Source organism: Centrocercus urophasianus, unplaced genomic scaffold, assembly GCF_019232065.1.
Source record: "Centrocercus urophasianus isolate 14NV4802_14NV808 unplaced genomic scaffold, USGS_Curo_1.0 seq_1367, whole genome shotgun sequence".
Lineage (NCBI taxonomy): Eukaryota > Metazoa > Chordata > Aves > Galliformes > Phasianidae > Centrocercus > Centrocercus urophasianus.
The window spans coordinates 1-65531 of record NW_024884550.1 but is presented as its reverse complement, the minus strand read 5'-3'; the positions used below and the strand labels follow the sequence as shown (position 1 = coordinate 65531).

Here is a 65531-nt window from a genome sequence, read left to right as displayed (position 1 = left end):
CTCGCCGGAAAGTTGGTGCCGGCTGAGCCGGTGGCGCCCGCTCGCCATGCAGAGACCCAGCGGCCAGGGGACCGCCTTTTCCATCGACTCGCTCATCGGGACGCCGCCGCCGCGCTCAGGGCACCTGCTGTACACCGGGTACCCCATGTTCATGCCGTACCGGCCGCTGGTGCTGCCGCAGGCACTGTCCCACGCGCCGCTGCAGTCGGGGCTGCCGCCGCTCGCACCGCTGGCCTCTTTCGCCGGCCGCCTCACCAACACGTTCTGCGCCAGCCTGGGCCAGGCCGTGCCCTCCATGGTGGCCCTCACCACGGCGCTGCCCAGCTTCTCCGAGCCCCCCGACGGCTTCTACCCGCCGCAGGAGCTGCCCCCGCCGCGCGCCACCCCCGACGCCGGCTGCCGGCGGGGCGCCGAGGGCCTGGAGCCGGAGGAGCTGCCCCCGGGGCGCGACAAAGGGCCGCCCGAGCCGTCGCTGCACTTCCCGGACCCCTTCCCAGGCCTGGCAGGTAAGAGAGGTGACGGCGGCCTCGGGAGCCCCGGGCAGCCTCGCAGTGGGCAGCGCCCCCCGCCCGCCCCTTCCGCGGGCTCCGTCGGCGCCGGCTGCGGGCGGGCGGGCGAGCTCCCCGGGGCGAGATTCCCGAAGGCGGCGCGCCGGGTGCGGGATGCGGCGGGGCCGGAGCTGCAGGAGGTGGGGGGGGGAGGTGGCTCGCCGCTACGCTTCCGCTCTGTCCCATCGTGCCCAGCGAGGGACCGGGCCGTCCGCCCTCCGCTCCGGGCCGCCTCTGCAGCGCCCGCAACTTTGGCGGCTCGGAGCCAAACTCCGCTCGCCGCTTCCGGGCCGCGCCGCAGCCGCCGGTCAGAGCCGTCGTGCGGGGCGGGGCGGCGGGACGGGGCGGCGCGGAGCTCTCCGAGGTGCTGCCGACCCGGCCGGCCGAGGCGGAAGAGCCGCGGGGCGGATCGGTCCCGTCCGGGCGCCGCTCGGCGCTCTCTGTAGGTCCGCGCCGTGTATCCGCACGGTGCCGCGCACCGCGGGACGGGATCTCCGGCCGAGCCCTCGCTGTCCCGCGGTTCGGCGCGTTCCGGGTCCCGCTTTCATCCCGGCCCCTCGCCGCCCGCAGCCCCGCTCACCTTCTCTCCGGTTCGCTGCGCCCGCGGCCCCGGCTTTGCCCGACGGAGCGGGCAGCAGGCGGCTTCTCTCGGGGCCCCCGCCCGGTGCTACTCTGAGGCTGCTTCCACCACGGCCCCGGGCTTTGTGAACATCCCCGGCTGCGCAGATGCCCTCCCGGTGACTCGTTGCACCGTTTCTCTGCCAGCTCCAGCTCTTGCTCTGTTCCACTTCTGCTCCCGCAGTCCGGGAATGGAGGCTTCTCTGCAGCGTGGCTGACACAAACCAAACGCTGCCTTTTTGTGGCACGGCCTGTTCCTGAGCTCTGCCTCCTCCCGACGGCTCCGAGATCCACCTTTGTCTCAGAGTCTTCCTGGCACAGATCCGTGCTGAGCAGTCTCTGCAACTTCTCACAGGGCTTGGCTGTGCTCTGTCCTCCCGTTACACTCCTGGCTAAGCCCGGCTGCTCTCCTTGCCCTGACTTGTTCCTTGCTCAGAGGACCGTTGCATGCATGCAGGTATCCCTTGAAACCACTCTCTGGTTTAGGACAACTGCGGCGTTTTGCCTCTCCTTTATTTGTTACTGAGCTTTGGTGATCCCTCAGCACTCTGTGCTGAGTCAAGCACCCACAGAGGTCTCACTTTTGTTTTGAAAGTCTCCTCAGGAACAGAACTGCTATGGCCAAAACCTGCATCTGTGCGATCACATCCTCCCACTCTATCGGGAAACGAGCAGCACTGTGCTTCATCTCCCTCTGTGGCTCCTCTGTACCTGAGCTCAACGTGTTGTCCTCCTGAGGGACTCAGATGAGCTGTTCTGAAAATTGGACATTTCTGATATTGGGAAATTGTATCTCTGAGGCTCACCCTGTTGTGACTGTTCTGATGATGGAAGGAAATGTGTCTTACTGCTGCTGATCATTCACTGCTGCCTGTTAGCAGCTCTCAGCACTGTTCCTGCTCTGAAGTCGTGAAGGATGCTTCCTTTTCTGCCCATGTGGAGCCATGAAGGCACCTTTGCCCAGGTCTGAGAGGATTCCTGTTTGTAATTCTTCTCTTAACTGTACCTGTCAGGGCCCACGGAGACGGACGGCAGGCTTGTTTTACCAACCAGGTCAGGTGAAAACCATGATGGTTGCTGTGGGTTTTTTCCACAATCAAGAAATTCAGGGAAATACAATTCCCAACCGTAATGCAGCTTTCAGTAGCATCCTGCCTGTGGCCCTGGCCAAAACTTTTGTCCAGGGAGGAGTAAGAGAGTGTGATCCAATGCAGTACTGCCTACAGCAGCCTCCTAATGCTGCACCTCAGTGGCTGCTGTTTCTGGGTATGTATCAACCTTTGACCCATTCCTTTTCTATGTTCTTATTTAGCCTCCTCTGGAGCTCATCAGAAAGGAGACAAACTTGGTGATACCTACAGGGCATTCTGCAGATCTCTTATCTGTGTTAGAACCGTGCTGAGGGCCTCCTTTCGTCTGTCTGCTGACATTGGGTGAATCCTACTCTAAAGAGGTGGTTTCTGTCCCCAGCCTCCATTAGTGCTGGGGAGTCATTGCTCCGTTTTAGGGCCTCTCTCTGCACCTCCTCTGTTTCAGGCTTCCAGTTGTGGTCACACCTCTTGAGAGGGGAGAGGTGCTTAGGGAAAGTGGTGGTAGGAAGCAGTGAAGCCTGGGGGCTGCTTTGTTGCTGCGGCTGCAAGGAGGAGTTTGATGCCCAGGAAATGGGACTCAGCACCCTTCACATCCCTCAGAGCTCATTTCTTCCTGAGCTGCAGAGATCTCCACCAACATCCAACCTCTCTTGGGCCCATGCAGTAAATCCACATTCAGTTGTGTCTGAGAATAATTAGGGTGGAGAAGTATTGTGTTGTTCCCTATAAATGAGCGTGACAAGGAGCTCTTGAGTGTTCAGTAACACAGGGCTCTTCTGGCTCTCACAGCACCCATTCCTGAGCCAGGTCCTCCTGACCCTGCTTGAATAACTGCCCCCTGTAACATTCTCCAATCCCTCCTCACCGTGCCCATCAAATCCATCATCAGGTCAATGACAAGTTGGGATTTTGTGAGGAGGGAAGAGATGGACCAATCCTATTCTGGCTCCTGTTGATTTTTTCAGTCACAACACTTTGCTCTGTGCCAACTTCACGACCTGCCTGAGCACCTCAGAAAGCCTCAGCACACTTCCCACCAAAGGGGTGGGCTCCACTGCCTCCATATTTCCTCCGTGAGGACATAGCAGGTGGTAAAGGGACCAACATAACAATTGTCTTTGTAAAAACATCTGCTTTACAGTTCACCGCGTAGTCTGAGTTCCTTCCTGCAAGCTCAGCCCTTCTGTAAGATGCAAAGCAGTCGGTGACTTCAAAACCTGTGGTCTGACTGTGTGTTCAGGTAGCAGCTGCTTCACGAGATGATGTGTTGCAGTTGGCAGCTCAGACTTTCTCCAGTCTCCTGGTGACCATTTGCACCCACAGCAGCAAATCCCATCTCAGCAGCATCTCATGGTGCGCTGCCGGCCTGTCCTCCATCGGTGCGGAAGGGCAGAGTCTGAGCACAGCTCTGAGCTGGAGGAGGCAATGATGTCCTTGTAAGAGCTTTCTCATCTTGTCAGGCCTTGTGAGCCCACAGGCAGGGCAGGCACACAGAAATGACCCCCCTCCTTCTCTTGGGCAGAGCAGCACTTGCACGAGGCCGCGCGTGAGCAGCCAGGTGCTTTGTGTCGCCTGCTGCTCATCAGCCCCACAGCACAAAGTTTCCAGGTCGTACATTGCCAGGACCATGGGAGGCCCCTCCCTGCTCCCAGCCACCATGAAGACAGCGCTGTCTGTTCTCCCATATTAGAGCAGAGATAAAGGTGCTTATTGCTGCACAAACCAGGAGGAGCAGAGACATAATTTCAGATCTCCAAAGTCAGTGACCTCGTCTTGGGCAGCCACAGCCTTGTGCAGGATGGAGAAGAGAAGTGGGAGCCCCACATCAACCAGGCTTGTAAGAACATCTCCTGGGCTCGAGCGATTTCTTGCAGCTGCTGCTCACGTCTTTGCAACCATCCAGCATCAGGCACCGGAGGGCTGTCCAGCCTTCCTCTGAGGTGCAGGGAGCTTCTGGAGCACCAGTGGCACGTGTTGGTTCCCATTACTGCTTAGAGACTCAGAGAACTGCTGCTGCTCCATCTGCATGCGGGATTGTGTTGAGTGATGGTGCTTCAGCACCAGCTCCTTCCAGCTGCAGTTCCTGCTCCTGGGTTGATCTTGGAAATCTTGGTGGTTTCAGTACCAGAGGGCAAAGCTTTTTCGTCTGCTTCTGGTTCCTCCTCTCTCTCTGTGATCCGTGGCTGTGTCCAGGAGCACCTTTTCACTCTACCTACTATAAGGCCTTTGTTGGAACCCTTCTGTCCGGAAAGTGACTGCCTACCAGGTTGCTTTCTTCTCCACTGCTCCCACCCATGTTCCTTCTTGCTCCATGGCTGTCTGACCACTCAGGCACCCATTTGGACCACAAGAAACAGACAAGAAGTCTACCCCCACTGCATCCTTCCAGTATCACTTCAGGTGACGTAGCAGAGATGTCTCCTGGGGTCCGAATCCTTCCTTCCATCGGGTGCCAGGTGATGCTGGCAGCCTCTGGCCTCCGCCATTGCACAGAGTGGGAGAACCAAGATTTGGTCATCAGCTGCCTACACACACTGTACCCCTCTGCTGCAGGGAGGGAGGTATGGCAGCAGATGCTTCGCAATTGCCCTGCAGAGCTTTGCTGGCTGGAGCCAGCTCAGGCTGCTGCCTGGGAAGATCCTGCAGCTCCTCTGGGCCGACTCTTGATGGATGAACAGCGGTAGATGCAACGGGATGGGGCAGGGGGAGGGCGGAGCCGAGCGAGGAGCAAGGCTCTTGTTTTCCTCTGGGGTTACAGAAGGCTGGACAAGCCCAGGGGCTCCGCGGTGCTCTGCTGGGGTGCAGCAACTCTGCTGTCACGGCGGGAAAGGGGTGGGGGCAGATGCAGGCGGTGCCTCGTCATACCCTGCGGCGCCCGCGGATGTGCGGGGTGTGCGGGCGCTGCGGGGCAGCGCGGCGGGGTGGGATGCTGGGAGCGGGGCTGCGGGGGCTGCCGGGGGCTGCGGGTGCGGGCGCTGACGCTGTGTGCCCCGCAGACGCCAAGGCGTACAGCTCGGACGAGGAGAAGCTGGAGGTGAAATCGGCAGCGACGCCGTGCAGCGAACGGGAGGAGGAGAGCTCGGCGGGCGACAGCGAGGAGGAGCCCTTCCTGGACGGGGCGGCCGCGGCCTCTCTGGGCCCCAAGGGGAAGGGGAAGGGCGGCCCCGCGGCCGAGCAGCCCCCGCCGGGCTCCGGGGCCGGGAAGAGCCGCCGGCGGCGCACGGCCTTTACGAGCGAGCAGCTGCTGGAGCTGGAGAAGGAGTTCCACTGCAAGAAGTACCTCTCGCTGACGGAGCGCTCGCAGATCGCGCACGCCCTGAAGCTGAGCGAGGTGCAGGTGAAGATCTGGTTCCAGAACCGCCGCGCCAAGTGGAAACGCATCAAGGCGGGCAACGTCAGCAACCGCTCGGGAGAGCCCGTCCGCAACCCCAAGATCGTGGTGCCCATCCCGGTGCACGTCAACCGCTTCGCCGTGCGCAGCCAGCACCAGCAGATCGAGCAGGGGGCCCGACCCTGAGCCGCGGCGGCTCTCGGACCCTGGGGCGGAGCGCCGGCAGCGGGAGGGGCCCGGGGCCGCTCGCACTCCTCTGTACATGTCCCTTATTTATTCCGTGTAAACTCTGTACATACGGCGGCGCGTCCGTCCGTCCGAGCCGCGGGGAGCGAGGGCCGCCCGCCCGCCCCCCGCCCCTCGCTCACGGCTGCTCCTGCCCCGCCGGGCCGGGGCCGCGCTGTCCGCCAGCGCCCGCTCGTGTATAGCTGTGATTTCAATAAATTATTTTCTATGGAGCCTCTTCCGCGATGATGCGGGGCGTGTGAGGGGGGGGCAGGGCGCGCGGCCGGAGAGGCGGTGCGGGGCGGCGCTGCGAGGGGCAGCCGTGGATTCGGGGACGCCGTCGAGTCCCGTCCGGTGCCGGTGCTGAGACGCGGGAGGGTCCGGGGCATCGCGGCGGTCTCGGGAGCATCCTTGGGACCGCCCCCACACGGCTACCCGTTGCCTCTGCCGGAGCCCCTCCTCCGGTCGCAGCTCACCCGAGGCAAACGGTGCCCCAGCGCAGCAGGAATTCCCCCCCTAGGTCCAATCCACACGCTGGCAGATGTGCGAGGTCCTGCAGGCAAAGCCCTGCCCATCCCTTGTGCTACAACTGGCCCTGAGCTAAGCAGACACCCATGCTGAAGCTTCCTGCCTGCTGCCCCCCTGCCCCCCAAGGGCTGCTCCAGAGCCCCGCATCAGCTCTGTGTGTGCTCACACTGACAGCACCACCAAGGCCCACCGATTTCTCTCCAGCTCTGTGTGTTCCAAAGTGAGGAGGGTTCTCACCACTGAGCTGAACTCCAGGGCCTGATGAAGATCCAGTTTTGCAAAGGGCACAGCTGCACCAACAGTGCTGGGCCAACAGTGCAGGAGGTTGCAGTGCTAGCTGGATGCTGGGCCATGAAGCCCCCTCCTGCTGGTTGGAAGAACATCAGCCAGAGAGCTCCTGTGGTAGTAACACCCAGTGCAATCCCGTCCCAAACAGGAAGAAAGCTCTCTCTAGGGATGTGGGATGTTGCTGCTGGGATACTGTTGGTCATTGCACCCCTCCTTGGAAGACACAGCTTCTGAGAGTGGGAGACATCCCTGACAGCCACGGCTGATATCACAGCGATACAGAATCACAGAGTACTTGAGGCCGTGAGCACTTCAGGGTCCTTCCACCTCCCCCCTGTCCCAGCAGGGCCACCCAGAGCAGGATGCCCAATAGTCAGGTGGGATTGGAGAACCCACAGTCTCTGGATCTGTGTACACAGCTCCTGCTGTTTTGCTGCACATCCTTCAGCCACATTCCCAAGCACCAAAAAAAGAAACTCTAACCCATTTCCATGCTACCTGGGGGAGGTTCCCTCTTACAACCCTTCCCTCCTCAGCAGGTGGCTCTTCTTAGTGGGGAGCCTGGCCCTGTGCTCATGCAGCACAGCTGAGTCCTCTGGCTTTGGAGCACAGGGGGCTTCTTGCAGCCACATTAGGATGGATTCTGTCTCTGTCCCCTGCATCACTGAGCTGGAAAGGAGATGCAGCATTCCCCCTGTGGGCTCAGACTGCTCAAGTACAGCATCTGTTGGCATTCACTGTGGATCAGGGGAAGTGGGAATCCTGTGGCAGCTGCCCCCACCATGCTGCCCAGGGGAGCAGCGGTGCCTGTGGGACACTGTGACAGAGCTGCCTGCACCTCAGAGCTGTGGCCAGGTATCTTCTCTCTTCTTAGGTCCGGTTTGGGCTGAGGCTCAGAACACAAACTTACCAGCCTTACGCAGCTGCAGAAAGGGACAAATGCCACCTGCAGAACTTGCAGCAGCTCCTGCGCAGGGCCTGGGCCAAGCAAGGATGGGAGCAGCAGTGGAGGGGTAGAAGAAAACGTGCAGCAATGAGCAGTGCTGTGTTACGTAAATGTGTGCACGTGTGGGGTGTGAGCGCTGCCACTGTAACCCTGCGGCGCAGCCCCCTGCTCTGGAACACACACAGCAGCAGTGCTGGGAGCCACTGGAAGGTATTGAAATGCATTTTACAGCGTCGGAGAACCCCCTTTTTTCACCTGGCATTTCCAGCTGATGCTGCAGTTTGGTGAGTGCCATCAGTTCATTGCATTCTCATCCCATCTCCCCACCTCCACCACTGCCATGGGCACGCACAGCACTGCTGCTGTGGCTGCACTTTGCTCAGGGACTGCTGGCAGCCAACTGGAGCTTCCAGCTGCTTGAAAGTTATTTGTTTTTTGCCTTTTTATTGTTGACAGTCTGAGAACCGTTACACAGTGCAACCCTACACACACTGATGTCAATGGAACTAAAAATGCTGCAGAGGGGCAGCACTTACTTTGGTGCCGATGGAAGGGACAGACTCAGTGCTTCACCAGGAGCACTGAGAGCTGCAGAGCAGCACGGTGCCCCTCACACAGTGCAGAGCTGAGCTCCCTGTGAGCATTGCAAGGCATTTCCTCCCTGCTGCACAGCACCAAGAAAAACACTGCAGCACTCCAGTGAATGCAGTGCATGGCACTGCCTGTGCAGCACAATGTGGCTCCAGCACATCCCAGCAGAAGAGCCGCTGGGGCAGGGGGTGCTCCACGAGTCAGAGCTGCAGGTGCTGCACCATTCAGGCTGGAGGGGGAGGAGAGCCCCAAAAATACAGGCAGGAAGGACAGCCCTGCTGTGATGGAGCTGTGTGGACAGGAGGACACCTGTGGGGGTCTCTGCTCCAGCACTGCTCGAAGCTGTCTGTCTGGGGAGGATGCTGAGGAACGAGTCCAGCCGACCCCACGCATCTCCAAGGGTGCCCATCCCACAACGTCATTGGGAACCCATCCCAGGGTCCGAAAGCCTTCCTGGGAATTTGTTTTCCATCTGTCTAGTCGGAATTTCCCATGTATCAGCTCGCGCGTGGTGCCCTGGTGTAGCTGTGGGGAGGAAGAGACTCTCAAGCGGGCACCCAAACACACACACAGGGTATAAGGAGATACAGACGTGGGTGTACAGACACAGTGTATACACCAGCATGCACATATGTATACATGCATGTATTTATATATATATACACAAGACTTTTTTTGCCCTCAGTTGTCAGTTTCATCTTTTACCAGGGAATTCTTTCTGCGCAGACCCGCTCACTCATTTATTTGGAAAACGATTCTTGAAGAATTAGGAAAAAGGCAATGATTGCATTAGATGGGGTGCTTATTGGCCTCCTGTCAGGACAGGGTTTTCAGTACAACGCTCGTGGATCACAGCACACTCCACCAGTGGGGCTGCACGGAGAGCTGCTGGCACACAGCGCACTGCTGTGCCCTGCCTGGGCTCTGCAGGAGCCGTGCAGTGGAGCTGCTGGAGGCTCCCAGCAGGGAATGCTGTGCTGTGATTTGCAGAGCTCTGCAGTGGTGGTTGGTGCAGGTTCTGACCCCTTGAGGTGAATCACACTGTGAGGTGAGCGTCACCACTGCAAGAGCCCTGCTATGCAGAAAGCCTCTACCCCCATGGGGAGAAGGGCTCTGGCTGCACATGGGCAGGACAGGAACATAGAGTAGAATCCATAGAATCATAGGATGGCCTGGGTTGAAAAGGACCTCAGAGATCATCTAGTTTCAACCTCCCTGCTGTGGGAAGGGTCACCAACCACCAGACCAGGCTGCCCCGAGCCACGTCCAGCCTTCTCCCGCTGGACTGGCACATAGGAAGGGTCAGGAGCTCTGACCACCTGCAGTGCCTCCACAGCCACAACCACAGCACCAGCACAGCTCCAAATGCAGGCGTAGGGAGGGTTGGTAGCAGGCTTGGCCGCGATGACCTCAGCAGCAGAACACCAAGGCTGCCCATAGCCTCAGCTCCTCCACCTGGTGCACAGCCTCACCCCCAGCCCCATGCTGCCCACAGCTCCAGCTCCACCATCCCTCAGTGCTGCCCCTCTGTACCCGTAGTCACAGTCCCACGTTCCCCACCTTGGAGCTCCATGCAGACCCTGCATTGCACAGCTCTACTCAGCTGTCCCTCATGCTGGTTGCATGCTTTGCATTGCTCTGCCTTCCCTGCACCACGCCTCCTCCCCCCCAGTTCATTCAGGCACTGCTGGGAGGGCACAGGACCCACCAAGGATCTGCTCAGCCCCCAGCCCCGTATCAGAGGCACCGATGTGCTCTGGGCCCTTCCCAGATGCTTACATGTTGTGCTGGTCCTTGTGGTGTGCATCTGTACAGAGCAGTTTGTTGACACCTGCAGGACTGCTGGGGCAAACCTCCTGGAGAAGGGCTGCATTGGGTGTGTGCTGGCACTGCAGCTATCTGTCCTGCACAGCTCAGTGCCTTACAGAGATCCCAAGGGTGCTCCTAGTGCCCTGGGGCAGACTGAGATGTGCTCCTACAGCCCAGCAGTGCAGCCTGAATGGTACCTCACCACAGTCAGTGCAGTGCAGCTGCTCTGCAGCTGTTTGGTGTCAGTAGTAGGGATGTAGGGCACCTGTGTTTTCTGCTGGGGCAGCTGTGCCACTCCCCAGAACTCCATCTCCAGCCCCCACGCATCCCGAAGCATCACCAAGCTGCAGGGCAGGATGCTACTGGAGTGCCTGCAGAAGCCGTGGGGCACAGCCCCGTTGTGAAACAGCCCTGTCACCCTGCCCTCCCGAGCTCTGACAACTGCCACGCTGCACAGCTGGGCACACGGGCACCCGGGAGCTCTGCAGTGACAGCTGCATGGGGACAGCTCATAGGATCTGCGTTCAGGACGGGACAGCATTGCAGGGCGGCAGCAGGCGGGTGGCAATGGGGCATCTCCTGCCTCCATAAAGGGCTGTGCCTCCCTGCTCCAGACCACAGGCAGCTTCAGCTGCAGGTCCCCTGCTGCTGCCCCGCAGTGCTCACTGCCCACCGCGGCCAAACTGCCCACACGAGATGGGAAAAGGGCTTCTGTCCCTTGTCTGGGCTCTGCCACACCACATCACTGCCGGCACGGGGCAGCCGCCGGCTCCCAGGATGAGGGCAGCAGCAGGGAGTCGGGGTGGCAGTGCCACCGCCAGCGGGACACCGGCTTGGGCGTCAGTGCCACGGGAGCCGGCCGCAGTGCCGCGGCTGCTCGGGGCGCTGCTCAGGGCTGCATCCTCACATGGCCCGCGGGCACGGGCGCAGCGCTGACCCCGGGGCCAACGCTGGGGGCTGAACGTGGGGCCGTGCCCAAGGCTGGGGCCGTGCCAGCAGAGCCCTGCGTCGGGGGCACGGCAGGACCGGGGCAGGGCGGGATGGGAAGGGAGGTGCCGGGGCTGGGCCGGGCGGGATCCCGCACGGGAGATGATGTATGGGCAGATGTATCAGATCGCACAAGATAAACAAGCAGTGAATTTCATCAGGGCCCATCATGGCTTTAATTTGGCTGCCTAATGAGTCAGATCCAGCCGCGCAGATAAAAGTTGTCAGAGCCGCAGCCCTAATGAATTTCTTGCCACTTGTAATCAAGGCAGCTTGTCTGAGGGGGATGATTAATGGGCCCCAGAGGAGCTGCCGTCCCTCGGCTTCCATTCCCACTAATGCAGTCGCCAGGAAATTAACCAAACCCAGCACCGGGCCGGGGCCGGGGAGCGCGTGCGGCTGTGCGGGGGCAGCGGCGGGGCCGGGCTTGGAGCGGCAGAGCGCGGGGCAGCGCAGGAGGGGCAGCACGGGGACACGGGCGCACGTGGAAACGTTCCGGCACCGGAGGAAGGGAACGTTCCTCACCCGCAGCCTCCAGAGGGGCAGCCCCACCGCGAGAGGGGAGAAGTGGGGCTGGGAGGGGGCTGCAGTGGGGTGCCTGCAGCAGGGGGAGGCGTTCCCTTGGTATGGCACAGGACTGGGGGGGCACACAATCCTGCACCCCACGCCAGTGCCGTGGCACAGCTCCCCGGGCGAAGGTCTGCCTGTGTGCCAAGAGCACAGCAGAGCCCTCAGTGCGGCGCGGAGCCCCAGGGCAGCACACGGAGCCACGCTGGCAGGAAGTGGGTGCTTTATTGGCCTTCATCTCCTTGGCTGCAGGTAACACACACAGGGCAATTCATGGCAAAGAAACACTATATACAGAGTGTCCATATAAATATTTCCAATGTACACTTTATACACAAGTGATGGAGACGTTCCAAGTCAGCGCTCGAAGCCTCGGGGTCCCGGTGCTCAGCTGCAGGACGGCCCCAAGCAGAGCGGGCACTCTGCTCCTCCCTCCTGCTCGGCCACAGGGCGCAGTGGGACCTGCAGGGTGGAGGCACTGCGCATGGCTGTGGGGCTTCAACCTGATGGGACAGTGACTCTACACAGACAGACAGACACAGATGGGCCCCAGAGCGTCCTCTGCCCCTCTGGTAAGCAGTGGGGTGGAGGGGTCCATCCAGGGGCTGCAGGGAAGGCCATTCCCTTGGCATCAGTGTGGGCAGCACCAGTGAGGGGACCCCCATACTGGCCAGAAGCAGAGAGGGCCAGAGGGCTGCGGTGAAGAAGCGTTCATCTCCCACTGCCCCCCTGCACTGGGGCACCTCATGGCCAAACGGAGGACAGAGGGACAGGCGCAGCACTGGTCCTCCCCATACCTCTGCACAGGGGTGGGCAGCACCCCGGACCACCTTCAGCCCTGCACTACCTACACGACAGTGTGATGGGGGCACACAGGAATTGTCTCTCCTTCCCCTGTACCGGTCATGAAATGGGGGTACCGAGTCCCCATCCAGAGCATCCTCTGCACACAGGCAGCGCTGGGCCCCTTCCAGCCGCAGAGGTCCCAGGACCTGGGCACAGCACAGATGGAGCGGGGGTCCGTAGAGGGGAGCACGCAGGGAACAGCCCTGAGCCCCGCTGCGAGGAGCTACACGGCGCTGGGGCTGGTGCTGAGCTCGGGCGGCACGGCAGCACAGGTGTTGTTGTTGGCGTTGGCGTTACGGCGGGGCAGGCTGGGGGTCAGCGTGGCACCATCGCCGGGACAGCCGTGCTGCAGTAGGATGTCGATGCACTCCTGGCTGCCCGCACGCCGTGCGTAGGCCAGCGGGGTCAGACCCCGGGCATCCCGACTCTTCACATCCACCCCGTACTGCGCGGGAGAGAAAGCAGCCGTCAGTGGCACCCGTGGCACATGGCCGGCTCCGTGGCACCAGGGGGGAGATGAGCAGCGCCCAGGGCACTACTGCCAGGCTGGGGGAACCCAGGGGAGCAGGTGCTGAATCACAGCCTTACCCAGATGAGCAGCTGCGTGAAGACAACGTTGGCCATGGCGCAGGACAGGTGCAGCGCCGTGCGCCCATCGCCGTCCCCATAGGTCTCGTTGACCTCCTCCTTGGTGCCGTGTGCCAGCAGTGTCACCACCAGGCGCAGGTCGTCCTCCACCACCGCCCGCAGCAGCTGCTGCCCCAGTGGGATGTCCGACTGCGGCAGCGGTGCCAGGAACAGCTTCTGCTCATACTTAGCGCGGATCCAGCGCTCCTTCTCCTCCCTGCGGGTGGAACAGCGTCACACGGGTGCCAACGCGGCTGGGCTGCGCCATGGGGCGGGCGCACCAGCACCGCCGTTCGAGCATCCCGTGCGTCAGGAGCAGACACCGCGGCGCCGTGCCACGTGCACGGCCGTCAGCGGGGCTCTGCGCTCATCGCCTCGCTCCCGACACGCACCTGTCTGTACCGACCTACGGCTCCGCACCTCCAGGCGGCGGGCCGCGTGCTCACGCCGAGCTACAGCCCCCATCCTGCACGGCGATCCTTCGGGCCCCTCCGCTGCGGAGCGCTGCCCCGCGCTCCCCTGCCCGCCCGCACCGCGCCAGCCCAGGGACGGCCAGCCCCGCGCCGCACCCCGCCGGCAGCAGGAGGCTCGGTGCCGCGCAGCGTTATCGGCAGCGTTATCGCTGCTGCCGTCTCGCCTGCAGCCAACAAAGGCTGTGGCCGCGTCCGTCCCGCCTGGGGCTGCGGGGCCGCCGGATCGATGCGCGCCGTGCCGCCGCTATCTGCTGCCATTCTATCCATCTGCATCTGGCGGGCGGCCATCAATGCCCCGCGCTGCGCATGCTCACTGCAGCCGCCCCCTGACCCGCTCTTATCCGCTGATAAGGGCAGAATGGGCTCTTGTTGGGATGAGTGACAGCGGAGGCGCTCCGATAGGGACAGACAAGGGCCTGAAAGGGACGCACCCCTGAGACCCGCAGGCGCTGCCAAGTGTCTGTTAACCCCTTCTGCCCCGCAGCCAGCTGGGCTCCAGCAGCCAGCGTGAGGCCATGAGCCCTGCTGGGTCCTGATGGGTGGGACAGCCCTGCTGGGAAGGAGCAGCCCTTTGTTTCCTAAACGGACACTAAGAACGGGACAGACTTCAGCAGGGTCTGCTGTGACAGAATCACAGAACAGCCGGGGTTGGAAGGGACCTCAAGGATCACGAAGCTCCAACCCCCCACCAATGCAGGGCCACCAACCTCCCCATTGCACAGCAGCCCAGGCTGCCCAGGGCCCCATCCAACCTGGCCTCCAACACCTCCAGGGATGGACGGGGCATCACAGCCTCTCTGGGCAGCTGTTCCAGCCCCTCACCGCTCTCACAGCACACAACTTCCCCTGACATCCAACCTCCAGCTGCCCTCCCTCAGCTCCAAACCATTTCCCCTCGTCCTGCTGCCATCTCCCCTTTCAGAGTTGAGTGACAGGACAAGGGGAAATGGTTTCAAACAAAAGGAGGGGAGATGTAGACTGGAAATAAGGAAGAAGTTGTTTCCAATGAGGCGTTGGCATGGTTTGCCCAGAGATGTGGTGGGTGCCCCGCTCCTGGAAACGCTGTGGGTCAGAGGACAGGGCTCTGAGCACCTGATGGAGCTGCGGGTGTCCCTGTGCACTGCGGGGAGCTGGGCTACACGGCCTTTAAAGGTCCCTTCAACTCCAACCATTGCATGATTGTGTTCTGTGAGCACTGTGTCCAGTTCTGGAGCCCCCAACACAAGAAGGACATGGAGCTGTTGGAGCAGGTCCAGAGGAGGTCATGGAGATGATCAGAGGGAGCAGCTCCCCTACAAGGACAGGCTAAAAGAGCCGGGTCTCTTCAGCCTGGAGAAGAGAAGACTCTGAGGAGACCTTACAGCAGCCCTGCAGTACCTGCAGGGGCCTACAGGAAAGGGACATTTTATATGGGCAGGTAGTGGCAGGACCAGGGGAAATGTCCTAAACTGGAAGAGGGTAGATTTAGACTAGCTATTAGGAGAAATTCAGTACTGTGAGGGTGGTGAGACACTGGCACAGGTTGCCCAGTGAGGTTGTGGATGCCCCTCCCTGGAAGCAGTCAAGGCCAGGACGGATAGAGCTTCAAGCAATCTGGTCTAGCAGGAGGTGTCCCTGCCCATAGCAGGGGGTTGGGACTAGATGACCTTGAAGGTCCCTTCCAACCCAAATCATTCCATGATTCTATGATTCTGTGATGCTGTGACATCCCTAGAGCAGGCAGACCCTGGCACAGCTGCGGCTCTCTGCCCATCCTCCGCTGATGGCTCCCAACCTCCCCACTGGACGTCGCGGTGCGGCTGTGAGCGCTGTCCCTGCAGAGCCCGTCCCCTTACCGGCTGCTCTCGGGGGTGGGTTTGGGGCACCCCTCCACAGCACCCTCCCAGACGGCGTTGGCCAACGCGTTGCCGATGGCGGCCATGAGGGTGAGCAGCTCGCCAGGCCAGTCGTCCAAGTCCAGCGAGCGCACGCGGGAGAGGTGCGTGCCCAGGTTGCGGTGGATCCCAGAGCACTCGATGCACATCAGGGCACCCAGGTTCAGGCTCGCCCAGTCAGGATCTGCAGGAGGTGACATCAGAGGGGCACAGCCAGCACGGGCACATCAGCCTGTTCCCCTCCCGTCACCCCACAGACCATCCCAGGCATCCCAGTGGCACAGAAGCAAGGACCTCCAGGACCAGCAGGGCATAGGGGTCAATCCCGCAAGGCCCTTCCCTCCCCTAACGACTGGCTTCCCAAGGAGGGGACAGAGCAGCCCCGCAGCACAAATCCCCCCGTGGTCAAGGAGGTGGTGGCGTGCTGCCCCTGCCCACCCCTCCCGTCCCCCAGCACGGTGTTCCTTACTGGGCGCATCGCAGTCCACGCAGAAGCTGTTACCCCGCGCAGTGCGCACTGCCTGCATGGCCTGCGCATCTCCCTGGCTGCCCAGCCGTGCCTGCAACAACACCAGCAATACAATAGCAATCTCAGGTGGTCCCACAGCATCCTCTGGGCCACCACCCCCAGGGTCACCGCCCCGGAGCCATTGGGAGCCCCAGTGCCGTGCTGCAGGGGTGAACAGTGCAGGGTTCCTGAACATCAGACAGATGTGGAGGAAGCTGAGGGGCAGGGCTGGGGGCCAGAAGGAATAGGGCTCCCCGAGGGGTGGAGCAAGGTGAGGGGGCTCTGTGGGGCACAGCGAGCTGGGGAACGAACCCAGAGAGGTGATGGGAACGCAGGGAAGGAGTGCCACAAGGACTGGGAGCAGAGGGCTGAGGATGCATTCAGCCCAGGGCAGGTGTGGATGCATCAAAGAGGTGCCAAAGAGGAGGGATGAGGCAGCATGCAGCTGCCCTTACCTTGTTCTTGCTGCTCTCACAGCCCTGCAGGCTGGCCAGGATCTGGCTCTCGATGGCCTGCACCCAGAGCTCCCGCTCCTCTGACGTTGAGGCCTCAAAGAGCCACGTCTGGCCCGTCAGGGACACGATGATGAACTCAAAGGGTTCGTCTGGCTCTGCAAAACAAAGGTGGTGGCACTGTCAGGGCTGTGCCTTGTGGGGTGCAGGCATGGCAGGGACAGCAGTGTCCCCAGGGGAGGCATGGGGACGACATACAGGGAGGACCCAGGGATCCAAGCCAGCCCAGTGCTGCTGCTACCCAGCTCCATCTGGGCACACAGCCTCTGCCATGCACCAGCAGCTGCAGCCATGCTCCCTATTGCCCTGGGCTGCGAATGCTGTCGGTCTGTGAGCTATTGGAGCCCTGCTCTCCGTGCCTCACATCTCCCAGTCCCTGGAGAAAGCTGTTGCCAATGGTAGCAGCCCCTCTGAGGACCTGCAGCCCCCACCAGCTCCCACCAGCCCATCAATCCCCATGGGCTGCCCTACACAGCAGTGTCTGCGCCCCGCAGCAGTCCCAAAAGTGGCACCCAAAGCCTTTCTCTTGCCGTGAAACACACGAGATCCAATTCCTGACTTCATGTCTTTGGAGAGGTATTTTTGGGGAGCCCCACAGCTGCACACACACCTGGAGGTCGGATACGGCCATCCCTCTGGGTGCAGGATGGGCTCAGGGGTGGTGCGGAGCATCCCTGCATCGAGCTGCAGCAGGGGGATGCAGAGCACCTGGCTGAATATCTCGGTGCCCTGCACATAAGGAAAAGGCCCCACAACAACCAAACGCTGGCCCCAAAACGTGGCCACTGCTGGGCTCTCTGCACTGCCGTCCCAAGCAGGCAGGGCTCAGCACCACCCCGCCGTGCGCCCACCTTTTATTGCCAACTCCGGTAGTTAGTGCAGTAAATGACTTAACTAAGCGGGGCCTGAATGGAATGACTAATAAACGTTATGTCACAGCACACGCTTCAGCTCATAGCAAAATGATTTGTAATTACCTAATTAGCGTTATGCAAATAACACCCTCATCTCCATAATGTGCCTTCCCAGCTCTCTATTAAAAGCAGAGTCAACCGCATGGCTCCGGAGGCAGCGCGGGGCCAAGAGCGCGGTTTGGGGCCGCGCCTGGGGGTGAGCAGGTCCTGCCCCACAGCTGGGGGAGGCAGGGAGGGCAGCGGGAGGTTGGGAGCTGCTGGCCAGAGCCCACAGACCCACTGTAGGGACAGCGAGGTGCTGGAGAGCTTTGTGGGCTGGACGTGCTGTGCCCACACACGTGCCCCACTGGTCTGCTGCCGAGGGAAGGCTCCGTGGGGAGGGACAGCTGTGTCCCCTTGCAGGCCCACGCTTTCTTTGGAGGACCACCACTCACAGCTCTGCGCCTCCCTCTGCACAGCTCAGCTCTCGCTCTGAACAACGTGAAGGTAAACGTCATCCCTGTGCCATGGCGCAGTGCCATGCTCCTCACACAAGCTCAGGGTCCCACGCCTCTTCTGAGAGTAAAACACCCAGAGACACCCAGCTCCGTGCTGCACCCTGCACAGAGCTCAGCAGCACCTGTTGGGGTTGGGAGCACGGACGGGGTCAGGAATGCGGGGCCCGGTCCCACATCAACAGACATTGGGAGGATGGAGCAGCCCCAGGACGAGGGTCCCAGGTGCAGTGCCAGCTGCCTGCCCTTACCATGGATGGGGATGCTGCTCCATGCCCTGCACCCTGCACTCAGCAGGGGAAAGCCTCTAGGGAAAGCTGCCAGCATCGCCCCTCTCCTGCAGAGACGGGAGGTGTGGGGCAGCACGGGAGGAGGCAGCGGGTGCCAGCAGTCTCATTGCTGGGCTCGTCCCCTCAGTGCTGCCCTTTACCTAATGAAATGATGCTTTGCACTGCTCCGGCCCTACCTCCAGCTCTCAGACAGTGCACAGCACGAAACCCTGCAGTCAGTTTGCCTCTCACCCTGAGAGATTCACTGTGCACGCCCAGGGATGGCCAACACCAGCTCAAAAACAGCCCCGTTCCTTCCTCTCACCGCTCAGTACCTCTGCACTGAGCACCACTGCAGCCCAAACCCCCTGCACCAGCACGTGCCTGCCCTGCAGTGCCCGCCCGCCTCTGGGGCTGCTCTGAGCTCAGGGTCCCAAGCTCAGTGTTCTCCAGGACAGACAGGTGACACCCCTGTGGCTCTGGGGACGTTCTCACCCCGAGGACATTCTGCAGCCCCACAGCCCTGCCCCAGCACCGCAGCCTCCCCCTGTGCCGGACCTCAGTTCTGCCCTCCTTTGTGCCGCACGGATTCCAGCCCAGCGCTGAACAAAGGGCCGCTGCTCCCACAGCCCGCCAAGAGCGAACAAAGGGCGGCTGCTCTGCTTCCATGCCGGGCTCCTTTCTGCAAGGAAAAGCACCACTGCGCCCTGCAGCAACTCGGGGCAGCGCTGCGGGATGGAGCTCCTGAGGGGCTTGGGAAGGCTGCAGGATGGCAGTGGGATGGCAGCAGGGAGGTGTGGGATGGCAGCGGGATGGCAGTGATGGCTGTGGGTGACAGGGAGGGCTGTCCCAGGGCTGCTGCAGCACCCATCTCCCATCATCTCCCCTCTCCCGGCCCACGGGGTGCTGGTGGGAGTCCATTACGCAGCTCCATTAGAATTAGTGGGCAGTGGAAATGAAGGAGCTCGCCTCTCTCCCTCTTGATGATTTTTTGATGATGTTTTAAAGACTGAGCTCTGTGAAGAGCTGCTGAGCGGAGCTCGGCACGATGCAGCTCTGCTAATGGGCGTTAACCCCCCGACCCTGCTCCAACGCCGGCAATGAGTGCTCCAAATGAGAGCAAAATTAACGAGGGCACCGCACAGTGCCAGGACGGGGCAGGGCACGCAGCACTCGGACACGGGAAGTGGCCACATCACCACTCTGAGCACGCTGAGGGCTCCTGCGAGCAATTGGCCCTCGGGGACTTATCATCCCCAGCCCCACCATACACACAGCCCTGGAAGGAAACAGCTGCCCGCAGAGCCACAGAGCAGAGCTGCCCAGAGTAAAGCAGTCCAGCAGAGCATGGGAACGGCACTGCCACCTTGCAGCAGGGACACCTGAGGCAGAAGCAGCACAGGGAGAAAAAAGGGGAGCAGCGGCATCCCAGAGCTCATGCCAAGGCCTGTTTGCTCAGCTCTCAGCCGGGGATCTGAGCAGAACCGGTACCTTCGGGTGGCTTCAGCACCCAGTGGAGCGCACCGAGCCGTCCTGCTGGGGAGGGCTCACACCACCGCCGCGACGGCGCAACAGCAGAGCGCAGCAGAGCCCTGCAGGACCCCCATGTCCTGCACTCCCTGCTGCAGGACTGCTCCCCTGGGCTGTGCCCCCCAGGGGGTCCCCGGCCCACAGCTCTGCTGCTGAGCTCCCGCAGTGCCCAGGAGCGAGCAGCCGGGTCCCCAGCCCCGGGATGCTTGTTTGCAAGCTGCCACTGTACCACATCATTATGAGGTGTTTGGGATATCAACAAATTAGCAGGCGTCTGGGAAGAGAAGGATGCAGCACCATTCGTAAATGTCAGCTCGCTGCCTCCTCATTTTGCAGATCATTAAACCCAATATTCCTAACCTGTATTAGTGCAACGGGGACGGGCCCCCTCCACAGTGACGAGCCGCCAGGAGAGCTGCAGAACATTGCTATGGAGACCCTGCAGCGCTCCCGGCCCTGAGCCACAGTCCTCCATGGCCCCACGCTGAGCCGGCACCTTCTGCAGTGCCCTGCCCTGCCATGCCCAAGGGCTGTGTGGGGCTGTGGGCAGTGGGGCTGGGCAGTGACATCCACAGAGATGTGCAAACTCAGCTGGGTTAAGAGCATCCATCCTGGGGCACCAAATGCCTGTGCACACGTGTAAGCGTGCATAGTGGGGAGGGACAACGAAGGCAGCTGAGCAGGCGCAGCCAGGACTGGGCGACGCTCCTGAGAGATGCAGGGAAGGGCACTGAGGTCCCCATGGACTGGGGCTGTCAATCTGTGTGCATGTGCAAGGCATGCAGGCAGCACGCAGGGCTGAGGGGCACCGACAGGGCGATGCCATGCACACACTGTGCTGCGGGGGCAGGCGGGGGCTGAGCATCGCACTGAGATCCGGCAGTGCAGTGTGCATGGCTCAGCCCTGTGCTCACAGCTCAGCCCTGTGCTCAAAGCTCAGCCCCGTGCTCAAATCTCAGCCCTGTGCTCAAATCTCAGCCCTGTGCTCAAAGCTCAGCCCTGTGCTCACAGCTCAGCCCTGTGCTCAAAGCTCAGCCCCGTGCTCACAGCTCAGCCCTGTGCTCACAGCTCAGCCCCGTGCTCACAGCTCAGCCCCGTGCTCACAGCTCAGCCCCGTGCTCACAGCTCAGCCCCGTGCTCAAAGCTCAGCCCTGTGCTCAAATCTCAGCCCCATGCTCACAGCTCAGCCCCATGCTCACAGCTCAGCCCTGTGCTCAAAGCTCAGCCCCATGCTCAAAGCTCAGCCTCGCGCTTGCAGCTCTCTGCCGTCGGCCCCGACAGCCGCTGACAGTTGGCATTAATCACGCACCGCGCCCCAACACAACTCTTTACTGGCCATCAATTTCCCATGGGTTTTAAAACTAAAAAACAAAGACAAAACCGCGTCGTTTGGCCGCCGCTGAGCAGCACATTAAGGGGCTGTCAGCTTCTCGCCATGCACCCTGCATCACTCTTTAAGCACATGAGAAGTTCATTATCCCCGGAGCTCTGGCAGCCGCGGGGATGCTGGTGCAGGGAGCGTCACGAAGGTGCTGCTCTGACTCTCGGCCCCGCGCCGCCGCCACCAAGCGGAGCCACGGCAGGGCACCGGGGGGCACGGGGCTCGGCTGTGGGGATGGCACTGCTGCCCACGGCACTCTGTGTCCCCGCGGCGCCCGCGGCCCGACGCCAGCACCCGGCAGGGTGCCGTGCAGTGCCACGCCGTCACAGAGCAGCACGGTGCTCCCGCAGCCCGTGCAGCGCTGCGCTGCGCAGTGACAGCCCGGCAGCCCAACAGCACGCCTGCCAGAGTTTGCTGATGCTCCCTAGCAGCCTGACACGGCGCTCTCTTTAACATGCGCCCATGTAAAAAAGCAACAGCTCGTTTGATTTATGATACTTCAGAACAACTAAGATTCAATTGCTCTGCACGTCCCCGGCTCTGATTACCTCCTAAATGAGATAAACCGATGGCAATTTATCCCCAGACCTCACCAACTTTCCCAGGATGCTCACCTGAGCTGCGTGCCTGGTGCACGCAGGTTGGGGCGGCTGCAGCTCCTGGCTCTTCCCTGCTGCTTGCACCCGCCTGCAGGGCCTCACAGTGGGCTCTGCCAGGTCCTGTGCAGTGGCACTGCTTGTGGAACCATCCTCTGCGCTGCCCCCGTGCCCCCTCTTGTCTGCTCCCAGCAGGAGCGGCACTGGGGGACGCCGGCTCAGATGCAGAGCATTGCAGCCCCACTCCGCACAGCAGTTTTACACTTTTGCTGCGTTGGCTGTGTGAAAGCAAAGAGCTCAGGAGATCCAGCTGTGAAAGTACTGCTGGTAAATGTGCAACAGCAGATAATAAAGAAGCAGTGAAGAATCAGCCCTACGGACACTGTCCATGACATCAGCCACAGCCATACCCACTACATGGGGCAGTGCTGAGCCCCAGGTTCACCACCAGAACCGAGTGCAGACACCAGGACATGGGGATGGGATCTCACACGGAGCTCATTCATTACTCTGGTTTGCTCGCTGCTCGTTTGGCTTCTGATGCAGATGACCACACAGTGAGCCGGCCGTGGCTGCAGCCCAGCACACAGACCCCAGCCCTGCCCCAACCACTTCCAGAGCTGCAGGTCCTGGGGATGGGCCCCGTGCTGCAGGGTGGATGCTTCAGCCCCATGCCAGCAGGGTGGGCCGCGATGTCCCTTCCAACCCAGCCATGCTGTGCTTCCATGAAAAGGACTCCTCGGCTCTGCCATTCGTATGGAGCAGAGACGTATGGAGCACTTCCCAGAGCCATCCCCAGGGTGGATAACCGCAAAGGACAGAGCTGGAGCCACGGGTGAGCGCTGCTCACAGCCCCTGGAGCTGCACGCAGCCCGGCTGCAGGAGCAGCATGCTCTGCCTGGGTGCCAGGGCTGCAGGCAGGAGCCACAGCCGTGTGCCGGGTCTGCGCCGTGACAAAGGCAGGTAGCTGATACCTCCCTGGCAAACGACATTCCACATTGATGAATGTGAAGCAGGAGAAAATGACGTTATTCCAACAGCTGCCAGGCTTCTGCATTAATTCCATCGGCCAGAAGCAGGGCTGGGTACCACTGCACAGCACAGCACTGTGGGCAGGGAGCAGGGGAGGGGGCAGCAGGGGGTGCTTGGTGCCCTCATACACTGCATGGCACCGCACCACGTGCTATTCCCACACTCCACCTCTCCAGGACGCTGCCAACAGTGAGAGATGAGGGTGGGCACACGTCTGCAAAGCTTCCTATGAGACGGCAGAGGATGGGACGGGCTGAGATGCACAGACTGGGGTGACAGCAGCTGTGCATCCACTGGGGGCAGAGAGCAGAGAGCTGTGGGACCAATGCATCTCCTGGAGAAGGAGTTCATGTAATTGTGAAGCTCTGAGCAGCTGCTGGTCCACACTGCTGGCTCGTCAAAGCATGCTCATTTTTAATTACTCTCTCCACTAACTGTACTCAATTTTGCACAGCTTCAGATCTTTGCCTCTGCACCTTCCTGTGCCACAACCGTCTGCGTTGCACTCCAGGGCCGGACCGCTCCGTGAGCACTGATAACAGCAGCCCTACAGCCCTGCACCTCCCACCCTTCTTCCCGGAGAGCGGAAACCTTTCACATCCATACCACAAACAAAGCCATCAGCCCTAGTGCCACTTTGGGATCTTCCCTACAATGCTGCAGTGTCTCCAAGCCCTCCTGCAGTGTCAGTCACTGGGTGGCTCACAGCACTGCCTGCTTACACCCATGCACAGCTACAGAACTGCTGCACTCAGCCCCCCCACAGGTCACACGTGGACAATGTGCCTCTCCCTGCCACGGTGCTGGGAGTGCTGCAGATGTGGGGAAGGGCAGTGAAGTGTCCAATAATCACCATCCATAACAGCTAAGCACGCACTGGTCTAATATGATGAACGTACAGCAATACTTTCTTGCTTGCCATGAGACGCCCAGTGCACATCACAGACCCGAATGACGCTCGAGGTATCGGAATCAAACACTAAGGGAAAGTCCTTCCCAAACGTGGTGTCATTCAGGTGTAGATCAACTGCATATGGACTGAACCAGAGCTGCTGAATCCCGCTGCAGACCTACACCAGGATGCTTCCCGAGGGAGGAATGACAAAGAGCTGCTCGGGCACAGCAGATACAGCCAAGGGCTGCGGCTGCCCTGGGATGGGGCAGGACAGCAGCACGGCCATGGCGCAGGACAGACTGCACTGCACCTCGTGTTACAACTGGCATCTGCTCTGATCCTGCTCTTAGCCCCCTTCTTCAGCCACCTGAACTCCATCCTTAGTTTGTTTCCTGCAGAAGCTCACTGCTGGCTGCAGGACACGGAAACCTCAGATGACGGCCAGTACCAGCGCCTGAGCACAGCGCTTTGCAGAGGCCAACCACGGGTTCAGCCCCTAGAACTGTGCTGCACTGAGCTGTGCCTGCTGACGTGGGCAGCCTTCACACAGCCCCGCACAGCTCAGGCTCTGCTTCAGAGGCACAGACACCCACAGTGCCCGGCAGCACGCTGCCCGCTCCGTCACACAGTGCTCCCCTGCAGCAGATGAACACCTCCAAAGACCCTCACCTTGAGGGTGAGGCCTTCAAACGGTGCAAGTGCAGCAGATTTACAAGCGCGCGGATACGAGCTCCTATGGTAGAGAGCATCTGCACACCTTCTGCACGCCTACGTGCGCCCCCGGCCCTGCTGGTACAGCCCATAATTACCACTACCACTAACGTGCGCACAGCAGCACGCCGGCAGTCCTGCTGCACCGCAGGTGGGACACCACGGGCAGGTCCAGGGGTGACGGCTCCCTGAAGAGGCACCAATGAGTTGGGCAGGAGCACCCCGTGCCCCGGTGTCCCCGCGCCGCGGAGCAGAGGCTGCCTACCTTCAGCCGCCGTGCTGGGGCCGTCGGGCCGCGTCGTCCCCGTGCTCTTTTTCCTGCGGTGCTTCTTCCTGTTGGCATGCGGCGACGGGGGCGGCTCCAGCTTGGGGCTGGCGGCGGTGGAGATGTTGGGGCTGGAGCTGAGGGAATCGGCAGTGCCGTTGGCTACGGACAAAGAGAGAGAAGATGATGTACAGCGGGAGGCGCCCCAGGGTGCAGGGGACGGCGGCGGCGCTCTGCCTGGCCGCAGCTGCACGGCCCCGACCCACAGACGGAGCAGGAACTGCGCTGCTCAGTGCTGGGACGGTCCGGGGCCGGGGGGTCTCCGCGTGGGTCCCTATGCTGCATGGGTCTCCATGTGGGGGCCTGTGTGGGTCCTTACGTGGGGTCACTCTGGGCATGGGGACTCCCTTCGGGGGCTGCCGAGGGTCGCTGCCAGCACTTGGACGGATGGGACACGCACAGGCACCGTGCAGGGCAATGCCTGTGTTCGGAAGGGACGGAGCAGCACGCTGCCATGTGCAGCCCACAGCCCCGCACCTCCGCAGCACCGCGCCCTGCACGGCCTGCACACGAGGCGAGGGGTTGCCACGCTCAGGAACTGAGCGCAATGGTCTCCATAGGCTCCCGATATGGAGCTGAAGAAGCTGCATCCCCAGCAGCAACGCACCAAATTTATCCTCAATCATACTGTTCCTTACAATTAATAGCAGAATTAGAAACAATCAGGGAGCTGCCTAATTACTGTCAATTAGAGCGCGCTAATCAAGCTCCGATCACACACACACACGCTGCCGCTGCACTCACCATTAAATGTCAAATTTCATTAGAGACCAGCAACAAAATCAAAAGCCTGACATTCAATTTCAGCAGCACACACAGCGCAGGCTTCCAATCAGCATAAAAATGCAGACTCCGGGGAAGGCAACGAGGCGCAGGAGCCCTCGCTGCACGGTTAACCCTCTCCGAAATGTGCTCCTGCCTCTGTGTGCCCACAGCATCGCTCCAGCCCCGCTGCCCAGCACGGTGCTGCAGCCCTCGGGGCGTCCCGGCGAGCACCGAGCGCAGCCCCAGGGCTGCTGGCACGGGGGGTGAGAGGTCCTGGTGGCCCAGAGCAGCGCTCAGCAGCACGGAGCTGCTCACTGAGCTGCACGTGTGCATGGCCGGGAGGGGACGTGGTGGCACAGCTCTGCCGTGCCTGGCTCCTGCTGGATCTGACACACACGAGCGGGCGTTTCCCCTGCTATTAATCCACGGGGAAATAGCTCACCCTTGGCAATTGAGAGAGATAAATCTAATAAAATCAGATCCCACTTTATGGATATGAATTACCTCTGCTGTTTGGCAGGACGGTGCCTGCAGGAGGTGTGAGGTGCCTCCCACCCCCCAGCCCAGCACTGCAGGGATCTGAGCTTTCCCATGTGAGGGACAGTGGTGCACCCCCCTGTGCTGCCTGCCTGCTCCTGCACCCCCGTGCTGTGCCATACCTCGGGGCTGAGGGGTGCCTGCAGCTTGCACTGACCCCATGCCCCTGCTGCACAGCAGCCATCACCCAGCCCATGCTCTCTGCACTGCCCTGCAATCACTGGTACAGAACTGGAGCTGGGGGTTTGCAGGGTCCTGGTGGGATGGGGAGGGGACAGGAATGGGAATGCTCCCTCCAGAGAGAGGGAGAGTTTTTCCTATTACTCAGCATTGAGCTCTTCCAACCCAGCCGTGGGTCTCCAAACCCCCACCTCATCATGGAATCCCTCTACATACACAAGTGGGGATGCTCCTGGCTGCTTCCCCCAGACCAGCCGGGTGCCTGTGAGCCATGAAGGCCAAACACCAGCAGTGCTGGGGCAATGTCTGTGCCAGCTGTGCAGCCCTCCTGAGGAGCTCACCAAGGTGCACGTGAGAGGGGACAAGGGGGAACGGCTTTAAACTAAGAGGGGAGATGTAGGTCGGATGTTGGGAGGAAACTCTGCAGGGAGGCCCCAGCAGTGCCGCTCAGCAATGCTGGTGCCCCATTCCCAGAGGTGCCCAAGGCCACGGATGGGCCCTAGGCAGCCTGCAGGCGGGGGCACCCAGCCAGGGGCGTCCCTTCCACGTGTCCTGTGTGACTCCACGGCTCTACGATCTCCCGGAGCGGGTGCTCAGGCCTTTGGCTCTGAGCAGAGACCCTCTCCCCGCGGAGCAGCCCTGCGGGGCCGTGCCGTACAGGGCAGTGCCCAGAGCATCCCCAAAGCAGCACGGCTGCTCCGCGTCCGGGGCTCGGGCTGGGGGGGCCGTGGCACATTACTGCTCAGAGCTGCGCCCTTCCGCTGCCATCGCCGCGCTGCCCCATCAGCAGTAACAGTCTGATTAATTCGCTTCCAGCAGGGAGCTGATGGGGCCAATGATGGAGCCGCTGCATCAGGCGCGCTGAAATTGATAGTTTTTCACAGTTACAAATGAGGAGCCTCCTCAGCTGCAAATGGCGCCCGCACAGTCGGACTCCGGTAATGATCATAAAGAGGCTCTCTTTAAACTGCGAAAGCCCCTGGGACCGCGCGGGGGGGCGGCTGCCGCGCTAATGAGAACTACAAGGGGCGAGCAGGCATGGAAATGGCTCCTCCACTCTTGATGTGCATTTAACTGCTTTTTTAGTGCGGCGGCAGAGCCAGGAACGAAGGAGTGATGAATGCAGCACAAAAGCATTTATTTTCCAATTCGGCAAAGTGGCTACGTTGGGAAATGTATGAATTATTTTAATTCACTCAACTGTCCTGAAACGTCGTGGAGCGAGCGGGCGCGGGGGGAGCCGCCGTGCGCACACAGAGGTGGAATCGCCACTTTGGGTTCCTCTGCCCCAAAGCCCGCAGCGGGGCGGGCGCTAAGAGCAGCCTGCGCTGCCCCTGGTGCGCGCTGACCCTCGCTGGGGCCCATCCCACAGAACCTCCCGCAGCCCCGCGGGGCCGCAGTGCCACTCACCGGGGTTGGGGCAGGCGCCGGGCAGCGCCACGGCCTCGCTCCACTGATCGGCGCTGGAGACAGAGTAGGAGCGCTGGTGCATGCCGTCGGGCTTGGAGCTGAAGCCCACCAGGTTGATGCCGCTGACGGAGCGCTCCGAGTGCAGGGAGGTGCTGCTGCTGGAATGTGGGGCGCCTGCAAGAGAGCCGCCGGGTCAGCGCGAGCCGAGGGCCGCCTGGGGCAGAGCCGGAGCCCCGTGCCACGTGTGTGCAGGTGCCCGGCACCAGGGCTGCTCCGGCCCTCCTCTCCTGCAGGTCCTCACACGGCACCGGGCGGCTGGGGGTGCCGGCACGCAGCCCCCTTTCGGCCCGGTTCCGCGGTCTGCGATCTGCTCCAGGTCCCCACCACGACTACAAGCACCTGCACCAGCAGGCACCGCCAGCAGCCCCGGCGCCCGTCCTCATGCAGTTCCACCGCCTGTCTGCCCCAGCACAGAGCACAGGGCGAGCGGAAACGCCATGGAGGATGTCATGGGGACGCGCAGGGGGAAGGCCTCTGCCCCCGCTGGGACCCCCTGAGCTGCATCCCTGGGAGCTTGGAAGCCACGGAGGAAAGTTCTGGGGAACAGAAGCAGCCAAAGAAGATGAGATCACTTTGATGTGAAATGGGTCAAATGTTTCTGGATTATGGGAACAGCCCCAGCTCCCCACGCAAACACACGGAGCTGCTCCTGCTGCTGAGTGCCGCCAGCGGTGAGTCTGGGGGGGACGACTCTGCTGGGGGGGACCGACCACACCAGCACTGCACACACAGCCCCACACCTCCCCTGCTGCCACATGCTGTGAGGTCAGCTGCGTTCTGCTCTCCGGTGCCCCATGGCTGCATCCCCCCCAGTGCACCGCCAGGGTTTGTGCATGAAGTTACAGCTCTGTCCCCACCATTCCCCCAAAAAAATGCAAAATGTGATCCAAATGTCACCGATGTTTGAGTGCTGCCTGCGGCTGCGGAGTGCTGGGATCTCAGTTCCAGAAGCCCAGATTTCCATTACAGAGAGCAGTGGCTGTACCTGGCGGCCAGGGCATGAGTAGAATGGGAGCCAGCCTGAGTGTCTCCCCCCTTGCAGCCATGGGATCAGGTCCTGCAGCCCCGAGCACCAGCTGTGGGGCCAGGCCCTGGCAGAGCCATGGGGCCAGGTACTGCAGACCCACAGCCCCAGTGCTGTGCCACCGCTCAAAGCCCTCAGCCCCACTGCCGTGCGCTCCCCCTCCCTGCCTTGTTCAGCACCACAGAAACACGTGTAAAACCATGACACTGACTTTGCCTCTAATTAGCCCTTAATTTACAAGACACACTCGGAAGGGTAATTAGCTGGCGCTCCGCTCTTGACTGCCGCATCCATCTCCTCTCTGCTCCTGGTGGGAGGGAGCCCGCTGCCACCAGAGCAGGGACACCCCTGGGACTGAGAGGGGATGGGTGCTGGGAGGGGACGACATGGAGTGGGACAGAGTGGGACAGGACAAGATGGGACGGGGTGGGACAGGATGGGATGGGGTGAGGTGGGAGGGAAGGCAGTGGGATCCCCATCTCAGCCAGTGCAGGCTGACCTGTGCCATGCTGCGTAGGCAGCACGTGTGCAATGCACAGCAGGGAGCGGAGAAGGCAAACAGCACAGAACACTGCCTGGGGAAGTCCCACAGCAGAGGGCAGCATCCTGATGGCCGTGCAGTGCCCAGGTCTGCACAGCTGGAGCACCCCTCCCTGCAGGCACTGCCCCGCCAGCAGCGTGACCACACAGAGTACCCAAATCCTGGGTCCCCGTGGAGCTGCCTGAGCCCTGCACACACTCCTCTTGTCCTGGGGACGGGTAGGTTGGTCCAGCAGAGACCCCCTCCTCCCAGACGTGACACCACCAGAGCTACAGGACAGGATCGCTGTACATTAGGCAAAGCAGAAGGTAAACAGAAAGCCGCATGTAATGCACTGCCTGCCTCTCTGAGCACAGTCCCCAGCACTGACCTCTCCCTGCCCCCCCCACAGCCCATCAGCAGAGCTTTTCCCATTCCTGTTTGCTCAGAATTCAAAAAGTGAAGAATTTCACATCAACGCGTTGGTGTGACCTCAGCAGTGCTCACAGCCCACAGCACTGCAACACCACGCAGCAGATGGATTCGTGGTCACATTTCAGAGCGTTAACACTGCAGTCACCTCCGACAGCATCACTGTGGAAAGGACTGCTTCCCCCTGACAGTGCACTGATCCGACCAGCGCTGACGAAGCTGTGGCACATCAGTTCTGCCCTTACCAGCACGGCCGATGCCCACTTCTGAGCACCAAGGCAAAGCCGGATCACAGACCCGCAGTGAGGCTGAGGATGGGGCCCTCGGGGTCCCTCTGATCCCTCCAACCCAGCAAGGCCCCCCAGAGCACAGCAGGGTGGGAGCTCCCCAAGGAGGAGAGCCTGCAGCCTCCGTCCCCGCGCAGAGCTGTGTGCAGGCAGCTCCTGGGCTGCACTTTGTGCCAGTGCTGCGTGCCGCCCCAGCGCCGAGCAGAGCGCAGCTCTGTGCCCTCACGGCTCCTGCAGGGCTCTGTGGCCACGGTGGAGCCCCCTGAGCCTGCCTGGCTCCAGGAGGAGCAGCCCCAGCAATCAGGCTCTCCTCCCAGCAGAGCAGCCCCAGGGCTGCGGTGGCGGTGGGAGCTGTGCTGCTTATTTCCAGTCTGAACCACCCCTCCTCAGCCGCCACTGGACCTTGCTATACATCTATCTGATAAGACGCTCTCTGTTATCAGTTTTGCTCCTCTCTTGGTACTTGCAAACAGCGTTGGAAAAACCTCAGCCCCTTTCTTCTGCTACACCCACACCAACAGAGCTCCCCACACCGCTCCCAGCACAGCACGTTCTGCAATCACAGGACATCCCCTGAGCCCCCCAAGTCCTCCCAGCCCCAAACTGCAGTCACCAGACAGCTGAGAAAGGCTTCCAAAATTCCCGAATTAAATAATTCACACTCGCTGATTCCAACACGTCTAAATCTCCTACCTGCTGTTTAATTTGCTTCTAATTACAGCTGGAATATGAAGAATTCATCATTCTGTGCTAAGATACATCATCTCTCCTCTTCCCAGACACCAAACAGAAGTGTTTACTGAACACGTGGTTCCTTTCTTTATTAACCGCTCTATTATTTCCACGTAGTAATGAAGCAGCGCTGTGTTAGGATTCATTAGTTCCTAATAAACTCCAAAAGAACTTTTTGCTGTCTGTACCCTGCTGCAGCCCCTCGTGGTAACGGCGCCGTGTGCTCCTGCACCAGCGGAGCTGGGCGATGCTGGGCCGTGCAGGGAGGAAGAAGCACAGGTGGGGTTTATCCACTCCTTAAGTACAGTAGCACCAGAGAGGAGGAGAGAGGGCTTTCCCTGCAGGACGAGGGCAGCACGTGGCCGCCCCAGGCCAGGCTGCTCACAGGAGGCTGCATTCATACACACACACACAGGCTCTGGGCGGCCTGCGCCGCTGCTTGGCGATCCTGCCCACAGCAGGGGTTTGAAACCAGATGGTCTCTGAGGTCCTTTTCAACCCTATGACTCCATGACAGATGATACAGCTGCATGAACGGGGCCAGCAGCACACAGCCTGGTTCTCCTTGCTCTGCTCCTGTGCATCGGCTGTGATCCGGAAGGAGGGAGTGAGCAGTTCACGTCTCCTCTAACCCAGATTAATACCTTTAAGTAGCGCAGCCTCTCTTTTGATTTTGACTTTTTGCTATCCAGTCAAATGCTCCTTTCATCACTCCTAATTACGCTCCACACTTTCTCCTGTTTCTTTTTCCCCAAAGATCTGGCTCTAATTGCTTTCAGCCCTGTGAAATTGGCTCAGATATGTATTTTTGAGCACGTGTGCGTCTATGCTGTCTATGCGTGTTTGAAGCTCCCTATTTCTGCTCTCAGCTCTCCTCTGCCTGAGCAGCAGCACCACATCGGGGTTACCTGTGCCTGAGCTGCTGCTCTCCAGCTCTGAGGTCTCTGCTCAGAGGGAGCACAGCATCTCTGCAGTGCAGAGCTGTGCCTCAGTGCAGCGGGTTTGGGACGGCACCATTCCCACTGCGTGGCTCCTCCTGTGGGTATCACTGTCACAGCATCATTCGTTCTCCACCCCATCACAGCACAATGTTTAGGAACCATTTCTGAGACGCACAGCCAAAGTGCTGGAAAGCAGGAGCAGGGAGTGGGTGACGAAGAAATGATTTTCAACCTGCCTTCTGCTCTGCTAGTGTGACCATAGGTGACACTCAGTCCCTGTGGAAACCTGAAATCATGAGCTACAGAAAATATATGTATGAGCAACACTGCCTAAAATACAAAACCAAAAGATACCATGCAGCTGAAAGCCCAAAAGAGATCAGCACGGCCAGGATGGGGGCTGCCAAGCACGGCATTAAGGCTGCAGTGCTGTGCATCACTGTCTGCACTGACCGCCAGCAGCACAGCTGAGCTGGGGACGCTGCAGTGCACGGAGTGAGAGCAGCCCTGCAGAACACACAGCATCAGGCAGGCAGAGCCCCAGCAACAGCTCTGACCCACATGGGGGGCAGCAGAGGGAGCTCCCATCCCGTGAGCTGCACGGCCCCGACCTGCCCTGCAGCTGCTATGAGAAGGAGCAGTGCAGAAGGGCCCTCAGCCCCCTCTGGAAGATACCAGCTGCCCCACTTCCCAGCTTCCTTGGCAGCACGGGCAAATAATTCAGACCCACGTTTTCACAGGTGGCCGCTAATTACATCTCTTCATTTTTGCAGGTGCCCACAGCCAGATGCTCAGCACAGCAGCCTCAGCCGTGTGCTGCCCTGCGCCCATCTGCCTCCCCCAGCACTGCCCAGCACAGCCACAATCCGTCCTGTCCTCCTCACCCCCCCCAAAGCTGCCTTCCCTGCTCAGCCCTGCCATGCACTGCTCTGCTCCTTTAGTGTTCTAGCAAGCAGCAAGTGTATCAAGTCCCAGTAATTGTCTCTAATTAGGGTCAATGATCATACTGTCGGGCGGGAGCAAATCAATCTCTGCTCTCCCCTTGGAGAACAGCAGGTTGTGTGAGGCACATTGCAGTGCAGGCACTGCAGGCACAAAGCAGTGTGGGTGCTGCAGGGTGCAGTGCAGTGTGGGTGCTGCAGGGTGCAATGCAGTGTGGGTGCTGCAGGGTGCAGTGCAGTGTGGGTGCTGCAGGGTGCAGTGCAGTGTGGGTGCTGCAGGGGCAGCACACAGCAGAGCTCTGCCCGGATGCTGAAAGCTCTGCTGTTTTGCATGCTGAAACTGGAGAATGAAGAGGCTCACGAAAGGACTCAGCCCAGTGGCAGGAGCTGCTGTGCCCAGCAATGCTGAGCCCCCGTACAGCCCTGCCTCACCCTGCCTGCTGCTGCACGCTGCCATTGGCACAACACAGGAACAACTCTGCACATTCATGCAAAGCCTGGGATAGCTGCTGAGCAGCCCAGTGCGCCTTCCTTCCTTACAGCCCTCCGCTGCTGTGCCAAAGCGTGTCCCGGAATGCAGCACTGGTCAGTGCATCCCCACACACACCTCTGCTTTACTTCACTGGGAGCAGAACGCATCGCCTTCCTCCCACCAGCCCAGCCTCGGTCTGCCAAAACCATCCTGCTGCCCCCTAAGGCCGCAGGGAGCCCACAGCCTGACCGCAGAGACGTAACGCCACGCTGCGATGCGAGGATGCAGGGTGATGCCGTGCTGTGAATGCCACTGAACCACGGTGTGGCACGTTGTGACAACAGCCCTGGACACGACAGCGCCCTGCAGTGGTGGCTGAGCACTGCTGACTGAGCTCAGCGCATGGCCAGGATGTGGCTGTGCACAATTATCCCCACTGCACAGATGGAGCAACTGCACGGAGCACCGCTCAGGTCCCTCAGCCTTCTCTCCTCCACACACGCAGCCCAGGGCTCTCCCAGGCCCCACCAGGAGCTGCTCCAGGCCCCACCATCTCCGCATCCTCCCCTGGGTTCCTCCAGCAGTTCCCATCTGCCTGGACCTGGGCAGCCCAGCGCTGGGTGCACTGCTCCAGCTGTGCCCACCCAGGGCAGGGTGGAGGGGCGGATCACCTCTCTCACCTTGCTGGCCACACTCTCTGCACTGCATTCCAGGGTCCTTTTTGGCCACCAGCACACACTGCTGGCTCACAGTCAGCCTGTAGTCAATCACTGGTCAACTGCTGGTAAACCTTTAGCCAACCTTTGGTCAACCATTGGCCGCTGCTGCAGAACTCCCTGCTCACGTCACCTGCACCAACACTTGTCAGTAAGAGCTGCTAACAAAGTGCCTCCTGCTCTGAGTGCCCAGCAGGGGACTGAGCACCCACAGGAGCTCAGCAGGGCTAAACGAGGCCAAGTTCCTGGGGAGAAACAGCAGCTCCTGAGCTCTGAGCTGGGGGCACACGGCTAGCAGGCGCCTCTGACAGGTCTGCCTTCATCTCTGCCTCAGCTCCCTCTCAAAAATAAATAACAACGGGAGAGAGAGCAGATACACCTTGTGGGAACGTGGCATCCCAGTGCCTGCAGCACAGGGCACACACAGGGCTCAGCCCTGCATCTTCCTGCAGCTCCCTGCTCCCATCTGGCCCCGCAGGTCCTGGCAGCACAACGCTGAGGGCAGCGGCTCTGCTTCGCATTCGGGACTCATCTTCCTGCTGAAGGGAGTGGGTAAACATGCAGGAGGTGTCACCACCTGAATGCTACAGTGCATATTTGTAATATAAATATGAATTTGCACTATTTTATACATGATTCATGATGAAAAGTATTAATTACAAACAAATTCAATCTCTGATCTGCGCTTTACTCTTAGACTACAAATAACCCTTAAGGTGTTGCTGGGAGGAACAAAGGTCCTGCACAGAGGAACTCCTGGGACCCCATGCTCCCACTCCCAGTGATGCCCCCACTCCCAGTGATGCTCTGCTCTGTGCAGCAGCACAGGCACTGCCCCAGAGCCTCCATCATGGGGTGGCACTGCATCCAGCACTGCTCCCAGCAATGCACCCATCAGCAACCACTGCTCCCAGCACTGCACCCATCAGCCAGCACTGCTCCCAGCACCCAGCACTGCTCCCAGCACTGCACCCATCAGCCAGCACTGCTCCCAGCATTACACCCAGCACTTTGGGGTTGCAATGACTTGATGCAGAGGCAGCCGGGCAGTGAAGAGCACCGAAGCATTCCAGCAGAATTTGCCCCTGTCCGTAGCAGAGCTGTGAGGCACCGCTGCAGGCAGAGCCGCGCACCCAGGTGGAGAAGCTGCCACGGCTCTCCCTGCACAGCCACAGCTCTCCTTCCGCAGAGCGCCGTGCAGACAACAGAGCAGCCCGGGGGCCGTGCGCCCTTTCCGCAGCTCCTGCACTCCGCCCCACGTCCCGCAGGGCCGCCCCCGTGCTCCCAGAGCTCTGCGTGGCGCTGATTGCGGGCGCTGCGGGGCGGCTCCGCCGCGAGCTGAGCGCTGAGCGCCGCGCACCCATCCCAGCCTCTCCACCGGACGGGGCGGCTCCGGTACGGGACGGTCCCAGCGCTGCCCTCTGCTGCTGCTCTCCCTCAATGTCAGCGTCCCCCACGGCGAGCAGCACCGTGCCGGGAAACTGGTTTTCCCTTTTCTTTGTTAATTCTTCCCTCATTACATTTGAAATTCCACAATCAGTGTGCACTGTAATTGTCGAATTTGATGCTAATGATTAATGAATTAAACATGGATCCATCAATTAGTCCTCGGAGAATAATTCTGCATAAAGCAGCGGATAATGTAATTACAGTAACAAAGATAATGAGATGTTAACATCGACGGAGCCCGACGTGACATGAGCACAGCAGGCGCGGCACCCGGCCCGGGGAGCCCATCCACTGCGCTGGGGGGCAGCGCGGCCGGCGGGGGCTCAGCGGGGACCGGGCGGCGCAATGGGCTCCCGGCACCTGGGGGCGAGCGAGGACCCCGCGCCACCACGCACCGCACCGTGAGCAGCATCTCCAGCAGCACCGAGCGCTCACAGCGCCTCCCCGGCTCCAGGAGCAACCGCGCACGAGCAGGAGGAGCTGAGGAGCCGCCTCCATCCTCCCCTTTCTCTGCTGGCTGCTCACCGGGGCCCTGTGTCCAGCCGCACCGTGCAGCAGCAGAGTCACGGGCTCCGCGGGTGCCCAGGTTAAGCGTGCGGGGATGCACGCAGCACAGCCCACGTCCTCCAGCAGTGGCCTCCGTGCATCTCCCTGTGCTGGGAGAAGGGCCCCTCTGCAAAGCAGTGACCCAGGGCTGCAGCTGTGCTCAGACCAGGCTCAAGGTGATGGACGTGGTCCCTGGGATGCTTTCCATCCCATCCGAGTGAGAGCTGCCTTCGTCCTTCCAGCTCAAAACACGCACTGATGGGGCACCAAAGCAGAAGGGGTGAGCTGCTGACCCACAGCCAGAGCACAGCGGTGATCCTGGAGGAGGAGACACCCAAAGCCACGCTGCCACACTATAAGGGATACACCACCAAACGCCAGGCGTGCAGCCCTTCACACCCAGAATGCATTCCCAGGTGAGAAGGGCCCGTCCTGCTGGTGCTCCCAGCCCAGACGCTGCTGGCTTTGCACCACGCAGTGAGCACTGCTTGCCCCTGACTGCAGGAGCCCTGCTGGGCTCTGTGCTCTGCATCCCCGCACCGCCCTGTGCAGCACAGCTCCCAGCCCCGCAGCACAGCCCTGCTTCCCACAGGGCAGGCACTGCTGAGAACCCTCCTGAACCCCGTCTGAGGAGCAGCACCCACTTGTCTTTTCCCTGTGACACTTCAGGGGTCTCCGCAGCCCTCACCATGTGGCACTGAAACATCAGATTTCTCCCTCCACATCCAGAAGGAACCATCACAAAGAGTGATCACTCCTACATAACACTGCCTCAGCACGCACCGCATGAGCCCCAGTCCATCTCTAGCAGCTGCAGCCCCAAAGGGAGCCGACCAACAACACCCTCTGCACACACCTGGCCCCATTGCAGACACTGGACCCCGTGGCAGACACCTGACCCCACTAGAAACATGCAGCCCCAATGCAGACACATGGCCCCATGGCAGACAGCTGGCCCCACTGCAGAGACCTGCTCTGTATCCACGTGGCATTAGCAGCACACTGAAGAAATGGCACCTTTGAGACTCAAAACACTTCTCGGACTGTTTGTTACATTAAGGATAACACTTCATGAATGCTAACAACCACGGACTGTCTAAATCTGCTCACCACCGACACCATGGGCTGCTGGCCCTCACGCACATGAGTCCCATCCCAGGGATGAGAGATCCTGCCCTGGATGTGTGGGAAGGAAGCTCTCCCTCCTTCCCCATGCACCTCTGGATCTCCCAGGACACCGCACTGCTCTGCAGCACCCCGCAGCACCCCAACCATCCCGCAGCGCCCTGCCCAGCACCCAGCTGCAGAGCTGCATTGCTGCCCAGCTCTGCGTGCAGCACTGGCTCAGCCCCACTCAGCCAGCTGTGGGACTGCACCCAGCTCTCAGCTACTGCAGTGGCCCTGGTTGGCCCTCACCGATACAACTGCATGGAGGGACTGAAGCCAGGAGGGCACTGCATTGCACAGTGAAGGCTGAACAAGCAGAGCAAAGCAGAGGCCGCTCTGCCAGCACAGCCTGAGGGGATGCAGTTCTCAACGAGCAACTTGCAACAGCTCAGATCACAGCCTGATGGACACCCGGGGCACAAGGAGGTGAACAAAACAGCAACGATACGAAACCACTTCTAACTGAGGACAGAGTTTTGGTTGGGAGCCAAGCTCTGCACCGCGTGTCAGAGGAGTTTACAAGCCCAGAGATGAGCTGCTGCAGCACTGAATGGGAACCAACGATCCCTACGGTCCCTTCCAACCCGGGATGTTCTGTGATTCTGTGACTTCACGCTTCTGCACCTCTGCAACGAAACGTAAAGCAGAGGCAGACATGGGCAGAAGATCCCAACGCCGACAGCTGCAGCGTGACATTGTGCCTCAGAAGCAGTGTTTGTGCAGGGAATGTGTGACGTGAGCAGTGCATTACTGGGCACGGCCATCCCTGAGCCCAGCCGTGCAGTTCCCATACCAGCAGCTCTCCATCCCTTCACTCAGCTCTGTGCTGTGTCTGCCCCACACCGGAGCTCGGCCGGAGCCCCAGCAGCGCTGCGTGCTGCCCGCACACCTCTGGAAATGCTGAGAGCACTCCAACTTCGTTCCCCCTCCTCCTCTCTCCCCACCTGAGAACAGTGGCACAGCTCTCAGTGGCACGGCTCCAACCTCGCCATGCGCTGTGCTGCACCCACACGCTGCTGGGGGAGAGCAGAGCCCCATCTGCAGAGCACAGCCCTGGAGATGGTCACGGGCACAGCACTGCTGAGGGCTGCACTGCCCAGAGAGGGACAGCAGGGACACGGTGCCCAGGGAGCAGCTGTTACCACAGCGGAGTTCTTCCACCCAGCCATCAGCTGCACCAGAGCAGGCTGAGCAGAGCCCCGCCGAGCGCCCCACTGCTGTGCTGTCTGTGTGCAGCACCACACGGCTGTGCAAAGCCAACGCACACCTGAGGCTGCTGCCCCATCCCCGGTGCTGTGCGCTGCGGGGGGACAGTGCTGGGATACAGCACTGTGGGGACATTGTGCTGGGGGGACACGGTGCTATGGGGACATGTTGCTATGGGGACACGGTGCTGGGGAGTGTGCTATGCAGGGGTGCAGAGCGAAGGCAGTGTGTGAATGGGGATCCCACATTCACTGATCTGATGCCAGCACAGCCCGCAGCACCCATGCAGCGCACACAAAGCATCTCTTGTAGGAAGATACCTGACCTGGTGTTCAAGGCTCCAAACAGCACTAAGCCCACCACGCTCCTGACACACGACGTCAGCACTGACTCACACTCCCTGCCAGGGAGCTGCAGCTCCAACCACAGCCCTGTGCTGCTCTCCTCTTGCTGCAGGTGAGGCTGAGGCCCCACGCAGGGCTCCAGGCAGCAGTGACCAGGAACAACTCACATCACAACCCACGTCCCATCCCACATCCCAGCTGTGAGCACAGGAGGGCAGGACAGCTGCAGGGGGGGGACATGGGGTACATGGTGCAGGATTCATCACAGGAGCTGTTCTGTGCCTTGCCTGAATCCTCCTCACAGCTCTGGTAACTGTGGGTGCAGACATCACACCCAGCACCCTGCAAATACGTCTGAGCAGTGCTGTGCAGGGGCAGAGCTGCCACCGGGCTCCCGCATGCTGAGGGCGCGTGGCAGTGGTGGTGAAGAAGTAGCAGCAAACAGCAGAGAGCAGAGGCAGACTACAGGCAGAAGCTCCACATCCTTGGTCAAAAATCACTGCAGCCATACCCAAACTGCAGAGCGAGCGTGGCTCTGCACAACCTGCAGTGGGTCAGGAGGGTTCAGTGCTCCACTGCAGTGCCTGTCCTGGGTGCTGCTGACCACAAGAGCTGGCACTGAGCTCCCCCAGACCCACTCAGCCCCACGTGTGGTGGCTGCTGCACAGTGACAGTAATCCCAGGGCAGCTCCCTGGGATTGTATGGACGCAGGAAAAAGTAAGAAGGAAAAGGAGCCACAGAAGCAGGCAGGATCAGAACAGAGCTTTCCATGGTCAAGAAACATCGCCGGCACTTTTCCACCACTTTATGTTGCAGCAGCTGCCTCCATACACAGCAGCTCGTGCAACTCATACCATACTTAGAACCCAGCAGCAGCCACCTGGGGGTTACCCAGAGACACCAGCACACACCAAAGGCAGTCAGAGCACTAAAAGCCAGGAGCAGCTCCCACTGCTGCTCAGCAGAGCCAGGTGCTGCCCACCTGCTGCAGGAAGGGCAGCACAGCCCCCACCACCCCAACAGCACCCTGCAGGCACCGAACCCTGGGGGCTGGAAGAGACCTCCTGAGACCTTCTAGTCCAGCCCCCCTAAAGGTCCCCTAAAGGGAAGGCACGAGGTGAGGACACGCTGCTGGCTCATAGTCAGCCTGGCACCAACCACTGGTCCATTGCTGGTCAACCAGGATCCCCAGGTCTGTCTCTGCAGAGCTCCTTTCCAGCAGCTCAGCCCCATCCCGTACCAACACTGTGGTTATTCCCCCCTGATGTAGGACCTTGCACTGCCCTTGCTGAACCCCATAAGATTCCTCTCCACACAGCTCTCAGCCTGTCCAGGTCTCACTGAACAGCAGCGCAGCCTTCAGGTGTGCCAGCAGCTCCTCCCAGCTTTGTGCCATCACCAAATTGCTGAGGATGGACTCCATCCCTTCATCCAGGTCACTAATGATGATGAACACCGTACCCAACACCGACCCCTGGGGAACACTGCTGGCCACAGACCTCCAACCACACTGCGCCGCTGGGCACCCAGAGCTCTGCCAGCAGCTCCCAACGCACCTCCCCGTCCGCTCGGCTCTCCCACTCCTCCTGTGCTTACCTACAAGGATGTTATTGCAGGCAGAGCCAAAGCCGTGCAGAGGGACGGACACAACGCCACCACCTACCCGTGCTGGCTGCCAGCTGTGTGCTGCTCCGCTCCTTTGCCAGCCCGTTGGCTTTGGGGCTCGCGCCGGGCGCTGCCGCCGAAGCCCTGGGCAGCCGCTTGCCAGGCACCTTCACTGTGGTTCTCAGCAGGTCGATCTCCTTCCCGTGCACGTTCTGCATGTAGTCCTATGGCAGAGATGGTACAGATCAGCCACGGCCCGTCACTCTCAGCCCCTCTCTCATTCACTCCATCCAACCAACATCCGGATCCCCCCACGCTCGTGGCTGACAGCAGCCCCTGGGGGTGACCGGTGTCCAGCCCACACAGGGGCACCGAGCTGAGCTCAGGGGCAGACATCTCACAGCCCATGGCCACCCCAGCGCTGGTGCCCAAGCCTGCAGGCAGCCTAGGAAGTGGATGGAGGGCCAGGATGCTGCTCCGACCTCTGGGCTGGGACCTAGGAGTGCTGGGTCCTGCTCCCAGCGCCTGCACAGCGAGAGCAGGTCGAGTTGGTGTGCTGTGAGGATCTCTTTGTACAGTCCTGTCTGGGGGTGGGGACAGATGGGGCAGAGGGGCACACAGACAGCAGGCAGATCCCAGCTCCTGCATCACAGCGCTCAGGCGCAGCAGATGACAGTGCAACATAACTTGGTGTGGGTAATGCGATGTGGGAACTCCAGCTCAGGTCCCCGCTGGCGTGACTCAAACCCAGAGTGGCTCAGCTCAGCACAGCGCCCCTCTGCACTGCACCTCTGCGGCTCTGAGTCGCTCCACACTCGGCGCTTCCCCCACTGCCGGCACAGCACTGCGCAGCTCCAGACCGCATGGAGACCACGAGCATCACTCTGCCCTCCCAGCAGCACCCACCTTCAGCCAGAGCACGGCTGCAGCTGTGCTGGGAGCCACCACACCTGTCCTACCCTGCAGCGCTGCACCCAGCCGCGCTTCCCTGGGCCCACACAGAAGGAAAGCACTGAGCCTGTGGTCCCCGCAGAGCCCAGGAGTGCCAGCCCCGTCCCGGCTCTGGGTCCTCCAGGCTCGTGGGGCAGCCCCAGCTCTCTTCTCCATGATGGGCAGACGAGAGGCAGCAGCCGCGTGGGGCGAGCTGCGGGGCTCGGGGCTCGCTCCAGTTCACAAGGAGGTCGCCGAGAGGCCGGATCCGAGCCGGTGCTGCACGAACCGCTGCTCCAGAGCTCGGCGAGACGAGCGCAGCCAGCAAGGCGCAGCCGCTCCAACCGACGGCGGCGGGGCGGCCCCCGTCCGACCGCAGCCCCCGGCACCGCGACCCGCGCAGCGGTGGGGATGCGCGCACATCCCCGGCGGCTCCTCAGCGCCTCCCAGCGCAGCGCCGCCCCGCACCGCTCCCACCCAGGGGCCCGGCGCAGCCCTGGGCCGCAGGATTTCCCTGGCTCAGCACAATCGGCGCTCGCCGGCTGCCTGCCGGAGCCAGCGGTCACCGGCGCTCCGCTTTTATTGCACGCCATAAAACAGCAATTTCTTCCCAAGCCTCCTCGCTAATTACCCAGCCAGTTCTCTCATTTCATTTTATTACTGGAATTAACAACGAGTTCAAAGCGTGGAAAGCTATTAAGATGTGTGATTAAGCCACATTCAATTAGTTTCTACAAACAATTTAATTGATGTTGCAGATAGAATTAACAGAAGGTGATTGTGTGAATGGCTCCACTGGCTGCAAAATGGGAGCTGCTCCGCTCGGCTCCGCGCAGCGCGGCCACGGCTCAGCCCTGCCAGTGGGAGCAGCGCACGCGGCCGGGGAGGTGCCGGACCGCACCGCGCAGCTCGCCCTGCTCAATGCTTCCTGCCTCTGAACACACGTGGGAAGGTGGCAGAAATGCAGGCGCAGGGAGGAGATCTGTCAGCACAGAGCGGGGCTCTGACCGCTGCGCAGCCCCGGCTCCGCTACCTGCACAGCTCTGTGCCGCTGCGCCACCCGAGCGCCTGGGCTTGGAGCCGCTGCTGCTCATCCGTGTGCCAGCAGCCCCTCTGCGAAGCCCTTGTGTGACTGCAGAGAGGCAATGCCGAGGAGGGGCTGGAGGAGCCCAGACACAGCGCCTGGAATAGGTGCGAGGTGCACAGCCCTGACAGGGCACCTTTGGTGGTGAGATGAGAAGCACGACCCTGCCGAGCGATGGGGCGCAGACCCGGAGGGGGCACCACTCCCATCCCTGCTGGGCAGCGATGGGCAGAGGGATGACAGAGAGAAGAGATCCCGGGCAGGGAACACCTGGACAACCCCGAGGAATGCCACTGGAACGCAAAGCAGCCAAGAGATCATAGAACCATAGAACCATACGGGTTGGAAAGGACCGCAGTGCTCATCTAGCTTCAACCCCCCGCTGTGTGCAGGGTCGCCGAGCACCAGAGCGGGCTGCCCAGAGATGCCCTGGGGCTGAGCACCCTGGGGGGGTTGGGCTCTGTGCCCTGCATTCACCTCACCGCCTGCATTCCCACAAGTGAGGGGACAAAGCAGCAGGCCCAGTTTTGACCCATGAGCTCTGCTTCACATCCTGTGAAGGATGCAATGTCTTGCAGGGAACCTCCTTTAGCAAGGAGTTGGAATCGATGACCCCCAGAGGGCCCTCCCAACCCCAATGACTGCAACACAGGTGCCCACTTTGTGCTGCCAGAGGGCAGGAAGCACCCCCTGGTTCACCACAGAAGATGGGAGGGCAGGACTTAGCGGGGCCCCATTGGAAGCACCAATCTGAAAGGCTGTCCCTGCACCCAACCCTCATGCAGGGAAGGCGAGGAAAGGCTCCTGTGCCCCACACATAACGGGTCTCTGCTGCAGGGAAACTGGGGGCACCGCTACCCTGGTGCAAGGCTGAAAGCTTTCCAAGAGATGTGGGGGAGGAGGCGCCCACCCGCACCTCTCAGCTATGGGCTGTGCATCACCAGTTGCACCAGGTGGAAGCAAACCAGATTTTTGCTCGAGGCAGCACAGAAATGAAACGAAACACCAAAGAAGTGAAGTAAGGAAAGCAACTGACATCAAACGAGATCACCCCCTGAGGAACGAATGGAGTAAAGAGGAGACAAACCCAGTGTGCAGCAGCATCAGCTGAGAGCAGTTAAACAACATCCCCAATTACTCTGCCTCTGCCACTGATTTTAACAGGGGCCCTATGATGCCTCCAATGGAAAGCTGATAAACCCACGCACGCATGTGAGCTCAGAGCAGCCACTGCCTCCCGCTTTGGGTCAATAAAGACCAAAAAACGGGGCTGCAAAGTTAGAGGGCTGCAGAATCACACAGAACACCACACAGCTCCAAGGCTGCGAAGGAAAACCAACTGTTCCAGCACTCCTCTGAATCAGGGAAAGCAAACAGGAGGACTGGCTCCTTCGGTAAGGATGGGGCTCAGGATGTGGGGACGCAGCACAGCAACCCAAGAATCAGAGGCACGGCTGCCCACGGGGCTCAGCACTCAAACGTTACATCTGAGGGAATGGGGACGCAGAGGGGCCTGCAGCGTCTGGGGGCTGCGCCCCGACTCAGCCAACGCAGCCCGGCTGCAGCGGGTGTCACAGGTGTGCGCGTCCTCTGCTCACTGCTCCAGCAGCAAACTGTGCTCAAGAGGGAACGGGGAAGAAGTCATTAGCCCCACAGTGGGGAGGCGACAGAGATGGATAGGGCAGCAGCTGTGTGCCTGAGCTGAGCAGCGAGGAGATCAGGGATGCATGGAGAGCTGGCGCACGGCGGGCTCCGTGCAGGCACTGCGTCCCCATTACCCAACACCCAGCAGCCAGGAAAATTGTTCCACGCCCAAATGGCAGCACCAGACGTGGCTGCGAGGAGCCTCTGCCCGCTCCTCACCCAGGATGCGGGGAGGCAGCAGCCCCTGCCTTCATGGATTGACGAAGGGCAACGGGAAACGGACAGATGCATATACTGAGCATCTTGCTGCGCTGAGTTACGTTCCCATCAGCTCTTCCCAGCCAGTCTGGCACTGCAGACACAGCCTTCAGAGCAGGGACACGGTTTCCTCCAGGCCTTGCTAAGATCCAGCTCTGCTGAATGACCCCACGCTCTGGGTCTGCAGCCCTCACCAACGCCAAACTCTCTGCCAGCAGCTCTCTGTGGCCGTGGCACCTGCAGGAGCAAAAGGGGCCCGCCGTGCCCTGCCTGCCCCTCGCCCCGTGCCAGCAGTACTCACGTGCAGGCTGGGGTGGTAGGTGAGCACACCGTTGTCACACAGCGTCACGTACTTCTTCTTCCACTCCTTGTTGAGCGACTTGCCGCTGCGCTTCAGCAGGATGCCCTGTAAGAGAAATGACAAGAGCCTCAGGCCTCATTAGGTCCAGGCAGCCCCACGGCCACCCCAGGAGACACACAGGACCCGCAAGAACACCCAGAGCCTTGCCAGCAGTGCTTCTCTGTGACTGGCACACAGTGGGCTGCTCCCCTGCCCTCCCCATCGCTCCCCAGCCAGACCTCGTCCTCAGAGTGAGGCTGTCCGTGTGCCCTGTCCCACCACCCCTCCTGCTGTGCTGAAGGAAGGCGTAAAAGCAAGGCAGGGCCCAACCTCACCACTGACTGCACTCCTTGCTCTGCTCCACACCTTCCTCCAGCCTCAGATGGGGGGGTGGATAAGGACCGTTCAGGAGAGGTGGTGACCATACTTTGAGGCAGCCACAAGGGATGGATGCTCCCTCGGTGCCGGCAGTTCCTCCCTAGAGGTGTCTAACAGATGGAGCCAGGGACACACTCTGGGAGACGGAGCAGCCAAGGTGCTGGTGCACCCCTTCCCACCTGGTGCTCCCCCAGACCCGACCCTTGGGCTCCAGGCACTGCGCACTCACAGGGCCTGGGAATGGCCACAATCCTCCTCCCCAACACCCCGGCCCAGAGCAAACTTTCATGGATTAAACCAACTTTGAAGGCTGTGCCCTCCTCCCCTTCTCCCAGTCCAGTTCTGACCCTATGAAATCTGCACCAGGCAGGATTGGAGGCAGCAACAAGGCGGGCATGAGGCCACTGCAGCAGAGCCTGGGGGAGGACACCGAGCGCCCTGCCAGCAGGGAGGATGGGACAGCACAGAGCCAGCATGGGGACAAAGGGATGGATGAGTGATGGGGTTTGGGAACAAGCAGCACCCGGGCTGCAGGGCGGGCGCATCCAGGGATCTCTGGGCAGACAGCAAGGCGCTGCTCCAGGCCCCATGCCAGCACCTCCCCACAGAGCAGCTCTGTGCACAGCGTGGAGCGCTGCCTGGAGATGGGGATGCTGGGTCTGCCCCATGGAAATGCAGGGCTGCACGGATGGCCGCAGCACCCGGTGACAACAGGCACTGTTTTGGTGATACTGACTGAGCAGTACGTAACACTGAAATCACAGAGGTCAGAAAAGAACAGTAAGATCAGCCGCTGGGCCATCCAAGTGTATGAGATCCACACAGCTGTTAACAGACATAAACCAGCCAGGTGGAAGCTCTCAAAGCAAAATCACTGACAGGAACAAGTGATGATAAATGGCAAACGTGTGTCCAGCCTAAATATGTGTACACAGGTCTGCCCATCTGCATTTGACTCCTGCTCTTTACATAATGAGCCCAAGGAAAGCATGAACAGAGAACATGAAGGTAACAGAACCCACACCGAGCTGAAATGCTGTGATGCCTGTGGTTCAGCCACGGCTCCCTCCAGCCCGCGCGTTCCCTCAGTGCTGTCTGTGTTATGGGAGCACCCCAGAGCCCTTGGTGCCCACCAGGAGCACCTCCAGGGCTCCCCCTCCTCCCCACCCTCACCCCAAACCCATCGCTGCTGCACTGCACACGCACTCTGACAGTGACAGCCCTCTCCCTTACAAAACCCCACACGTGAAGATGGCTCAGTGTTACAGCCAACCTGGACAAATGGTGGATTCTCTTTTGGGAGCATTTATTTGCCCTCTCTCAAGCACACCTGCTCTAGAGCTGACAGAAGTTACACATCTGGCACGGTCACTGCGTGAGTCCCTGCCTCATGGGCACCACGACCCCAATAGGCACCACGACCCCAATAGGCACCACGACCCCACAGGCCATATATGGACCCAGTCCACCCGCCTGTCACAGCGCTGCCACCTCCACCCCCAGCTGCCCCCTGCTCTGCTGGTGCCCACAGCCCAACTGTGGAGCCCCCCCCACTGCAGCCCCTACTGAGCCCCCGAGCAGCACAGAGCTCTCTGCAGCCACTTCAGCTGCAAACCTGAAACCTCACACACAGAAGCCAAAACAGACCCAGAAACAGAGAACCGAGTACAGGCAGCCCAGTTTACCCAGCCAGAAGGCACAAGAATCCAAACCTGGGAGTAAGCACCTAAGAAAACAAGGGCAAAGGGGCCTGCAGGACAGATGCTGCAGGAAGCAGTGGAACACAGGGACAGTGCTTGGCTGTGTCTGCCCTTTGCTGCTGTATCAGAGGCAGCTGGGAGTCCTGCAGGTCCCGGTGGCACTGCTGCACTGCCTGCACTGGGGCTGCACACCCTGCAGTCCACTTCTTTGAGATGGCAGATTGTGGAGATTTGGCCCAGCTCTGCTTTTTCCTGGAGGAAACTCTCCATGCATCACAGAGTCACAGAACGGCCTGGGTTGCAAAGGAGCACGATGCTCATCCAGCTCCAACCCCTGCTGTGTGCAGGTCGCCAACCAGCAGCCCAGGCTGCCCAGAGCCACATCCAGCCTGGCCTTGAATGCCTGCAGGGATGGGGCATCCACAGCCTCCTTGGGCAGCCTGTTCCAGTGCTCCAAGAGAGGCAGGGAGCCGCAGGGGCGCACAGCCCACGGCAGGGCTGCAGGCAGGCGCATCCCCTCCTTGCGCACCCCCTGGCCGTGCTGCTCCTCACCACAGGCTCACTCCTCCAGAGTTCCTCCCCAGCACAGGGGCTGTGCACAGAGCAAAGGAAGTGGGAGCCCACCCGCTCCCATCCCCACGCTTCCTCCCCTTCCCCGCACGCCGCCGGCCGGTGCGGTGCTGCCTCTGCTGGGTTCGGATGGCGGCGGTGCTCCGTAAAAGCAGCAGTAGCAATATGCAGTGTAATGAAGCAGGGAGCAGCCATGGCCCCCAAAGGACTCGTTTGCTCCACAAATCTCCCTTCCGCTCACTTTTTTGCTAAGAATTTTAACACCAAACTTAATTGTAAAGTCGCGTATTGATTGGAAAATGCAAATGGCAATTTAAATGTAATCTAAGCTCCCAGCATGATCCCAGCTCCCGAGGAGGAGGAGCTGCTGCCCTGGGCACTGCTGCAGCATGGCCCAAAAGGAGCCGGGCCGGACCGGGACCACCGGGCTGCAGTGGTGCCAGAAACAATGCGTGCACAATTAGGAACCCCTGGTAACACACAGCTGGGGGAGCACCGTCCCTCATTAACCCACTTCTCTGAGACGGGCGTTCAGCGGCAAGGAAACACTTTCAGTTCCTCCAGGACCTCGTGGAGCTCCAGGCGCAGCATCAGCACTGAGCGCAGGAGCAGCGGCTGCAGCAGAGGAGGAAGCTCAGAGCACGGCCCCCATCCCACTGCGCTGCTCTGCTGTGTGGCTGCGAGAGGGGCAGGAGATGGAGCAGCTCAGCTGGGGGACAGGCAGTGCAGGGTGTGCTCCTGGAGCCTTCCAATGCCCAGAAAAGCCTCCACCCTCCTCACACACCCATCTGGGCCTCTCGTCCTGCAGCCCTCCAGCCACTGGCCCAGGATCTGTGTGCAAAAGTCCCGAGAGCAACGCATGGCCGCTCACCGTTCCAGCACCGAAGCTGCGGTGCTGAGCCCCCCCTGCAGAGCTCCACTCACGGTGGAACCCAACCCCAGGTGTTGGGAAGCAGCCCACAAGGCACCCACCCACAGCACAGGTCCTGATCAGAGCACAGCCATCGCCGTCTGTCCCCAGGCTCTGCCACACAGAGCAGTGCTTTGGGAGCCCCTGCTTCTGTCCCACTGGTGGTACCTCCAAGGGGGCTGCCTGGTGGGGGCTGGCAGTACTGCAGAGACCTGTAGCACCCCAATATCCCTGCACAGTCACCCCACCCTCATTCCACAGGGTGCAGGTTGCTGGCCTGTGTTCTCCATCGGGAACAAAGCTTTGCATCCTCCTGAGAAGCTGTGGAAGGACCGTTTGGTTCAGGCAAACAGGAGAGCTGCAATTCCGACTGCCACAGCATCTCAGGAGCAGGGCAGCTCCCCGAGCACTCTGCACTGCCCCAGGGCTGGCAGCTCCAGCACAGTGCTGCAGCACAATGGAGCCCACGAAGGAGGAGCAGCCCTGTGCCCTGAGGCCACCTGGTTGGGCGAGCACTGCTCCCCAGCAACCCCACAACTGCTCCGAAGCACTGCAGCTCCAGCAGCCTGGCCACAGCCCAGCAACACACAGATATGGGAGCAGGCAGGGGAAGCATCCTGCTCTGAAAGGCCCCCAGCCAGGGAAGCAGTGGAAGAAATGGTAACGAGCACCATGACCACCACAGCAGCCAGGAGAATAAGAAAAGGATCTGCACCTCCCAAGAGCAGGGCTGCGACCAGCACACAGCTGACACTGACATGCTGTGCTGGGGCTGTGCACGCTGTGCCATGCTGGAAGTACAGCATCCCCACGGCTCTGCCCCTGCACTGCTGCCATCCCCAGCACTGAGCTGCCCTGGGCAAACCCACAGCAGTGCCACCACACGCAGTGCCTCAATGCAGTGCAGCCATCCGGGGAACTCCTGCAGCAGCACACTGACTGGCCGGGGAATCCCAGCATGGTTTGGGTTGGAAGAGACCCCAAAGCCTCCCCCAAGCCTTAGGGACACCTCCCACAGCCCCATCCATGGCCTTCAGCACTGCAGGAATGGGGCATCCACAGCTCTGGGCAGCAGTGAGAGGGCCTGGGTAAAGAATTTCCTCCTTGCATCTCACCCAAATCTCTTCTATTTAACTTAAAACTGATCCTCTGGTCCCCTGAGGGTCCCAGCTCCAGCATGTTCCCACATGGATGCATGCCCTCCCTGCACACACAGCTCAGCATGGGAACAGCCAGGGGCTGCAAGGGTGTGTGTGCATCCGTGCAAGAAAACCCTGGTGCCAACATCACCCAGTGACCACTTGCCCTCTCAACCAGCACTGCTGCTGCTCTCAGGCTGACATGCACACAGACAACCAATGCTTTGGGTCAACTCCCAGTGCCTCGAGTTTCCCTTGGGCCAAACAGCACAGCACAGCACAGCACAGCACGGCACAGCACGGCACAGCACGGTGCAGCCACTTCATAGAATCACAGAATCCTTAGAGTTGGAAGGGACCTTCAAAGGCCATGTACTCCAACTCCCCTGCAATGCACAGGGACACCACAGCTGGATCCTGGCATGGACCTTTTTGTCTCTCCCGTACTGAGGACTCCACATCTGGACGCAGTGCTCCAGGTGAGGCCTCACAGTGCAGAGCAGAGGGGCAGGATCACCTCCCCAGACCCGCTGGCCACGCTTCCTTCAATGCAGCCCAGGATACAGTTGGCTTTTGGGGCTGAGGACGCATTGCTGGCTCATGTCCGGCTTCCCGCCCACCAGTAGCCCCAGCAGGGCTGTGCTCAATCCTTTCATCCCCCAGCTTGTATTGGTAGTGAGGGCTGCCTCAACCCAGGTGCAAGATTTTGCATTTGCATTTGTCAGACCTCATGAGGTTCACATGGGCCTGCTGATCAAGTTTGTCCAGGTCTGTCTGGATGGCATCCCGTCCCTCTGATGCTCTGACTGCACCCCACAGCCTGGTGTCATCAGCAACTTCTTGCTGCTCCCAGCCCTCAGAGCCCTCGGTGCTGCTCAGGGCAAAGGATGCACGGAGGCAGAGCACAGCGCAGGGCCGTGCAGGGCTGTGGCAGGTGTGGGGCACAGATGCCCTCTGCTGGAACCGCTCCTGCTGCAGCCCTGTCCCCGTGCTCAGTTTCCCGACAGGGAATTCTCTGTGCCCTGTCTGCACCCAAAGCCCCTTCCCGGGAGCTGCCTTCAATGCCTCACAGAGGCACTAAGGCTGGAGAAGACCCCTGAGATCCTCACACTCAGCCCCCACCGTGCCCACTGAGCACGACCCAAAGTGCCACGTCTCCATGGCTCTGGACGCCCCCAGTGAAGGTGTGCCGGTACCCAGCTGCAAGAAATCGTTCCCACTGCTCAACCAGGCACAACGTGAGACCACCCCCCCCCCGCCGTACTGCCGTTAGCTGCAGCAGAGGCCGGCCCCAGCACGCTCCATCCTCTCAGGGTTTACAGAGCAGTGAGGTCTCCCCGAGCCTCCTGTGCTCCAGATCGACCCATCCCCATCCCCAACCGCTCCCGCAGCATGGCGCCGCCGACCCCCACAGCCCCTCTCTGGTCACGCTCCAGAACCTCGGTGTGCTTCTGGCACTGAGGATCCAGCGCTGAGCAAGCATTGAGGCTGAGCACAGGGGGATGCAGAGGGGGGGACGCGAGGGAACGGCGCGGGGAGGATCGCACCTGCTTCATGGGGATGGCCCTCCCGCTGCCGATGCTGTCCGCTTTGCACTCCGGCACCTTCTTGTCCCGCTCCGCGTCGGCGCCCTTCCGAGACTGGAAGAGAAGAGATGGAGGTCGTTAGGGTGGGATGGGAGGGACGTGGCCCCGCCGCCCCTCGCGGGACAGAGCCCCGCGCTCCCGGCCCCCCGACCCCCGGCCCCGCAGCGCTGTCCTACAGAGCGGGGCCGCCTGCCCCCGGCACACGGACACGGCACAGACAGATGCGTGGGATGCGGTGAGCATGGATGGCAGCGGGAGAGCCGAGCGGTGAAAGGAACTCACACCTCTACCAATCCAACAGGTTTATTCCGGGAGCACACTTGCACCATACAAAGTAGCACGGTCACCGGGCGGACACCGGCCCTTACAAAAGAGCATGGACAGTAAATACCGATCCCACGGCCGGGGCCGAGCGCGGCGCCCGCCGGGCAGAGCAAACCCCAATAAATACAATATGAAGTGTACAGTCTGTGGAGCGGAACTCATTCAAAGTGCTTAGGACAGAGGGCAATACCACGTCATACACGGCATGGAGCACGACCAATACATTCAGAACCACGACAATGAGAGGGCAGCGCGGCGCCGCTGCAGCGTCCCACACCCGTCGGGAGCGCCCGTGTGCTTTGGATCAGAGGGGGGCGGCGGCCCCCCGGCCGGGACCCCCATCCGCCGGCCCGGGGCCCAGAGCAGAACAAAGAGATCGAAAGAGAAGAAACTAAAGAGCCACAGACGGCCGCCGTGCTGCGAGGAGAGGAGCAGGAGTCCATGCAGGAGGTGCGGCGGGGAGGAGGGAGCCGGGGGCCGGCGGCGCCCGCAGAGCTCCAAGCAGCAGCGAAGCGTCCCTGGGCCCGTCCAGCCGCACTCGCTGCCATCGCCGTCCCGGCGCCACACGTCGTCCCGTCCCGTCCCGGCCCGTGGGGTCGTCGCCCGGCAGCCCCACGGGTGCCGCCAGCATCCGGCAGGCCCAGCAATGTCCCGGCAAAGTGCAGCGCAGGCCGTCGCGGCGCCTCCTAGACTTTACATGGGGGGATTTAAAAGGCTCCTGCGTGTCTCCGAGGGGGGGACCCATGCTGGCTGGAGGGCGGGCGAGCCTCTAATCTTAGATCAATCCCAGTGCCCATCCCTTATCCGGCCCTGGAGAGGCAATGAAAAGTGAGAGAATTGGTACAGAGGTGCCGTGTAACCACCTGGATCTTCTAATTTGGAAGGAGTTGGAAAGGCCTTTTTGTTGATGAAAAGTTGGAAACAGTGGCACATATCTGCAAATATTGAAAGAATAAAGAGTTTGGCAAGTTATACTCAGAACACGGACACGAGATGCCGGGTGGGCGCAGCCGGACCGGGCGGCGGGCGGCAGTGGGGACGGGCGGGCACCGCCTCCAGCCAGCGGCCCCCCACGCAGCCCTCCCCTGCAATGGCAGGGCCCAGAGCAAAGAGGAGGAGAGGAGAGGACAGGAGGAGAGCGGGAGGAGGAGGAGGCAGGAGCCAGGCACAGCTCGGGCCGGATCGGAGCAGCGCGGGGCGCAAAGAGACCGTGCCCGGCTGGGGGACCCGGCATAGGGGCACGGGGACAGCCGCAGCCGCGCTGCGCTGCCCGCAGGGAAACCAGTGGCAGAAAGAGCCGTCCCTGCCTGCCTGCCCTGCCCCGCTGCGGGAGGAGGTGTCAGGAGCTGCTGCTGCTGCTGCCACGATCACACGGGGTGAAGACTTCAATGTGAGCCATGTGTGCGCCAGCACAGAGCAAGCAGTGAGCCCAGGATGAGCACGGGTGAGTGGCGCAGTGAGAGCAAGCTGGAGCCCAGAATGAGCAAGTGAGCAAGAGCTGCAGGAGGGTGGTGACATCCACAGCAAAGAAGCGTGACCCCACAGCGAGCCCTCCGCCTCCCCATGAGCGCGTCTGCACCGAGCGAGCGTGGCACCCGCAGGCTGAGAGCTGAGCGTGGCACCGACAAGCCCCGAGAGGAGCGACAGCGTGAGCATGAGCTGACGGCGAGTCCAAACCCGCGGTGAGCAGAGGATGGGTGGCAGTGCATGGGCGCACGGTGCACAGCAGCAAGCATGAGCGAGAACGGCGGGAGCGGGGAGTCCATCGGCACCGAGGGGCAACAAAAGCAGGACCACCACCAACAGGGGACCTCCGGGCACCGCCAGGGAGGTGTGGGCACACGGAGGGGACAGCGGTGAGGACGCAGCCATGCGTGCGGAGCCGTGGAGCCGCTGCCCTGTGCTGCAGGGCAGGTTGGGGACACAGAGACAGCGCGTGCTGTGGGGGCCAGGAGCACGGGCACAGATCTACGGGCACGGAGCTGGGGGCACGGGTGGGGAGCGCACAGAGCACTGGGGACCCCCAGAGAGGGAGCTGCCGGGACATCCCAGCAGAGGGGGGGATGTGCTCCCAGCACGAGGAGTTGGGAATTTGGGATGCCAATAGCGCAGGAGAGGGATGGGGTGTGGAATGCTGAGTCGGTGTGATCGGGGACCAGAGCAGTGGCAGCTGTTCACACAGTAACACAGTGCAACACGGACAATGGTTGGTGGCGGGCAGTTCCACAGACAGCAGACACGGAGTACGGAGCAATGGAGGCTGGGAAGCACACGTAGATGGGAGGAGGGCCTGAGCCTGGCACACGTACCAGGCACCAGGGGAGAGGAACGCGGGGACCTGACCTGGGCACGGGGACCGGGAGCACCGCTGCACTGACAGCACAGGGACACTCGGGGCTGCTGACAGCAGGGCAAGTGTGAGCAGGACCGCGTGCACGGTGCGTGCACGGTGTGAGCACACTGGAGGCGGGCTGCGTTCAGCCAGCCAGCAGCCAATCCCTGCACCAAGGCCCCGCGCTGCCCAGGTCCCGCAGCTCTGCCGGCTCCCTGCCGCCTCCATTCTCTGCTGCTCTCCCCAGCCCCCAGCAGACCCCACAGCACTGCGGCTGTCACGCAGCCGCAAGGCTCGGGTAGCAGAGCCAGGGGTCCAGGGCCACGTGCTGGCACAGCACAGCTGGCACCACCAGGGGGCACCGGAGGCTCTGTGCCACGCTCTGGGGACACGGCTCCAAGGAGGAGCAGAGCTCGCAGGTGCTGTGCGCACAAGGTGCAGCTGCCCAGCAATGGACGGGGAGCTGTGCTCCCTGCACACAGCCAACACGCCCTGGGCACACTCCTGCTGTGCAAGGAGCGGCTTGCTGACGCACGCCTGCGCACACACCAGGACCAGTGCTGTCTGTTGCGCCCCCTACACGTGCAGAAGCATCGCCTCCCCGCCCCTCCCTGGCCAGCACGGCCAGGTTCCCCGCAGCCTGGCACAGACAGGGGCTGCCTGCCCCTCTCCCGGCTCCGCAACGCTCCCAAAGCTCCTCCGGCCCCGGCGCCGCGTACCGTGAAGATGTTGGAGCGCCGCTTGGACTGCTTGCGGATGGGGGTGGGTGTGTTGGAGGCAGCGATGGTCTCGATCCGCAGCTCCCGCTGGCTGATGCTGGGGGTGGAGGGCACCGAGGAGGAGTAGTCGCTGAAGGCTCCTCCGCCGTTGGTGGCCTAGGGCAGAATGAGGCGGTGATGCTCAGCACGAGGCTGGCAGGCGCAGGGACCCCGCGCGGCGCCTTCCACCCATGGGGCTGTGGCACGCGGGGACGCTGCGCCCCATGCACTGCACCTGGCACCGGGGGGGTGTGGGGAGCTGCTGCCCTTCTCCGCTTTTGTTTTCCTCCTGGAGGAACAGTAACATTCCGAAGCCAACAGAGACAAGCAGGGCAAGGACTCAGTGACATCAGCTGAGCCATCCACTCTCCAAGGCCCCTAGCAGGGAGCTGTGAGGAGCCCAGCCTCGTTGCTCCCTTCTGGGCTGAGCTGCACGCCACGAGGACGTGCACCCTGCAGCTCTGGCCCTGGCCCTCCCATCACACTGCTGTGGGTGCTGCCAGCTGCGTTCATGCAGTATATAGAGAAAGCCCAGCTGGCAGCACAACGCCCACCGCCTGCAGATGGAGCCCAGAGCTTTTTGTAGCAAGAGATGAGGCCTAGGAGCCCTGCTGCCCCACTTGTGCCCTGTGCTGGAGCAGGGGCTTGGAGCACCACGTCTGCCTGGAGACAGGAGAGTTTTTGCTACCCCAAATCCGGGACAGGGGGAACCCTGTCTGCTAACACCTCCCCAGGAGCTCAGCACAACTAACATACAGGCTCTGCCAAGGCAGGGCTCAAGAGCAGACACACACAGTATGGGCCAGCGGGGCCCAGAGAATCTGCTGCTCCTTGGTAATGCATCCATGAAGCTACGACTGAGAGAAGGACTTCACACAGAAGGGACTGCAGAGTTTGAGCTCCTGCCCTAACAGCTGTGATAGATCTGATTTATGTGAGACGATGGACAACAAAGCTCCTAGGAAAAAATCTCATCGAATTGTGTTCTGTACTTTATACGCTCCTGTAACATTGCTTTCATTCCTTGCCTAGCCAGAAAACCCTCCTTCAGCCCCCAGCGTGCCTGGTGCTGGGCCAAGTGCAGGATGCTGCAGCCCCAAGAGGCAGCAGCCACCACCATGTGGGTCTGGGGAAATGCAGCTCCAGGGCTGCAGGAGAGATCCAGGGCCAATGCAAACCTCAGCTGTGGGAGAACCTGACAAGGGGACCCCCCACGTCCTGCTCCTGGAGCTGCTCCATCACCCCAAACGAGCACCCCTGGTCTCTACTGCCATCTGAACACACGGTGGAAGCTGAAATCTGAGCAAAACACATGCAGAGATCCTCCCCATTGGTGTGCAATGGGTGGATGTCATGAACTGCAACAGACACTGACAGCACCCCGGGTGCTCAAGCAGGAAAGGGATCACTCAAAGTTCCCAAGTAGGAACCATCACACAGAAGCAAGGCAGGAACAAGGAGCGAGGTCTGGGAAGAGCTCTGAGTGGGAGAGTGCAAACAAACAGCAGCCACTGCCTCAGCATCTGCACGGAACGGGGCAGGGGATGGGAGTGCACAGATGAGGACAGCACAGGGCAGGGCACCACGAGCCCGGCGGGATGCTGGCACCACAGGGACACACACAGCTGCTGCCCGTGCTGCTCACACAGGGCTGCCCACTGCCTGCAGCTCGCACTGCTGAACGCGCACTGCCAGGCTCCGCTGGGACATGCTGCAGCAGGCACGGAAGGCTCTCGTTACCAAGCACAGGTGAACTGCAGGTTGCTTTTCGTTTCACTTGCAAACTTCACGTTCTCATTCCTGCCTCTCATTACCCACAGCCCAAGCACTTCTGTATCTCAGCAAAGCACCGCTCACTGCGGCCGGGCTGCGACAGAGGGTTGTGCTGACCCAGCAGGGGGAGCAGCGGGGCCGGGCCCATCAGCAGCACCCAGCGACACAGAGCACAGAGGGACACGAAGCGCAAGAAGTGCTGCAGAGCTTGGGCTGTGCCCCTGCTCCTGGCTGCCGCTGGCAGAAGGACAAACCCCATCCCAAGCAGTGTTGACTCATCCCACAGCTGAGGGTACCCCTGAGGGCACCTCGGAGCCCCTGCAGAAAGATGCAGCAGATGTAGAAGCAGTGAGAATCAGGTGCAGCAGCTCTGAGCACTGCAAGCACCCACCGGCCTGTGGAACGCCCGCACCCTGCAGGCAGGGAACAGGATGGGGCAGGTGGGAGCAGAGGCCAAGCCAGGATCCCAAACCCATCAGACCTGCTCGCCTCGCTGCAGGGGCAGGAGCAGCACCGGCACCCCTGGGGCTGCAGGGCGACCTGAGCAGCCTGACAGCGGGTGCAGAAGCTTCCCAGGAGCCAGGGCCGGGGAGAGATGCTGCTGCCACGGCCCTGATGGGCACACTGTGCTCCAGGAGGTGCAGCTGGAAATGCTGAGCACAGCTGGCCCCTCTCTGCCCTGACGGAAGCAGCGCGCCCTGTGGCACTGCGCACCACTGTGGAGTTAAAGGAAAGACTCCAAAGCTCCAAAGAGAAAATGAAACCAGGGCCTGCTTCAAGAACTGCATCATAAATCGAATCATCCCTCTGCAAGGACAACAACCCCCTCCTGCAGCACCGCTGCCCACGGGCACGACCCTGTGGGTGCAGAGAACAGCCAGCCTGGCACCGAGTGGAGAGATCCTCTGACACAATGCTGAGAACACTGGGGTGCACTGATACCTCTCCAGTCACTGCCATGGGCTGGTGTGACAGGCAGCATCCATTTCCTACTGGCTCAGTTTGGCTTTCAGCATCTTCCAGAGCAGCTGGTCCCAGGACTGTCCCCAGCTCCTGCCTGCCCTATGCAGCCCTCTGTAGGGATGCTGGTCCCATGTCCAGGAGACAGAGCTGTCCCCACCCGGCACTGGGCACTGAACAGGACGTCCCCAGGCACAAAGAGGGGCAGTGCAGGCCATACCTGGCTGCAGTACGAAGTCAAAACAAAGACAAGACAAAACAAAGCTCAGAATTCACTGTCTGGCTTCTTGTCATCCTGTCTCTAAGCTAAATCCCGTGTTCCCGAATCATTCCTGGGGCTCCTCGTCCCTGCCTTGGTATCTGCTCCCAAGGGTCAGCAAAGGCCATAAGAAACCCAGAGAGAGCTTCTACCCTGAAATGGGAAAAGACAAAGCGGCGTCACATCACTCCCTCATCCTGCCCTGGTGCAGCACCCCAGCACAGCACACTGCACAGCAGTGGCTCTGGGCTCTCTGCACCCCTCTGTAGGAACTGCTGTGCTGCAGCAGCTGCTCGCTGCAGTCCTGGCACGTTCCCTCCTGCACAGGCAGTGTGCTGCATGCACCGACAGGGCTGCTCTGCCCGGGTCAGTGACAGAACACCTGCAATGGACACAGTTTGGTTTCTCAAAGGCAGTTGGATTTGTGCTGGGGACAGTGGGAAGCAGATCCAGAACTCCGAGCCCCACTGAGAATGTGCAAACACTGCAAGGCACTCCGCAATCACTCACCAGCTCCTGTTCTAGGGAGAAGTACTTCTTGCGATGGAAATCTGCAAGCACCAAGGCACAGAGTGCTGCAGGGGGTCCTTGGGAACCCGGGGGGCTGTGGTGGAGCCGCAGAAGACCCAGGGAACAGAAATGAGCTTTGGTCCTCACTGCGGCCCCCAGGCTGGTCAAGTACAGGGACAGACAAAGCTTTGGACAGGCACAGAGCAGGGATGGGAGAGGGAAGACAGAGGGCAGAAGCTCCAGAAGGACACGGCCTCTATCACTGCTGCAGTCCAGCCAGTCAGGAACTACGTGTCGTTCAGAAAGGCCTCACAGCGAGCTGCCATTCCCTGTTGGCTCGTGCTGCATCACTTCCCTGTAACGGCTCTGCTTCCCACCAGATCTACCCAGGTCCCTCCAGCAAAGCCACAGGAGCACAGCAGGGAGCTGAGAGAAAAGGTTCTGCCTCCGGGCCCAGGAGCCAACATCCACCTCTACACAGAGGTCGTCTGCACACCGGGCTGAAAGGCGCTCTGCAGGGAGGAAAGGAAAGCAAGGAGGTTTCTGAGCAAGAACCTCGAACACAGCTCATGCCACGCCATTAGGAACCTCCTCTGATGCCCAAACTTTGCCTTCCCTTGGCCACTCTTAGATCCACCCCTTCTGTGCTAGCACCTTTTCACAAAAAGTGGTTTTCTTTCACATTTGTGTCCTTCAGAGGTTGGGTTTGGTCCATTTTGGCCCCCGCTTTTCTAAGCTGAACAAGCCAAGAGCTTGGCACCCTCCTGTGCACAAAGGTCTCTTCCACAAGCCTCCTTCTGCTCAGCCCAAACGCCCGCTCACGAGTGGGATCCCACTGAGGAGCCACCACCACACACAGGAATGCTTCTGCCCACTACAGAGACACGCTGACAGGCACAGCAGTGCCATCATTAGTTTGTCAGTGTGCTTCTTTCATACTCTGGCACATGGAACACAACAGGAAACGGCTCCTCCCTGAGGAACACGGCCTTCTGCTGCCTGCACCCTTCCCACACAGACTGCCTCCCATCTCCAGCAATTCACTGTCCCCAGTTTGCTAAGACAATTCTCTCACACTGGATGCACTCACACCTGTGTTTAACCTGGAGGCCTCCTATCAGCCTTCCCAAGCGCTGTGGGTCCCCAGGCACGCTGCAGGACAGGGATGGCTGTGCATGTTTGCAGGCAGCTGTGCTCGCTGCTCCCACTGCAAGCTGCTGGACTGTGCTCAGCAGGCTGTGTGGCTCAGCAGCAGCTCTGCTGCCAGTGGGGCTCAGCGTATTCACCTGCACACAGAACTCATGTAACGGGCTGGAGCCCGACCTGGAGCACCAGCGAGCTGCAGAAATCCATACAGAGCAGCTCACAGTCCAGCACCACAAACCTATGGTCAGGCATGATGCTCATACGGGTGTTTAAAATCCCTGATGTGAGATCAATCTCACCCTCTTCTCAGTTTCACGTGCTCCTCTGAGTCCTTAGCCACTCTCTTCCTCAAAAACCATCCCACGTGTTGCTCACCAACAAAGCAGCTGAGGGATTCACACTGCTCCATCTGTGTCACTTCCCAGCACTCAAGAGGACCCAGCTGTAGCCTTTGCTGCTCCCCAGTCTGACAGCAATGGGTGAAGTCCTTATGACTTTAGTGAAGTCCTTATGACAGGCCCAGTGATTGCAACATAACATCCATTTGCGGATGCCCCATCTCTGCAGGCCAGGCTGGATGTGGCTCTGGGCAGCCTGGGCCGCTGGTTGATGACCTGCACACAGCAGGGGGTTGGAACTGGATGAGCACTGTGCTCCTCTGCAACCCAGACCAGTCTATGATTCTATGGTAACAGCTGCTTTGGAGCTTGCTCCATTGGCCTGAGCACCTGAGGACCAGCAGAGCCATTTCTCACCTTCACCAGAAGCAGCTCAGCACCTGCACGTGCATTAGGAATTGTAACAAAGCCCCACTGCAGCAAGCAGGCTGCCAAGGGTCTCCTGCACCACCCCCCTGCTATGCCAGCCTGCTCCGCTTTCTGATCTGCTCCATCACCCAGCACAGACACCGTGGCAGCTCCTGCCAGGCTGATGCCATGCCTGAGGAACAGCACCATGCCCTCCTGAGCTCCCAGAGCACTCCCTTCTCCTCTGCACTACCCCTGGCACTCCAGAGACGTGCTGGAGGAGCCCACCTGTATGCACACAGGCCAGCAGCCCCCTGGTGCCAGGGCAGCAGGACCAGGTGCACTCCTGGCTGCATCACAGACCCCTGCTCTGCCAGGAGCTCCCTGCACACAGCTCACAGCTGTGCAGCAGCTGCTCCAGGAGCACCACACAACGCCTGCAGACGTGCAGCACACGCAATGGCTCGTACTGCAGCCTGACACCAATGTCAGCAACGTTCTGGGCTACGGGCTGATGCTCCAGTGAACAGCTGCTCTGCCCTCCCAACAGCTACTCCAGGGCTGTGGTGTGAGTGCAGAGCGAGGCTGAACGGTCTGCGCTGTGCAGTGAAGGAGGGGTGGGGAGGAGCACGTGGGGTTCCTGCCTTCCCCTGTTCCTGTTTCCCACCTGGTTGATGTGAACAGAAGGGATGGAGGCTGCGGAGACAGACGAATGGCTGGGTGAGTTGGGCAGGGACTTGCAGGGACCGATGGAGAGCTGCTGCTTCTTCCTCAGAGCCACCACCTTCTGAGCCACTGGAAGAGCAGAGAAAAGGACAGGGTCAGAGACCTGAAAGCCACTTCGCCCCTCAACAAATCTCTGTAGAGCTTCAGCAAGACCCAAACCCTCCCCCTGCCTGATACCAACTCCTGGGGCTCGAACTGCAGCATCCCAAAGTAACAGAGGAGATTTCTGCAGAGCACCCAAACTGGCCATCCCCATCACAGTCAGCAGCGCTGCGCAGCTGCAAGGTTTGGTACAGCTCCTTTGCAATGCCACACTAAGCACCCAAAGGCCACCACTCTCTCGGGTCCCATGCAGAGCACTGACTGCGCAGCCACACAGAGCCCATGACCCCCTGGCAGTGGCCACAGGAGCCAGGGACAAACTGGGCAGCCTGGGCAGTGCCACCTCCCTTGGCCAGGGCACACGTGGCCCTCAGCTCTCCAGATGCTCCAGAAATGAGCATCACAAACGGCCCTTCATTCCTTCAACCTCACCGCCCAATGCCAAAAGCCCAAAGCTGCATTTCAGCCTTCCCAATCTCCCAGCCAAGGAGTGCAGCATCAGCCATGGCTGCACGCCGCCCCTTCTGCCCCTCATGCACACTGCTGGCCATCCCTGCAGTCACAACGAGGAACTTTTGGGAACATCACATCTCCTGACCAGCATGTTTCACACAGAACCATTAAGGCTGGAAAAGACTTGAGATCCCCATCCCCACCGTTCCCACCAATCACATCCCCCAGTGCCACATCTCCACAGCTCCTGTCCACCCCCGGGACGGTGACCCCAAACTCCCTGTGCAGCTGTGCCAGCACCCAGCTGCTCTTTGGATTCCAAATTGTTCTTAATACCCAACCTGGCACAACCTGGGACAACAAACACCGAGCTGCAGAATCCCTGAGGCTGAAAGTGGCAGAAACTGCTGGTGCAGCAGCAAATTCCCACCTGCTCCAAGTAAACAGAGGCTTTCCATTCAGCACAGTGCGAGGCCTCCAAGGAGAGTGAACAGGAGGTGAGTGATGGAGAGGGGAGCCCAGGCAGGACCCAAAGGCTGCAGCACAGCCCTGTGCCACGTCTGCCCCACATCACAGCCACTTCTGGCTGCTGCAGCTCACCAGCAGTGAGCATCAGAGCGTTCTCTTTCCTCACTGATGCCGAAATACAGAGTGTTGGCCAAATGTTTTTTCAGTCCCACCTGGCTATTGCACATGCATACATTCACAGGTCAGCGATCAAATCTCACCTGCCCCATCAGAGGGCATCTCGAGTTGGCTTTCACATCGCTGCTCACTGAGCAGAGCTTCTGCTTGTCCAACATCACAGGACTCAGTTCTTCAAGGATGACCTGCCACCCTCACGACTGTGCCTGAGGCCTTTTGCTCACCAAGGTTTCTCCCCTTGCTACACAGAGCTCTCAGATATGCAACCATTGCAGCCATCCCTGTGCAAAACCTCTGTCCAGGTACAGGGCTGCCACTGGCCAAATGCCACCACGGTGCTGCAGGACTGGTTGGCATCTGAGCACCTCACGTGGAGTCTTACAGCAGGGAAGGCAGCAGTGCAGCATGGCTGCAGCTCTCCCTGTGCACTTGCAGGGTCAGTGCTCAGAAACAGCACCGAGACAATCACTGCCAAAGGGCTCTCCACAATTTGCCCTCCAGCCTTTGCTCCAATACAGAACAGCAGGGACTGGGAGGGGCCTACAGAGATCGTGGAGTCCAACACCCCGCAGCAGAATCCCTACAGCAGGTTGCACAGGAAGGTATCTGGGAAGCTCCTGGATATCTCCACAGAAGGAGACCCCCACTCCTGTGGGCAGCCTGGGGCTGTCCCAGGGCTCTGCCACTGAACAGTGAAGCATTAGTGCAGAACTCCCTGTGTTCCAGTTCATGCCCATGAAACACTGCTGAGACGAGGCGTGAGAGTCGAGGCACCTCCATGCTGATGATTATCACTGTTGTCCTGGCATCCTCTAAGCTCTCTGAGACTTCTGCATTTAGAACGAAGCTCCTTAACCCTACGCCTCCAAAGCTCAGCAACCAGCAGGCGCTGCTCCCACCCTGCGGCAGCTCCTGGCAGGAGGGAAGGCTCTGCACTGCCCGCCCCTCCAGGCACCCACAGCTGCCACTGCCAAAGCTCTGATGCTGCAGCTGGGACCTTCCCACAGCCTCCCCGTACTCAGCAGCACCGCACGTGGGGCTCCTGCACAGACAGAGCCTTGGGGAGGAAGCATTGGCCTCAGCCTTTAGCCAGGCATCACCAGCGGTCGCACCAGGACCAGCACAACCTCAGCGTGCTGCCCAAGGGGACCAGCACTGCGTGTTGCACAGGGCAGCACAGAGTGTGCACCTGGACCTGATGCTGCACCTGGACCTGATGCTGCACCTGGACCTGATCCTGCACCTGGACCTGATGCTGCATCTGGACCTGATCCTGCACCTGGAACGAGGTCACAGGATCACAGAAACACCAAGGCTGGAAAAGACCTACAGGATCATCCAGTCCAACCATCACCAATCGTCCTCACTAAACCACGTCCCTCAACACAAAATCCAAACATTCCTTGAGCACCTCCAGGCTCGGTGACTCCACCACCCCCTGGGCAGCCCATTGCACCGCCTGACCACTCTTTCAGAAAAGTAGTGTTTCCTAATGTCCAGCCCAAACCTCCCCTGGCACAGTTTGAAGCCATTCCCTCTAGTCCTACCATCACCAACACCAATGAGAGAGGTCAGTGCATGCACTGCACAGCATGGATATGTGAGCAAACTCAGCAAAATGAGCAGCAACCTCAGGTTGCAGATCTTCCCTTCTCCACTGTGGAACCTTGAAGATCGCTGAACCATAGAATGGTTAGGAGGAACTTCACAGCCCCCACAGCCCCACACCAGGTTGGGCTGCCCAGAGTCCCTCCATGGCAGTGGGGCATCGCAGCGGCTCTGGGCAGCGGTGCAAGGCTCTCATTGCCTCTGGGTGAAGAATCTCCCTCCACCATCTGACCCAAACCTCCTCTCTTTTAGTTTAATACCCTCCTTGTCCCATCAGTTCTCTGCCAGCCGGCAGTTGGTCGTTATCTGTGGCTTTCTCCCCACGTAGGTATTCAGCCATTGTAATCAAGTTACTCCTCAATCTTCTGTATTTGTGAAATGGTTGAGCTCCTCACACTGTCTCAGCTACCTTTTCTGACCTTTGATTCATTTCTACAGTTTCTTGATGTTTCTCAAACGTTCATTTCCCTGCACCCTTTTGAAATGCCAACACCAGAATCCAGCAGGTCTCTCCAGCAGCGTTCCTCCTGCACGCAGACAAGGATCCCTCCCATCTCCCCACTGCTGCTCCCCGCTCTGCGTCCCAGGGACACGGCCTGGAAAAGTTCTCCTCGTGCTGAGACCCCCCTCAGTCCTTGCATCATCACCCCCCTCAGTCCTTGCATCATCACCCAGCATCATCACCCTGCACCAGCATCGGTTTGCCTGCACCGTCCCCAGCTGCCACACTCTTTGCAACGCACCCCAGGGTCCCTCTGGCCCTCTTGGCCGCTCGCAGACCAGGTCTGTGCCTGCACAGTAACTGCACTGCATGAGGCTGTGCGCCGACAGCCCCCCGGCAGCACTCCCAGCTGTGCTCAGGACATGCTGAGCCCACGCACTGCCTCCTGCCTGGCCCCAACACCTCCAAACACTGCAGTTACCATCCTGGAAGACCCTCTCCACGTTCAGCCCGTAGGTGGCACAGGTCTCGTAGTACGTGCAGCGCTTCAGGTCGTTGGAGAGCTTCCGTGCCCGAGAGTCATCAATGACACGAGGGTTGGTGGCACTGATGGCATCTGCAAGGCAAGGGAGAGAGGTGAGGAGCAGGCAGCTGTGTCCCTCACACCCACAGCCCCGGCACTCCTGGCCTCCTGCTCCTTCACACCGATACTCACCTGTGCAGCACATCCTGCCCTACTAATGCCTCGGGTAATGAAGTCCCATCTGCAGAACGTGGATTTGTTCACATTTTCAAATGAACCTTCCTCTACTCTCCTAACCACCCAGACGCTGCACTTTCTGGGTGTGTGGAACAGGACAGGGCTCCAAGAACCCAGCATCACGGATGGGACTGCAGCTGAGGGCAGCTGGAGGATGCACAGAGACAGCAGACAGAGCTGGGGGCAAAGGTGTAAGCAGGGCGGCCCTGGGTGCGAGCACAGCCCCCTCTGCGTGGGGATGACGGTGCTTCCACGGGCTGGAAGTCACTCATGTGTGCCACGGCAGCTGGAACCACCGTGCACTCATCTGCGAGCCTGCCTCAATGGCAGAGCTGAGTGGATCTGTCATCATTTCAGCTCTTAGGGCCATACAGACATGATGCTCAGTTAATGGGGAAAGCTGGCTCTGAGGATGCGCTCACAGCTGACAGCACTAACAAGAGGCTGTTTGTACCACCCAGCCCGGGGCCACACCAAGATCCCTGAATCCTAAACCAATTCCACAATCTTTAAATACCAGAATTTTTACAACTTTGTCCTGGACTCAGCCTGGGGCACAGAGCACACAAACTGAGACCTCCTGCTCCAGAAGCTCTCGGTGGCAAACTGCTCGCTCTGCTCAGGAGCTGAGTCCAACCGAGGCTTTCTTCCTATTCTCCATCCCCTGCTCTTGCTCTCTGCTGGCACCTTGCACCCACAGATCGTGTGCAGGGTCCCTTCTGCCCATGCCCTGTGCCTGTACGTAGGAGGACTCTCCTCATGGAAACACGGAGCTCAGGCACCTGCAGCTTCACTGCTCCCCTTCTGCCCTTGTTGCTCCCCTCCCCGCTTCCCAGGTGCTGCACTTTGGCTGTTGGAAGCCTGCTGCCCCAACACGCCGGGTAGCCGGAATCCAACTGCAGGGCCCCAGCCCTGCCCAGGCAGCAGGAGGAGGGCAGCTCTGCACACTGCTGCTCCTCCCCATGCCCAGGCTGGGCTGGCAGCACTCGGGGGTGGCAGAGCCCCACCGCCCAGCACAGCACCGCTCAGCCCGTGGGAGCTGGCAGCTCCATGCCACCCCTCAAACCTTTCCTGCTGCAACTTGCCCCAGCAGCACAGATGGCAGAGCATCAGCACCAAACCCTCAGGCATCGGCCTGATGCTCAGCCACTGCAGGCAGGAGCTGGGAAGGCAGCGCAAAGGCAGCGTTATGAGGTGGAGAACAGAAGCAGCTCTGTGCACAGAAGCTGGGAGGGCTTGAGGAGGAATTACGGAGCTCCTCCAAGGCCCCTAACCCGAGCCTCTCCTAATAACTGCCTGAATGCAGCATAGAGCCCGAGGTAGGGAGAGACCCTGGCACCCCCAGCTGCCGGCACTCACCCTGTGTGCCCACCAGCACCATCGGCACCTCCGCCGTGTTCCGGTAGCTGCACAGCCGCAGGTAGTAGTTGTACACTGTCTGGAAGCTGATCTCATCCTCCAGGCTGAAGACAAACACCACGGCATCAACCCAGGCTGCGAACTGAGGGTGGGAGACACAGCAACAGTCACAGATGATCACCGACCACCAGCACCACACAGCCCTGCACTCACACACACAGCCCTGCACTCACACACA

At 60.6% G+C, this 65531-nt stretch overlaps 2 protein-coding genes across 6 annotated transcripts; one reads left to right on the top strand and one right to left on the bottom strand.

Annotated features, from left to right (window-relative positions):
• Nucleotides 1–37: 37 nt before the first annotated feature.
• GBX1 (gastrulation brain homeobox 1) lies at nucleotides 38–5774 on the top strand. Its single transcript, XM_042813085.1, has 2 exons — nucleotides 38–506; nucleotides 5254–5774. The coding sequence occupies exons 1-2, from the start codon at nucleotides 47–49 to the stop codon at nucleotides 5772–5774; spliced, it is 981 nt and encodes a 326-aa protein (XP_042669019.1). The 5' UTR covers nucleotides 38–46.
• Nucleotides 5775–11735: 5961 nt separating this feature from the next.
• Nucleotides 11736–65441, bottom strand: AGAP3 (ArfGAP with GTPase domain, ankyrin repeat and PH domain 3). 5 transcript variants are annotated; one of them, XM_042813081.1, is made up of 14 exons: nucleotides 65294–65441; nucleotides 63656–63790; nucleotides 59866–59993; nucleotides 53766–53921; nucleotides 50352–50444; nucleotides 44069–44173; nucleotides 39910–40075; nucleotides 27409–27582; nucleotides 24457–24618; nucleotides 16313–16467; nucleotides 15819–15909; nucleotides 15311–15533; nucleotides 12964–13219; nucleotides 11736–12820 (listed from the first exon to the last, which is right to left on the bottom strand). In XM_042813081.1, exons 1-14 carry the CDS (start codon nucleotides 65313–65315, stop codon nucleotides 12599–12601), a joined length of 2088 nt encoding a protein of 695 aa, XP_042669015.1. In that variant the 5' UTR covers nucleotides 65316–65441; the 3' UTR covers nucleotides 11736–12598. The 5 variants fall into 5 exon arrangements, with proteins under 5 accessions (XP_042669015.1, XP_042669017.1, XP_042669016.1 ...); XM_042813083.1 differs by lacking the exon at nucleotides 27409–27582; XM_042813082.1 differs by lacking the exon at nucleotides 53766–53921.
• Between the last annotated feature and the right edge of the window lie 90 nt (nucleotides 65442–65531).

Bases quoted from the DNA above. Each gene is read 5' to 3' on its own strand.
- GBX1 (XM_042813085.1), top strand. From the start codon at position 47: ATGCAGAGACCCAGCGGCCAGGGGACCGCCTTTTCCATCGACTCGCTC. The intron at 507-5,253 runs GTAAGAGAGGTG...TGTGCCCCGCAG, and splicing joins CCCCTTCCCAGGCCTGGCAG to ACGCCAAGGCGTACAGCTCG.
- AGAP3 (XM_042813081.1), bottom strand. From the start codon at position 65,315: ATGGTGCTGGTGGGCACACAGG. The intron at 24,619-27,408 runs GTGAGTGGCACT...CTTTGTCCGTAG, and splicing joins CGGCGCCTGCCCCAACCCCG to CCAACGGCACTGCCGATTCC. The intron at 13,220-15,310 runs GTAAGGGGACGG...TTCCACCCGCAG, and splicing joins CCCACCCCCGAGAGCAGCCG to GGAGGAGAAGGAGCGCTGGA.